Raw genomic sequence first — 58,924 nt, 5'->3', positions numbered from 1 at the left:
AAGGAATACTCGGTAGATATCTGTTGTCCATTTGATATATGGTATTGTTTAATTCAGATGTCTCTCTGTTAAATCTCTGCTCTGTTGACCTATCTAATGGAGATAATGGGGTATTGAAGTCACCTACTATTAAGGAGTTGGGGTTAATCTGGGTCTTAATGTCCTGTGATATTGTTTTTATGAAATGGGTGCACCAGAGTTTGGTGAATATATGTTCATGATTGTAATATCTTCTTGATTGATTGTTCCTTTGATCAAAATGAAATAGCCCTCTTTGTCTCTTCTGGTTAGTTTCAGTTTAAAGTCTATTTTGTCAGATATTAGGATTGCTACACCTGTTTTTTTCTTGGTGCCATTTGCTTGGTATGTTTTTTTTCCATCCTTTCACTTTGAGATATTGTCTGTCCTTGAAAGTGAGATGAGTTTCTTGTAGACAACAAAAAGATGGGTTTTGTTTCTTAATCCATTCATATAGTCTGTGTCTTTTGACTGGGGAGTTCAGTCTGTTAATATTTAAAGATATTAATGAAAGATGGGTATTGAATCCTGCCATTTTTATTTCTGTGTATATTCTTGATATAGCTGTACATTTCCACAGTTATACCTTCATTGGATTTCTTTCCGCAATTCCTTGGGTATAGTCATTCCTTCAGCTCTTTATATTGCTTCCAGAACTCTCTGAAGAGCTGGTTTTGGGGACTTGAATTCATTCAGCTTATTCATGTCATGGAAGATTTTTCTTCCCCCTTCAACTATAATAGATATTTTGGCTGGGTATAATAATCTAGGTTGGCATCTGTGGTCATTTATAACTGGGAATGCTTTGGTCCAGGCTCTTCTGGCTTTCATATTTTTCACTGAAAAGTCAGCTGTAATCCTAATGGGTTTTCCTTTATATGTGACTTGTTGTTTCTCTTTTGAAGCTTTCAGAATTGTCTGTTTGCTTTGTACGTGTAGTGTTTTTACTATGATGTGCTGTGGAGAGTTTCTTTTCTGGCTCTGTCTTTTTGGTGTTCCATATGCTTCTTGCATTTGTATGGGCATGTCTTTCTTTAATTTTGGGAAATTTTCTTCCACGATTCTGTTGAAAATCTGGTCCATGCAATTATCTTGGGATTCTTCTCCTTCCTGTATGCCTATGATTTGTAAGTTTGGTCTTTTTATGGTGTCACACAATTCCTGCATATTCCATTCTTGTGATTTCTTAAAATTTTCATAATCTTTGTTTGTGTGGTCTAGTTCATCTACTTTGTCTTCCAGTCTTGATACTCTGTTTTCCATTTTGTTCATCCTCTTGGTGAGGCTTTCTCCTGTCGTTTCCAATTCGCTTCCTTCTTCATTTCAGCCTGAGTATTTTTCAATATTTCTAAATCTTCTCTGAATTCATTCAGAAGTTTATCCCTATCTTCCTTCAGTTCTTTGAGTTGTTTGTGTGTTCTTTAAATTCACTGAATTCTTTTATCATGTTTATAATTGTTCTTTTGAGTTCCGTGTCCTGTATTATCTCTAGGGCATTTTCATTGTACTCCTCTAGAGTACTATTGGTATTTGGTGGGGATATGTTATTTTGGTTTTTCATGTTATTATTTTTTTCTCTGTGATTTAGACATGTGAATTTGTTTTGTAGTTTCTGATTCTTGTGTGAGACTCAGGCTTTCAAGTTTAGGTCTGCTTCTTTTTGTGAATTTTATGTCTTTGTGGTTTACTTTTTGGGCATGAAAAGCTGGTTCATCTAAGATTCTGGTTCTCTCTTTAGATTTTATATTTGAGTGGTTGGATTGCTTTTGTCTTCAGGAGTTCCCACAGAAACCCAATTCAGGTGAGGTCAGATGATTTCAGGCTTTTGCCTAAGGTCTGGATCCCTCCAGGAATGATTTTGGCCTCAGGAATTTGGTGGTTGGACTGGCCTTGGAGCCTGGCCAAGGAAAGATGGTGGTCTAGGGCAGCTGGTGGCCATGCCACCTAGAGATTCAAAGGCAGATGGGGTGGGAAGAGGCCCCAAGGCCTCCTGGGGACTGCACTGAAAGCTGCATTGGTCTGGATGCAAAAGATCAGTCAGAGGAAAGGTCAGCTCCCAAGTCCCAGAAAGAGGATGGTAGGTGGTGCAGGCCCAGGGAAGCAGAGGGAGTTGAGGGCAGGGCCATGCCCAAAATCAGTGCTCCTGGGGCCCAGAAAAGGCACTAAGTTGGTCTAGATAAAGAGCGTCACAGAGAAGTGTTGGTTCCCCAGGTGTCTGGGGCCCCAAGACAAGGAATGGGGCAGGGCCCAAACTCGTAGGAGAGAACGGCTGCCGAGATGAAAGGGTGAATGAGGCTATGAGAGTCAAGGCACGGAGGGTGTAATGGACTTACCCCAGAGAGAGGCCTGCGGATAAGAGAGAGGCCTGAGGCGGGTCCTTGAACTCATTTTGAGTCCCTTGCATTACTTGATTTGAACCATGCTCAAATTGTGTACCTGAATATGTCCATGGTGATATGCATACAAATGATCTTGGGACAGGTTAATATTTTCTCACAAAGAGTAGGGATTCATTTTATACAGTTTCAGCATCATTCTTCAGTCCTGACTTACCCTCAGAGGAGCTCCACATTCATCATCAATCCAGTTCATTCGGACATTTATAAACCTTTCCCACCCTGAAAACGATAGGATAAAATGAATAGGTATTTCCTATTTCTGCATATTTTAAAAGTTTTAAGAACTTATTTTAATTTTTCCAGGTATTTTTAAAATCATAGCAGTAGTAAATTGCCAGGAGTAATTTACAGATTTCACTCAAAACACATGGACACCTAACAAACTACTTTTTCATTTTTGAGTGCTCTTCCCTTGGAGAAGTTGTCAGCTATTTTCCTCTCTGATGGAAATTTTTAGGAAAAGAATAGTGGCATTGGGTTCTATTGTGAACCAATAAATTCATAAGTCTTGATTGAAATGTTTTATTTCAATGAAACTATTCTCAAAAGCACAGTGCGACTTTTGTGAAGACAACCACATTATCTCTCATGTCCACATGTTCATAGACAATCAGCATATAAACTAATAATGAATTTAAATCAGACTTACCTTCTTAATCCTTAAACTTCCCAATGACATTGTCAGTCTTCTTGATTTTATTTCATATTTGAGAATGGAGAGATCATATTGATGCAGCTTCCATATTCATATACCTAAAGTCATTTGACAAGAAATATTATTTTTCCAGTGTAAATTTACATATTAGCCTAAAAACTTTCATTTTACATTCTTAAGGAAGAAGATAGGCTAAGACTCAAGAAATGCATTCTTACTGCTATCATTGACAACAATACAATAATAGCAGATATAATTTCATAATGTACTAAGTTCTTACATGGGCTTGACATAGTTACACATCTCCAAATAATCCTTCTAGATAGTATTGATTCCATTTTACAGAGAGAGCCAAAGATAAAGGGGTATGAAATAACTTGATAAAACATCCATAGTTTGATTTTGATATTTGTTTAACTTTAATTCTACTGATCTTTTCATTAAATTATACTGAGCAATTACTTGCAATGCTAAGATATCTATGAGCAAGGGAAAGTTCAAGAGTAGAGAGCCATTGTTTGTTTAAAGAGATTTTTCTTGTCCCCAAATCCCTTCCCCAATTACCCTTAACATAAAACAATATTCGTTATTTACAATTTTTCATATTTTTAAAAGTAACCACCCTCTCAGTCAAGACTTTAAGCTTCACATGAGTTACTTTTACTTTTCTGTTTATTGGCACAGTACCTAACAGTATCGATAGTCAATATTTGCTGAAATATGAAAATTACTAGATGGTTATATGTCTTGCATACACAAACACACACTCATACTCATTCACCACATACAAGAGATTATAGACCGATGGTAATATCATGTACCGTGTATCTTTAACACTTCCTTTCCTGGACCCAGTACTGGGATATGTTGTACTTAACGGATAGTGAGATTCATTCACAGTGTTTTTCAGAACGAACTCTCTTAGGAAGTGTATTAGTCAGGGTTCTCCAAAGAAACAGAACTGATAGAATGAATATATATGTATAGAGATTTATCAGCTTAGCTCACAGGATAGAGTCTGAGTAGTCCAACAATGGCTGCACCACACTGGAGAGGCTGAGAATCCATAGTCATTCAGTCCATGAGGCTGGATGCCTCAGTAGTCCCAATCTGGTGCTGAAGTTCTGACAAATTCCAAAAGATCAGCTAGTCTTCAGTCTACAGCAGCAAGATGAACCCACCAGTGTGAGAGACAGCAAGCAGCAAAAAGCCAGGTATTCTCCTCTGCCTTGGCCTTTTATATGGGCTGCCATCAGAAAGTAACACCCACACCTAAGGTGTGTCTTCCAGCTTCAGATTATCCAATCAAGAAGATCGCTCTCATTTCAGTTTATACCAGATCCAGTCAAATTGACACCCAGGATAAGCCATCACAAGTCCACCCCTTGTCAACTTGACACCCAATAGCATCTCTCTATGTCATGCTTAATTTTCAAATGAAAACAATGTTGGGGTCATAATTTCACCTCACATGATATAACTATATCATACAATGACCAGTGCATTATATATCTTAGAGTAGGTGATAAGGTCTTCGAGGAATGCTTAGTCCTTTAGTGTTTCATAACCCAATATAATCATATAGGTTCACAACACTTAACCACTTAACACTTATCTCAATTACACATTCAAATAAGGAATAACAAGTATCTGCTTAACATATATGTTACCATACACAAGCCTATTCTTAGAATACTTGTTTCAATTACAATCCATATTTCTGCAACTGGTCACGTGGCCTAAGTTGGTATTTGTAACTATCTTCCTCTACTACTCATTCTATATTGCCTCCACCATCAGCAAGCACCTCTGCAGGTCTTGGTTCTTTCCCTGGAGGAGTGACCCGTACTTTCATCCTTGAAGGGTCTGGGCCATTTCTTGTCCTGTCTGGATTGAGTTGCTGCAGTTTCCCATTGACCTTAATCACAGGACATGGTAACACCAAAAGTTGTCCTAAGGAATCTCCTGTTTTCCAGATAATATCTTCATTACCTCCATGGTGGAGAACCAGTCCAATATCCCCCTGGTAGTCTTCAGTCAATCACCCCTCCTAATACTGTTATTCCTTTCTTAGCCTGCTGACTTAAGGGCATCAGAAGCCCAAAGTGTCCAGGGGGAAGTCTTAGCTTCCGGTTCAATGGAATGTTTGTTGTCTCTCCTGGCAGAGCACTCCCTCCTCTGGAACGAAAACATTCAAGCTGGTAGAGTACAAGTCAAGGGTACAGGAGCAAAAATTTTCCTAGTGGGTCACCAGGGGTGACAGTGATTTGAATCATTCCCACTTCCACCCCTTGATTCATGGACCCGTGAATCCTGGGTATAGGAGAAACTGTACCGTATATTGGATGCTGATTCAAAGCATACACTGCCTTCTGGAGGACCCTGCCCAAGCCCTCCAGGCTATTGGCACCTAATTGGTGCTGTAACTGTGTCTTTAAGAGACCATTCCATTGTTCTATCAAGCAAGCTGCTCCAGGATGGTAAGACCAGTGGATTCCATGACCACGGGCCCTCTGTCACAATTCTTTGGCTGTGAAGTGAGTTCCCTGGTCAGAATTGATGCTGTGGGAATACCATGACTGTGGATAAGGCATTCTTTAAGTCCCTGGATGGTAGTTTTGGCAGAATCATTACATGCAGAAAAGGCAAATCCATAACCAGAATAAGTGTCTATTCCTGTAAGGACAAAACGCTGTCCCCTCCAAGATGGAAGTGGTCCAATTTAGTCAACCTGCCACCAGGTTGCAGGCTGGTCACCACAGTCAACAGTGCCATATTGGGGGATCAGTGTTGGTCTCTCCTGTTGGCAGATCTGTCACTTAGCAGCAGCTGTAGCCAGGTCAGCAATTGTGAGTGGGAGTCCATGCTGTCAAGCCCATGCATAACCTCCATCTCTGCCACCATAGTCATTTTGTTCATGGGCCCATTGAGCAAATACAGGGATAGCTGAAGAAAGAGCCTGACAATCCACAGAGTGGGTCATCCAATCTGCTTGATTATTGAACTAATCTTCTGCTGAAGCCACTTTTTGATAAGCATTTACATGAGACACAAGTATGTTCACATCCTTTGCCCATTTGGAGATATCTATCCACATACTTCTTCCCCAAATGTCTTTCTCACCAATTTTCCAATCATGCTCCTTCTAAGTCCCTGACCATCCAACCAAACCATTGGCTACAGCAATGAATCAGTATATAATTGTACTTCTGGTCATTTCTCCTTCCAAGCAAAATGCACAGCCATATGCACTGCTCAAAATTGTGCCCACTGTGAAGATTTTCCTTCCTCAGTGTCCTTCAGGGTTGTTCCAGAAACTGGCTGTAATGCTGCAGCTGTCCACTTCTGAGTGGTGTCTACCTAGCATGCTGAACCATCTGTAAACCAAGCCCAAGTCTTCCTTAGTCAACTGATCATAGGGCACACACCATGAAGCCATAGGTGCAAGCTTGAGAATAGGAGGCATCGTAACAGGAGTAGGAACCATAGGCATTTGGGCAACTTCATATAATTTGCTTGTGCCCTCTGGACCTGCTCAAACCCGATCACATATATACCACTTCCATTTGATAATGGATTTTTGCTGTGCATGGCCTACTTTATGGCTTGGGGGCTTGGATAACACCCAGCTCATTATTGTCAGCTCTGGTCACATGGTGACTTGGTGGTTCATTGTCAAGCGTTCAGTTTCCACTAAGGCCCAATAGAAGGCTAAGAGCTGTCTCTTGAAGGGAGAAAATTTGTCCAAGCCTTATTCCAAAATCCCAATGGCCTCTGCTGTGATTCCCCTATGAGGGTCTACCAGAGACTCCAAACAGCATCTTTATCTGCCACTGATACCTCAAGCACCATCAGGTCTGCTTGATCATATGGCCCAAGGGGCAGAGCATCTTCTACAGCAGCCTGGACCTGTTGAAGGGCCCTTTCCTGTTCTAGGCCCCACTCAAAGGTAGCTGACTTCTGAGTCACTTGATATATGGGTAGTAGTAACACACCCAGATGAAGAATGTTCTGCCTCCAGAATCCAAACAGGCCCACCAAGCACTGTGCTTCTTTCTTGGTGGAGGGAGGGGCCAAGTGAAACAACTTATTCTTCGCCTTAGAAGGAATGTCTCTGCATGCTCCACACCACTGAACTCCTAGAAATTTCACTGAGGTAGAAGGCCCTTGAATTTTGGTTGGATTTATTTCCCATCCTCTCATGTGCATATGCTTAGCCAACAAGTCCAGACTGTCTGCTACTTCCTGCTCACTGGATCCAATCAGCATAACATCAGTAGAGTGGACCAGTGTGATATTTTATGGAAGAGTCAGGCAATCAACATCCCTTTGAACCAAGTTATGGCACAATGCTGGAAAGTTAATATACACGAGGCAGGACAGTAAAGGTATACTGTTGGCCTCGCCAGCTAAAAAGTAAATTGCTTCTGGTGGCCCTTATGAACCAGTATCGAGAAGAAAACATTTGCCTAATCAATAGCTGCATACCAGGTACCAGGAGATGTATTAATCTTCTCGAGTAAAGAAACCACATCTGATAGGTGCATACCAGGTACCAGGAGACGTATTAATCTTCTCGAGTAAAGAATAGCAGCTGCAATTGGAGTCACTACTTGATTAAGTTTTAGATAGTCAGCTGTCATTCTCCATGACCCATCTGTCTTCTGCACAGGCCAAATAGGAGAGTTAAAGGGAGATGGGGTGGGAATCACCACCCCTGTGTCTTTCAAATCCTTGATGGTAGTACTAATTTCTGCAATCCCTCCAGGGATGCTATACTGTTTTGGGTTCACTATTTTCCCTGGCAGAGGCAGTTCCAGTGGTTTCCATTTAGCTTTCCAAACATAATAACCCTCAATCCACAGGTCAGGGAACCAATTTAGGTATTCTGCCAATTCCTAAGTATATCTATCCCAATTATACATTCTGGTACTGGAGAATGGATGAGTTCGGGGACCCACTGGGCACACTGTCAGTCGGACTTCAGTCAAAACTCCATTTATCACCTGACCTCCATAAGCCCCTACTCAGAACCAGTATCCAATAGGCCACAGAAAGTCTGATTATTTCCTTTCCCCCAATGTACAGTTACCCTAGTAAAAGGCCACAGGTCCATCTGGGGAAGGATGGTTGACAGGTGAACAGCATAACTCTTTGGTACTATAACAAGGTCCTTCCTCAAGGGCACCCGGCCTTCCCTTCATTCAAGGGGTTCTGGGTGGGTCTTTCAGCTTCAGATGATCCAATCAAGAAGATCTCTCTCGTTTCAGTTAATACCAGATCCAGTCAAGTGACACCAAGTATTAGCCATCACAGTAAGTAATCATGTGCACTCTTCAGATGACAAGAGTTTTCTAGAAATTTAAATCCATAACAGTTTAACATCCTTTGGCCTTTTACAAATAAGCTTGGGTGACATTAGAAAATTGAGCTTGATGTGTGTTCATTTTCTTCAGAAGACTAGCAGTTAATTGTTGAAAAGACATTTTCAGAATGCCTTCTAATTTAACCCAACTAAAAACACAGTTGCATTTTATACAGTTCTATTCTTTTCCCACAACATGATTGCTTGCAGTCTATAATTAAAGACAGACATATTCTTCTAGACTTCTTTCTTTTTGATACTTTACTTACATTCTGTATTTAACACGGTAAAATATTTCCTTGACCTTATAGCTGCCATAAGCTTTGGATAGCAATCTGGAATTTTATTTGTTTTTGTGAAACGTTAGTTAGCCCAGCAGTCATCATGAAGGATGCTTTTTGTCATTTGCAACTTGACAATTTGAACACTCAGTCCCTAATATCAGAACATCCTGACTTTGTAATTTTTTAGAACATAGAAGTCCAAGCAGCACCATGATTGTCTGACAACACTCAATATTTTGAGCATATCCTCTGCTATAGAGCAGGAAAGAATCAGAGTCCAGACAAAATCTTATGAAGTTCTTTGGATAAAATATTTAGCAGGACAGAGCTTTGTAACGCCTATGGGGTTAACCTCTTTACACAGAGTTATCCTAACCACAGGAATGTTACAGTGAGGTAGGTTATATAGTCCTGAGTTCATGTTGGATTCCACTCACAGGACCTCTGTGACACTGAGGGTGCTGTTTAGTCATTCTAATCCTCAGTGTCCTTTGTAGCACAATGTTGAGAATAATAATGATAATGGCCCAAAGCTTGTTTATGATGATTCAATTAGTTAATTTTCATATAGGAAACAAAGCTGCATAAAGTAAGTTACTAGTTTAATTTTTCCTTATTATGAGCCTTACATCACTATTATTTTAAATTTTTTTTTCATTAGTACAAGCAAGGATCCTGTCTGTATGTTTTGAGCCCTATTGACATCACTAGTGAAATTTTAGCTGTTATATAATGAGGACTAGATAATCTGGTCTATTCTGGTGACTCACTGTGATGCTGTAAGGAAGGGCCTGCACTTACTGTCTACACTGTTTGGAGAATGTGTCACAACAGATTTCTCAGATCATCCTTCAAATTGTAAGTGCCATTTAGCAGCAGAGGGAGGAGAAGGATGCTTTTCTGTTCTTTTCATCACTTTCCTTCTATAAATCTGTCTGTTCACTGTATTTCTTTGAAAAATAAAAATGGATAATTCTGAATGAAAGCAAATTAAAAATATCTTGCATATGAGAGCTCTTGCTTTGCAGAGGGCTCATGAGCGTTGAAACCCATGACCTCTCTATTTAAGTTCAAACTTTAAAAGATGACGCCCTCTGTGAGTCCGCAGTTGGAATGGTCTTTGCTCCATCCTCTGGCTCAGACTAGGCTAAGTTTAATGGGCACTGAGAACCTTGTCAAGGGTTCCACTTTCTGGTTTGAGCTGCTACCTATGAGGAATGGTTACTTGTAGTTTCAGTGGAGGTGTTGGTTTGAGGATGAGGGAACTCTGCCTCTGTTATGAACTCATGGGGTGGCTGTGTGGTGCCAATTGCTCTGAGTCAAACTATGAGGCTCCTCTAAAGGACATTCTGCCCTATCTAAATACTGTTTTTGAATATATATCTCTGTTTTCCCAAAAAGGTAGTCTATAACATCTTTCTATTGTATAGACTGTATTTCACAAATAAAATTACTCGATAAAAAAATTGGAAGAGATGTGTAGTGCCATTTATAAGAAAATCTTCAATATGCATTGAAAGCCAATATTTTACAGTCTTACTCCAGTGTTCTGAATATTTTCACTTCTATGAGAGTTTTTCTATTATCTGTTTCTTTTTACTTTTAATAATTTGCCCTGTTTTACTATGGACTTTCATTAAAATTTTTGTTTCTTGCTTTAGATTTTAGACCCAAAGTTGAAAAAAAGCTTTAATTATGGCCTTAATTGCATTATTGTTTCTACGAGAGTTCATAATAATATTAAATATCTCATGAGTCAAGCTTACTATTTATTAGAAGAAGAAACACACTGGGCTACAGTTGATTTTTAATAGAGTCAATTTGCAGGGAAGCAGACCAAAGGCATGTTTTTCAAATTTTAATATTCAGAGTTCACATATGTTTCATTTCTACAGGTTAAAAATCTGTCTTTAATAACAATTTCTACACTTTAATCCTAAATTAAAAATTGTCCAGAAACAGCACTGCTTCCCTCTAAAGCATGTATCATAAAATATTGCAGACTTATGGGAATTAGGAAATGATTGAAAAATGTTAATATCCAAATTAGATATCCAGAAGACAGAAAACAAACTGGAAACACGGGAAATCAAGGCATATCTGAAGGCAAGTTAAGACAAGACACAAAAACAGGAACTGAACACAGCAGTGTGGCCGCCAGCTCCCACATCAATGGCCAAACAGGCTGATAGCCAGTATCTGTGAACTACTGTGTATTAAATCCATTAGATTCTGTAATTATAATTATTATGAGTTTACGTGTATCTTGTCTCCATTTGTAAATAAGGAAATTGAGGATGCCTAATTAAACAACCAATATGCCACATTTCTAGTGAATTACAGAGCACAGTTTCAAATGCTTCTTATGGGATAAAAAAAAAAGCACCCATGCCACTTATAACAATAAAACTCTAAACACTTCAATTTTTCATCTTTCCCTCAGGGGTCAAAGCGAATGATAGGATCATCAGATGAGCTCAATTTAAGGTGGTAGAGAAAGAGCCTCTGATTATAATCCAACTAGTCAGAAGGAAGAGCTAATTTCTCATTTTGAAATTAGGGCACTGCTAGAAAGGAGAAGTGGCTATCACAGAACAAAATTAAAAAGGTGTGCTATAAAAAGCCTGTTTTAGAGCACTCCACTGAAACGAATATTTGAGATTGAATTTTATTTATATTTAATGAAAATATTTGAGATTGAATTTTATATTTAATGAAAACTAGAGAAGGTAAATATACTAATTTATTTTACGTTACTATTAAATTATTACTAATTTATTTTACATGACTATTGCTAGTATTTGATTAAGTGTCTGCACTTAGACTTATCACCCTGAATAAAGATGTCTTGCTTGAAATAGTTTTCCCTTGGTAACTATGAAATTATTTTTATACTAAAGAGACTACTATTGTTATCAGTGGAGAGAGTGATGTACTAGATAAAACTGTAAAAGTATTGAAAAGAAACTTGTTTTTAAAGAAAAAAAAAACAACCAAATAAACAAAAAACAGGGTGGTTCCAATGCATGGAGATGAGAGGAATCTCATTTCTCATTAGGACGCAGCTGTATTACAGAGCTCTTTTCTTTCTGCTAAGCAGTACAGACACAAAGCATCGTTCAAGGTCACCAGGAGGACTTGTAATTGCAATGTAATGAAAGGTGCAATTATTCATAAAACTAATTCATTTGTTATGGAGAAAAAAAACTTCAAAGATATATACATTTAGTGTTTTAAGGTAAAAATATTACTTAAATACGTGGTTTGTTCAGGCATTCTTTAACTGGGCTGAGGGTTTTGCTTTTGTTTGTTTCTTTAATGTGATTTGCTAATTTCATGCTTCCAGAATGTCAACAAGGGTAATAATATAGCAATTTAAGGCCACATTAAAAGCTGAACTAAATGGCACCATTCTACCAAAGACATTAAAAGAAAATTATATCATATCCTCTTATCAAAAGTCATCTTTGGAACTTTAACCTAGAGTGGGAATGAAAAGACCTTTATTTCTGACTCAACCCTGTTCTCTTCTGACTGAAGCTTACTGTAGCTCTTAGGAGCTAGAAGGTATTCCTGCTCCTAAGGGAATTCTTATGATAATCCAAGTTTCTCCTCTCTCTCTCTCTCTCTCTCTCTCTCTCTCTCTCTTTCTCTCTCCCTCTCTCTCTGTATCTCTCTCTCTCAATTGTTTTGGTATATTTTTAAAGATTTATGCATGTTTAAGATATACAGTGTGATGTGTTTGTAGACAAGCACACAACCATATCATTCTATCAGTCGTCATCACTATTCAAGACAGGAACTTAGCATCACCTCAGAAGTTCAGCCCAAGTATTTCCTGATGTTGTGACATGTGTACATATTTTTTGTTTTGTGCATTTGTTTTATTGCAATTTTTATAATAAAAAGATGTTATATAATAGTAACAAACCTAGATAGCAGCTATGGTTGAATATACAAAAACATGATATATAGGTACACTGAAAAACGATTTCAATCTTCCAAAGGAAGACAGTTGGCCAAGGTTTGTGGATCTACAGAGCATTGTGCTGAAAGAAATGAAACAGAAGACAAAGACTGAATGATCTCAGGAACATGAGGAACAGATTTTTTTTCACTTGGATTATTTTCTTTCTTCTTAAGTTAATTGTGTGCAAAAAGAAAATGAGACAGTACCCCTACTTTTTTAGGGACACATTAAAAGCAATCCCATTTGGGCATTAAAGGATGTGAGTTTCTCTGTGTCTACCTTTATCTTTGTGCTTCATTACCAGTGATTTGGGAATGGAGCCTGGACTTCTCCCTAAGCTCAGCAGCCTTCAGGCACATACCCACCCAGAAGGTAAGGTTACAGGCTTTCTCATTTTCTCCCTCCTTCCTAAGATAGCAGTTCTCCATCCATAATCACATTGGGCAGTTTTTCTGCTATCCTGGGTATGAATCTGTAAACTTTGATTTATATTATTTGGTTAAAGTAGTGACAAAGAGGAAAGGAATAGAGGAAGAATTAACACAAGTTCGGACAAATGATTGAAAACCCATGCACAGAAACTTCAGATGTTTGTTTGTATTGGAATTAGTTTAGGCACTTTCCCTTGCCTTAATGATATCTTAGGATAGGATGCTGAATAGAGAAATGATGTCACAACTTCACTGACAATAAAGAGATCCAGTGTGGTGGTTTGAATGAAGGTGTCTCCTATAACTCCAAGCATTTGGGCATTTTGTTCCCAGTTGGTGGCGCTGCTTTGGGAGGTCTTAGAAGGTATGGCCATGCTGGAGGAAGCATGTCACTGGGGTGGGCTTACATTTTTAAGCCTTGCTGGATCTCCAGTTACTTTCTGCTTCCTGTGCCTGCTTGAAGATATGAGAGCTTAGCTTCTGCTCCTCCTCCAGTCACCTCTGACCACCATGCCTCCCCATGATGATGGACTGTAATTCCACTGAAACCATAAGCTCAAATAAACTCTTCCTTTTTTAAGTTGCTTTGGTCAGTGTTTCCATCACAGCAACAAAAAAGTAACTAATATATTAAGTTGTGCATTTAACATAATATTTTCTCTACAGTCATAAAAATAACTGTAAATAGAAACATTAGGGAAAAACAATCTAAAACATACCCAGAAAAAACTCTGCATGTTTTTTAGACAAATTGATTTTACTTTTACTACTACTAAATTGAAACTCTGGTTATACTTGTAAACTTTTTACAAGTTTCAGAAAATATAAAAGTAACAGAAGAGGCAGTTTTGTATGTGAGAATAACACACACCAATTTTTGATAACTTTTACCTGTGCAGATCATTGATTTTAACATTGTTTTATCACTATCCCAACTCTTTGCCTTCTGTGGTATTTTTATATCACTTTTCTTGATATCTTGAAATAGATTCTCACTATATAGCTTAGGCAGCTTTTGAACTTGCAATGAGCCTCCTGCTTCAGCCCCTTGGAGTGCTGCAGCTCCAGTCAGAGCCTGTACACTGCCTGGCTGCATGACATTTTAATATAGTTCTTTACAGCTGTTAACATGCCCTGTCTACCAGAATAGTGTCAACAGGCATATTTTTCTAATTAAAATTAGACATGAAAGACTAATGGTTACTTTGGTAACTTGTATAGGACTTTACAACTACCCTGGGAAAAAAACATTTCTTAAAAAATGTAACATAGGTGGCTGGATAGATTGCTCAGTGGTTAAGAACGCTGGTTGTTCTTGCAGAAGACCCAGGTTCAAATCCTAGAACACACAGGGCAGCTAACAACTGTCTGTAACACCAATCTCAGGGGATCTGATAGCCACTTCTGACCACCGCGGGTATTGCACAGCATGGGTGCACTTACCTACATGCAGGCAATACACACACTCATATGCATAAAAAATAAAAATAAATAAATTTTAAAAATGTAATATAGGTACTGCTTTTGCAAATCTCAGGAAAATATAAGTGGCAATAATTGCAAATCGAATAAATCTAAATTTGCTAATGATCAAAAAACTAAAGTAACATTTGAAAAGTATAATGGTTCATGGGCTGGGAGTATTTGTTATGAACTACACATACTTCTTAGCCATTCTAAATTCTTATTACTGAGGAAGGAATTCAGTCCTAGTAACTTGCCTCTGTTATTTCGTTCACCCCAAGAAATGGGAAGGAAAATTAGTCATCTTATTGGTAATTTGTGAAGTCTACTTTGGCCCTGTTTCTTATTTTTCTTGGGAAAAGATTGGTCCCCAGAGAGCATCTTCCTGTTTGCTAGACTGAGAGGTAAATATTACCTGGGCTGTCAGATGCTGGTTCCTTCTCTGCTCCGGCCCCACAATCATGGATAGAATTGCCCAGTCCTCTAGTTTACTTAAGACCCATCTTGTTCATTCTCTGGTTCTTTCCCATCTACAGCAATGACATTTTAGCCCATGACCCAGTCTTTAACTTATTTCTCAACATACCCAGAATTTCACAGATAAGAGAAACAACACATAATCTTTGCTGAGAATAAGAGGCTTTTAATTCATTTCATCTGCTCAGTGGCTCCTTAAAAAATGTATTAGCCCCCTTTTACAAACAAGAAAGAAGAGTTCAGTAATGACAGAGCATCAAGGCACATTATAAATTGCTGAGCAGAAATTTAAACAGGTTATGCCTGTCTTTCATTCCTACAGCCCGTAGTCTACATTTGGTTCCCTACAGTCACTGGGATAAAGATTATTGTTTTGTGATTTCTCATCTCACTGATGAGCAAACAGAGTCAAACATAAATGAAGCTAATCATGTAAGGTCATGCAGCTCAGAGCTGATTTCATCAGGGGTTGAAAGCAGGCTCCTGCACTTTGTCCTCTTCCATAATTTATAATCATGATGTAATTTAGACCAAATAGAGTTTTTCCAGGTGCAGCTGAAATCCTTTATAGGGAATCTAATGCCATATTTGCATTTGGCCACAGGACGTTGACTCTGTGAAGAAATCATTAAATATCTCTTTTCAACTTGAGTTAAAAACAGAAAGTGAAAATGTCAATAACTGTTTTAGGTAAAGGGCAGGGGCTAAAGAGGCTTGAAATGAGGACAGTCAAATTTTCATAATCCCTGTCACTAGGATGGACAGAATCATGAAAAAAATCCTCTGTCTGTACAATATTGACATAAATTATTTTGCATTGTTAGTTTTAGTGTGACCATCAACTCTGACACTTATTGCTTCATAAGAACAGATTTGCCAATAAATTATTACTTGCTGGCTGACTTGTAATGTCAAGCCACATACCGACTTGAGTGGTACATAAGAACCTGCATCTCAATAATTTAGTTATATCAGTGAGTTTAGTAATACTGCCAGCTTTAGGTATAGGGGCAGCTACAAATTTTATAGTACAGTATAGGTACCTTGTTATCCTTTAACTTGTCAACAAATACTAATAATACTGTAAATCTTTAGATCAAATACACAAGTTATAAAGCATTCAAACACATATATAATTTATCTGTTGTGGCTTTTTTTGTTTTTGTTTTTTTTTTTGGTCTTTTTGAGACAGGGTCTCTCTGTAGCCCCAGGTGACCTGGAACTCACTAAGTAGACCAGGCTGGCCTTGAACTCACAGAGATCCACCTGTCTCTGCCTCCTGAGTGTGGCTTTTTAAATGTAGTTGCTCAAATGTACAGCTCTGTATTTTCCAGAATTCTAGAATGCATGTTTCTTTGGATAACGACCTGATGTCTTCACGTGGTTTTCCTGTAATTTTGATGAACGTATACATGTTCTTTCTGATGTCTATGATTCTAACTAGATGAGCTGACTTTTACGTTTTCACTTCCCATGGAGCAGGTTACCTCATATTTACGCAAGCTAGCCTCAGCCGAATCTAAAAATTATATATAAGAAAAAAACAGTAGAAGTAAAAACATGCAGAACATTTTTCCAAGACTTTGTGTGAAGCATGGTACCATCCTATTGGCCAAGACAAGTCAATTGGATTAATCTTAGTGAATGTGAACTACTAAATATAAAAGCAAGTGAGTGCTGTGCCTATGGGGTACCAATGATAGGGCCTGTCAGCATAAACAGTGCCTAGTAGAGTGTTAGGTATCTGGTATCCACAGTTCATTAGCTTACCAGAGGCTCAGATGCTTGACAGAAACAACCAACTCAACAAGCATGTATCTATTACTAAATCTTGATGGTATTTATAAGAAAATTGAACACCTGGAAGCAATACAATTTTATTCTTATTGTTGCACAAATAACCAAATTGAGAGGGTTGACTATATTGAATCGTGAGAATTTGGTGTTTCACACATTGTTTGAATAGAGAAAGAAGAGAGGAAATCGCCAAAAAGAAATCTAAGACCAAACAGAACTTTTAAATAAGCATGAACACTTTCTAAATTTTAATTAAAATTATCAGCTTTTGCATGACAACTAATAAATTCCACTATAAGCTGATAGTCACTTGGGTTTCTCAGAAGCTTAGAAATAGATACATAGATGAATGGATGGATAGATAGATAGAATGATAGATAGAAAGAAAGAAAGATAGATAGATAGATAGATAGATAGATAGATAGATAGATAGACACACAGATACATAGATATAGATACATAGATACATAGATAATAGACCTTCTGGACTTCCTTTCAATTTTGTGTCAGTAACTCAAAGAATTGCTCTTAGAAAAATTTAACAACATAGATGATAGATACACATATAGATAGATAGATGATAGATAGATGACACATAGATGATAGTTGATAGATGATATATGATAGATATGTTACAATTGAGATGTAGTTAACTATTCATATTTCCTTTTCATTCACACTGAAATTATACATTTTCAATCAGCCACTTGAATTAGTTATCTATTGAATAGATTGTGGTTCCCAGTACAACATTATCAACATAAATATTAAAATGGATAAGACATGTGGGATTTTGTGTACTAACCACACAAGTAATTAAATGATATTGAACACATTTACTTTAGTTTCATTATGAGCATTTATCATGACATTTTATTAACTGGGATTATTAGCTTGAGAATTGAGTCTATCTGCCGTGATATTTACTGTCATTATTATTATGGGAATTCTTATGTGGGAAATTAGATGAGATTAGTATTCAACAATGACATAGTATACATCTACAGACTTAAGTTGCCAATGACTAAGACTCATCTGATCACATTCACATGATGGGATTTAGGGAGTTTTCTTACTTAATCAAATAGGTTATAACATGTCTTGATTTTACTGTCATATAGCATGTGCATGATTAATATCAATAAACCTTTGGAAGACATAGCTCTTGCTTTTAATAAATTGCACTGAGGAGATGAAATAATAATCTGATGCTCAAAAAAAATTAAAAATGGAGAACGAATGACATAGCTTAGGGGTAAGAGTGTCTGCTCTCTTGAGTGACAACCTGAGCTCGATCTCCTGGGAGACATAAAATTGAAGGAGAGCTATGACTGCTATTTCTGACCTCTACATATGCACCGTAACACACACACACACACACATACACATACACACACACACAAATAAATTAAAAACGTCAATTTTAAAAAACAATGGATGTAGTATGTTAGCCAGTTTTACACTGCTAGCACAGACTACCTCACACTGTGTAAATCAAAATTAATAGAAATTTATTATCTCTGCTAAGGATTTCAAGGTCTCTGACATCTTCCAAGGACTTCTTCCTGAGTCAAAATATAATGGAAAAAATCACATTTAGGCACAACATATTAGACTCAATAGAGAAAAAAAGAACACAAAATTAGGTGGGTAGGGAGGTGGTAGTAGACCTTGGAGGGGTTGGGGGAAGAAGAAATATGATCAGTACATATTGTATGGAGTTCTCAAAGAAATTACAAAAATATTTATTTAAATTTGTAAATCACCAGAACAATATCATATATACATATGTTATCGATAAAATACATGTACCAATTAAATTTATTTTTTAAAGATTTTATTTATTATTTTTTATTTTATGTGTATGAGTGTATTGCCTGCATGTGTGTGAGTGCACCCGTGTCTTGCAATGGTCAGGAGAGGGCTTCAGATTCCCCTGGAACTAGAGTTAAGGACATTCATAGGTGCCATGTGGGTACTGGGAATTGAACCAGTGTAAGAGCAGTCACAGCTCTAAACTGCTGAGCCAACTCTCCAGGCCCAAACCATTAAAATTTATAATAGATGACAAACTTCTGATATTTACATATACATTGCATCACAAAAGGGAAGACTCTAAAGGAGAAGGACTGTCTGGTTTGTGAATAGGAACAATTCAATCTCCATTTAAGTTTTATTAGATCAAAAATAAGAAATGAATATCTTTATCCAGTTATAGATTTTATAATTAATATGAAAATTATATTCATAATAGTATATTTTTTAAGTTTGGAAAAATATAAAATGCTTAGATTCTTTTATTTATTTTGACACAAATGTCACTTCATGAGAAATGAAATTGTGCTGAGCTCATGCCTGTAATCCAGGATTCAAAAAGCGTAAGGAAAGAGAATTGTAAGTTTGAGGCCAGGCTAAGTTCCTCAGTGAGTTCTAAGCCAGAGGTTACAGAATGAGACAGTGTCTCAAAAATAGGTTGATGAAAGAAAAACAGAAGGAAAGAGAAAAAGAAAAGAAAATACAATTGATTGAGTGTAACATTCTCACATAAAAGTGAAATACTCTCTAAACTGAGTAATAATAAAATGCAAATCATGAGTAACGCTGTCTTCTTAATGAAAAAAAGATGAGTATGTAAATTACACTAATTTAGTTACAATGTGAGTTACAGGAAAAATGGAGAGGAACTGGGGAGATGGCTCAGTGGTTTAAACACAAGGAAGAGACAGGAGATTCCAAGAACAAGATGGCTAGCTACAATAGCCACACCAGGAAGTTCTCACTCTCCTAAAAGACCCTGCCTCCATATGTAAGGTGGCAAGTGATTGAGGAAGACCTGACATCAAACCTCTGGCCTCTACACATAGGCACACACATAAATACCCCAAACATGTGGACACACATTCACTCATATATCACACATGTATACAAATGAAGAAAAATCAGATAGTTCATTAAATATCTACTCCTCACAAAATTCTGTTTCCAGATGATTAAGCTTGTTAACTCTCAAACAAGCCCTTCATAAAATTTTATTGGGTCTTGTCTCAGGTATGGTAACTGTATCAGATATGGAAGATATTTTCCAAAGATTGACCAACTTGAAAATGGCCAAAGCACGATTTTAATCGAGTCATTCATTGTTTCACAAGTTCTGAAGAACAGCTGCACTCTAAACTGTGTATGCAAACTTGAAACTTCCAACTGCATACAGAAAGAAGTGGAAAGGCAGAATGTTTGTGATTTATATAAAATGGGAGGTAATAACATGGGTTTTGAGCTATTCATTGTATATTAATTAGATGTTTTGACATCAATCCTTTGACTCCATTATATTGCATCCTTTGGAACACAGCCATCACCCTTAATTAGTTTAGAAAGTCCTATAGCATGAAGAGGTGAATTTTTTTTGTGTGTATGCTCAATTCAAACTGACAGGTGATTTTCAGCTGTGATGTCCAGAGCCATGATGTCTCTGGGTGATCACAGGCCAAGTGAAAGCCAAAATTATTGTATTTATCAGCAAATGTTATGTAATAGCTGTATTAATTTACTGGCTGAGTGGTATTTTCTCCAGAGGAAAGTTTAAAATAACTTGTGCTTTGCAGTTAGATAAGACGTTTTATTATTAAAAGAACTCAGAATCAGCTGAAAGTGAATTTTGTCAAACTTCTAGTAAAATATGCAATAAAGCTAATTTAAAAATAATACTTAAGCCACCGCATGATTGACCCTCCTGATTTCAATGGCTGCTTTGTCTTTTCTACAGACATCACATAAAACAACACACATTAATTTATTAAGCAGATGAAAAATGAGAAGTAAGCTATGCAAATATCTGACTGCAATAGAGCTTGTTAAGAGCCTTTTGGGATAGACTGTTAGAATATTTAAATCTTTAATTACAAATCGTTTTTCCTAGCTTTGTGGGTGCCATAACATGTTAAGTAAGTAGAATGCTACCAAATCATGGACAGAGGGACTCACAGTTAAGAAGCAGCAGGATGGCAGGTTCCTCTTCCCTTGTGTTACAGAAGAGATGGGGAGATGCCATAGGTCTAAGCAGATCAGCCTGAAGAGGAAACAAATAGGATGAGGCTGATTCAAGAAGTAAAGTTCAGTCAGGGAAATTATTTATGTTTGTCCTTTATGTTTCCATGAGTCTTTGATTTTCTTCTAATTTTATGTCCTTGACTTTAAAATCTTAATTTACTTGTTTCATTTTGGTATCAGTTTTGGGACTTTGCTCTTATTTTACAACTTCACACTTTTTAATTTTTAAAAAAAAATGTATTTGAGAGAGAGAGAGAGAGAGAGAGAGAGAGAGAGACATGTGTTTGCTGTGTCTGTGGTGGCCAGAACAAGGTGTCAGATCCCAAGGCACAGAATTTACAGAGTTATGAGCCACCCAGTGTCAGAGCATGGTACTGAACCTTGTTGAAGATCAACATGCACATTTAACCACTGAGCTGTCTCTCCAGCCCTGTCCCATTTTACCATTTGAATTTTAATTTACTTTTTCATCTTAAATCCAATTTTGTGACATTGGATCTAAATCGCTTATTATTCTGAGGCAAATATAAAGCATGTTGGGACTGGAGAGATGGCTCAGCAGTTAAGAGCACTGGTTGCTCTTGCACAGAACCAAGGTTTGGGTCCCAGAACCCACATGGCAGCTCACAGCTATTTGTAACTCCATTTCCAGGGAACCTAATGCTCTCTTCAAGGCTTCATGGGTATTGCACAACACAGCTGCACTTAAATGCAGACAACACATCCATATACATAAATAAAAAGGAATAAATAAATACTTTTAAATGTATAAACCATGTTGTCACCCCTGTTTCTCTTATTCCCACGCTTACCAAATGATAATGCCTTAACTACGAGTAGTTACTGTTATTTGAAAAAGTAGGAAGCAACAACAAAATTCTGTTGGGAGTAAAATGCAGATCTCTGAAAAACGTGCATATTTTACCCATAGTTGTTTGCTTTCATTTTATGCTTTTACAGTTTTCAGATAATCCAAAGCAGGATGCCAGAGAGTGACCAACTAAAAGGATGCATCCCTACTAAGGCTAGAAGAGAGACTACAAACATATTTAAAAGAAAATGTAACACAATTTAGGACAAGGGCAGGTCTTTTCATAAGCGCAAACCACACCAAACACCGTATTAAACAATTAAATAGAAGATTGCCTCAACGGGTAGATCTCTGTGAGATGGAGGCCAGCATGGTCTACATAGTGAGTTTCAGGCCAGCTGTGATTATAGGAAGACCTTGTCTCAAAAAATATTTCTAAAGTAGAAATGATGGCTGTTAAAGATCTAAGAAATGGTTTTGCAAGATACTCATTTTCGGCTGATTGTAGATTTTTGGGGGGCATGTGAGGAAAAGCAAGTTATTTGGATGGGAGAAGTGACTTAAATTGTTCTCAGAAAACAATTCATTTTGATTTTCTGGAGGTGGTTTGGAAAGGTGCAGGTGTTAGAGGAACTTTGATTGCAAAGATCACAGAGTGTGATCCGGGCAGCAGGAGACTGCTGACCCCTGGGAGAAGGCACAGCCTGAGAGCAGATCCATGTGAGCATATGCCAATCACATACTCCTGTGGTATTTGGGAGGAGAGTTACCCTATATGATCTGTGATTGGGAGTATATTCCAGCTATGAAACTCCTGAAATTGGCAGCAATGATCTGAGTTTCCTAGATGGGCTGTACCTTCCTAAGAGCTAGGGAGAGCATGGAGTTCAGGGCTAGCCTGTCTTCTACTGCTTAGTCTGCGCTCATTCCATCTTAGAGCTGCCTCAGTTTCCCTCATAAACAGTTTGCCTGAATTCTCAATTGACCATAGCTTCTTATTCTTCCCCAAATACCCCTTAGGTTATTTTGTCTTCCCTGAGTCTCACACCTCTTTAAAAGGAGGACTTAACCATTCTCTGCATAGGTACCTTTTGTAACTGCTGTAGAATATCAATGCATACATAGGATAATAAATGAGAATACTCTAAATCAGTTCTAAGTGTATTGATAAAAACAGAATCACAGCACAGAGACCTCATGAACCAATACAGAGCCATACAGCAGCTGTAGAGGATATAGGAAGATAATCCTATTGCTAAACTTCAAAACACTCTCTCCTCTATACAACTTTATAGTTGATGTTTTTAGCATAAGTTAGATTACAGTAGCCCTTGTTTGTCACACAGTGAGTTCAATATGTGACTGTCACTTTATTATTTTGCCTATGTATTGATGTTTTTAAATGAAAAATTATTTCATAAATCTAATATCTGGTCAAACTAAAAAATACTTTCCATTTTCAAATTATGATTTTCTTCTTTGCCCTCAAACTCACTATTTTGCTCCTTCCCTTCCCTGAGTGTCATTTGCAATCTGGTAACCCATACCACCCTAGGATAAGATTTGTTTAGACATTGGGTGTTATGGACATGAGAAGCATTGCCTTCTATGTCAGGTCTAGATTTTGAATTTTACATACATTTCTATTTTTCAGACTTAATTCACGTCTGTACTTTGTGTCACGAAGGAAGAAAACACATCATACTTGTTATTCTTCAGTATGCAAAATAATTTTGAATGATTACACTTTTAAATATTGGTAGGGTATTAAGGCTCTGTCTTTAATCTCTTCATCTTAAATTCCTTTCTTCTTGCACGGAGGTAAAAATGATCACCATCGACATCTCTTGTAAATCTTAATACTAGGTATACTTGTAGGGTGCAATATTTGCCTCAACAATGAAAAATACAGACCAACAACAAAATCAAGCAAACACACAAACCTCAAAGGCCCCAACCAAATTCATGGCTGATGTCTAGAAGGTAATGGTTGAGTCTCTTAGAAAACGAAAGAAATTCTGCTTTGAAGGCATATATAGAAAGAAAAGCAGAGCACAGTGCAGCCAATAATACGATCATATCTAAAACTGAAACGATTGGACATACTTAGTTAAACACAATACTGTAAAATTATTGGACTTTGGGGATATTCTTAGAAAGGACAGCAAACAGGAGGACTTAGTTCCTGGAGCTTTATAGTACAGCAAGCAAAGAAGTTATATTTCATGTTGAATGCATAGGAAACTCTTGAAAATTATACATTGAGAAAGCTGAGTTATAAGAATGGGATGTCTGTGAGTGTTGGCTAACATCAAAGAGAGATTAGGTACAGTTTCGGGGTACATAGAGAAGTGAGGCTGGAAGGTTGAGAACAATACGGGAGCTAACATCATTGCAAATCAGAACAGAGAGGGTTCTGAGTAAGGCCAGCCTCAGTAAAGATGGAAAAGGGAGGCTGGCTGGCAAACAGGAAGGAGAGACCATGAACAGCTCAGAGTAAACAGAGGCCTAAAGATGGAAAATTAATCAAATTGGCCCCACTCTTAATGAGCCCCAAAGCTGCTGTTGGAACCAAATGTCTACTTCCCAGTTAAGGGCCTTTGCTTTCACACAGCTTTTCTGATCTGAGTCTATGCCTTGACAATGAAAATAACTGAATTTAAGATGAATTGTCTATTTATAGCAAAGGGCTATATTTAAGAGACCCCATTTTTCCTCATTATCCAAGGCAAGTAAGTGTGGGTGTTTGATTAAAATAGAATAGGATGTTAACAACTCCCTCAATGCTGGAAGGACTTGAAAGCAAATCAGCATTGGCTGCCCTTGATTTACCATAGAGCAGATATCACTTCCCTTTACCTAAGCTCAAGGTGATGATAGATTTCCTGTCTCATATTCCTTGGATTATTTTATTTTAATGCAAATCAACACAAAATCAATAGATACTGTTGTTAAGAGTGAGCCATTTATCAACAAGCCAATTCCTATTCCTCTGTAGGGCTTATGGGAATGGAGAGAAGAAATGGGGTGCAGTGCCAATGACAAACCAACTTTGTATAGTTTTCTTCTTAAAGGAAGGTCAGAGATTGTGGCTAGTTACATCACTATGGAAAGGAGGCAATGGCGGTCTGCGACTTGGTTTGAGAAGTAAGTGGGAGTTCCTTCATTCTTCCAGAGTGAGGACTCTCTTTACAAAACCTGGAGTGCTTGGTTCACAAAGTTATGATGTTTCTTTGCTCAAATCTGGTCTTTCAAAATAAAACACGGGGAATTTTGACAAAATAAAACACGGGGAATTTGCTATACACAGCATAATCACAAATTTCAAACTGTTGTCAAACGGCCTTTACTCAATTTGCTTGTGTGCAGCCCTTGGATTCCTCACCTACCACCCACAACCCTGAAGGAGAGGCTGTTTAATAGGCTTGGAACAAATTATGAAAGATTCTGAGGGCTTGTGGTGGGGGGGTGAGGGGGAGAGTGCAAGCTCAGCTGTCAGAGGTGAGGGCCCATGGAGAGCAGCAAGAACTTCAGCATGGGAGGGCATGGGAGCTGGGTGTACTCCAGGATTCTAGGGATGAACCCTCAGAGGAGGCTGGAGATAGATTAGTAGGATGAGCCCTGGAGGAGGCTAGGGGTGCACACATGGTACCTGGGGTTGGATCGTGGGGACTTGTGGGGGTGAACTCCTTGGGTCTGGGGTGGACTGCAGGAGCACGTGGGTGTACTCCTGGAGCCTTGGGGTGAACCCCAGCTGATGGGGGAGAGTGGAGTCTCAGAGCTGGTGGGTATAAGCCAGGGGTTGGTGGGTGAACTCCTGGGTTGGCAGGTGGACCTCTGGAGTGAGGGGCTCGACCCCAGGTCATGATGGGGTGGACAGTTAGAGCTGGAGTCTGGGACCCCCCCAAAAAACATTGCAGGATGGACTCCAGATGTAATGGGGTGGACTATGAGGGCTGGGGACTGAATCCCAGAAGCTGGGGGTCCCACAGGTGGTCCGGAGGGATCAGGCCCAGTAGGGGCACATTGGAAGCAGGAGCAGGCCACTAGGTGGGCGCAGGTGCAAGTCATCCAGCAGTGGTGGACTTGGTCTGGCTGTTCACGAGTGGGGAATGGTGTCTCACCACTCCTGGGGGCTAGCATGGAGGCTGGGCTAGCCTGGGGGCATCTCTATCTTAAAGCAGAACTGGAGGAAATCTGCTTGGTCTCCTGGTTCCAAGGAGCCTGTAACTTGCCTTCTGCCTTATTCTTATGGCTATGCACCTTGAAATCAAGGGTGTGGTAGGCTTCGAGGCCTTGAACAGGTAGGGTCTGGGCCTTGATACTTTGCTGCTAGGCAGTAATGACGAGGTGGCGGGACCTGATACCCTCTGCAATCTCAGGGTAGTCTATTTGGAACAGCAGGCTCTACTAGCCCATCTGCTTGGTCACTTTGTAGCCTGGGTTGCAGAACTCCACAAACTTCTTCACCTCCACCTTGATTTTCTCAGGGGCTGGCAGGGTCAGAACTCCTGCATTTCCTTGGCAACTGCAGGCCCAGGATGGTCAGATGTTTCTTCCCCAGGTGTGCGCCAGGTAGCTCCCCTCAGCCTTGTATACTGTCAGGCAGAGTTTACATTCTTAGGATCCCAGGTGATTCTTCATTAAAATGTGGGTTCTTGTTAATGTCTAAGGTTTCTATTGCCAGCTGCCGCAGGTGCTCTCAGAAGCCCAGATTGCATTCTGAGGCCAAACCCCTTTCCCCAGGGTGGAAGATGGAAGTAAGTTTTGAGGGCCTGGGTGTTTCAGGGATCAGGGAGATACCCAACCCCAAGGCCACCTTGCCCTGGTCTATCTCCACAATGGCCACAACTTCCTTCTCTTGGATTGTTTTTGACAAATGATCACTGACAAAAAGTCATCACACTGGGTTAGCCACACAATCTACCCTAAAACCACTATCAGGGGAGGATGAAAGACATACACACCATATGCATTTAGAACCAACCATGATATAAGACTATCTTCTGGAAAATATTTTTTAGATAAAAGAAACCTTTCATAAGGAGGTGTCTGAAGCCTGACACAGGAATCACAGCTGAAGAGAACTGGTACAGGGCTCATCACATGACTTGCTATTAAATCTTAACAACTAGGGAGGAAAGGATTCATAACATATGTGCCCCACATGCAGGGAGGGATTGAGTGTATGAGTGTATATTAGTTGTCAGGTGCACTTACAAAATGGAACTCTTCAGAAAACCTACAATATATAATCAAATAAGCAAAAAAGGAAAAAAAAAAAAAAAACACCTTGAGAGTATTAAGAAACATGTCTGTAGAATACCAGGGAAGAAATTTCTGATCACACTGTAATGATTCAGAGAACAGTGTCAGACACATTGTTTAGATGCTGAGTTCGTGCCTTTGTAATATTTGCCTATGGACATACCTTTATGAATATCCATGTTGTTAGACATTTTGAGAATGAATGAACTAGATTTGAGTAATTATTTCTGGCTAACATTTTTCAAGTATTAACACAGCTTTTGGGCTTGACTTATTGCACCAAGACAATTTAAGGTGAAAATAATTAATTGAAAATGTAAATTTTAATGCCTACTGTTACTTGATCTCATATACCACATATCGTGTAACATATTACAAACTTTTCAGATTAATATTTTATTAGCATATATTAATTTTACATAATGATGGGCTTCATTGTGACATCTATATATGTATATAACATTTGATCATATTATTCCATTTATTCTGTCTTGACCTCTCATTTCTATTAATACTAACCTTTTTCCAAATTATTGTCCTTTCTTTATCCATGTATATTTTTGTCACATAAGAAGGATATGTTAAAGCATTTTTTGTTTGTAATGAAGGGACTCATAGAAAAATTATCATGCAATCTCCAAGATATGACAACAAATACGAATCACTGAAATCTGTCATTTCTATTTTCACAGGGGGCTGAAGTGAAGGAGACAACCCAGAATTCAGTCTCTAGATTTAGATGCTCACATGAGGTCTCTGTATCCTCATTGATTTCTTTGATGTGATGGGAGGTTATAAGAATAGTGGAATCAAAAAGCCCTTCATCCTATGTAATATGGTATTTGGTTTGATATTAAGGTGCTTCATTATATGTTGCTAAGGAGTATCTGGAAAGCCAGACAAAGTCCAAACCCCAGTTAGTTCTATTCTTGTTGGTAACAGATGGGGTGATGCCTCAAAGGAGTATTGGCTACTCTTAGGCCATATCTTTGCTTCAAAACACATCAGTAAAATAGCAAAAGGTTTTCCCCATGTGATGCAGTTATTCATCACTTTATGGGTGATGATTGCAAGCTTCTGGTGAAGCTTGTGCTTTTCATACATTATTTTTCCTTCTTGAATTCTATATATATTTATTCATACATATATGCATATATAATGTAAAATGGACACTACCAGTTGTATTCACTAATGCCATATTCTATGATCCTGTACTTTTATTTGTATTTAATTCACTTTTCTTTTAAATTTCAAAGGCATAGTCATTCATGTAAGTATATGGAGCTCTTCTGGAAATATTCTTATTTTATTTGACTTAGAGATGATAATCTCTGGGCCACCTTTTTTTTTTTTAGAAAGAGCATGCAAAAATCATCAGTGACTATTTTTCTTCCTTATCATAGATCTAGTCTGACCCTGTTTCTAGCAATCCTTACAGCTAACCAGCATTACTAAAATAGAAACTCAAATTGAAGCAATCATTTTTCTGTATCTCAAAATGAATAAACACTGTGTTCCTGACTTAGGAGTAGTTTCATACAGCTTGTTGGCTTCTTTTACTTCTTTTAAAAATCCACCCACCTACAGCTCAGGGACCATTGTGGAAGAGGAGGTGGAAAGATGCAGAAGCCAGGTATGGTTCAGGATCCCAGGAAGGTGAAGGCCTCCAGGCCACTAGAGGCTTGCTCATGTGAGCATGTGGCAATGATGGCATCGAGCATGGGCCTATGTTAGCTGAATTAAGCAAGGCTCCAAAGGAGAGGTGAGAAATAGGTGGCAGACTAGCAATAGACTGAGAACTATTTGAGACTGATTGCTGCTGGGTGAGGGAGAGTGTCCTAGTTTGTTCTTCATTGCTGTGACAAAACACTCTGACTACTACCAACTTGGGGAGGAAAAGTTTTATTTGTCTTACATCTCCCAGGTCATAGTTCATCAGGGAGTCCAAGGTAGGAACTCAGGGCAGGAACCTGGAGGCAGGAGCTGGCTCACAGACCATGGAGGATCACTGCTTCCTGGCTTGCTCGCCCTGACCCCTGCTCAGCCTGATTTCTTATGCAACATAGGCCCACCTGCCCATGGGTGGCACCACCCACAATGGGCTGGGCCATCCCACATCACTCATTAGGAAGATGACCCTCAGACGTGGCCACAGGCCAGTCCAATAGAGGAAATTCTCCAATTGGGGCTCCTTCAACCCAGGTGTGTCAAGTTGACACTAAAGCTTTCCAGCACAGAAAGTATGACTTACATATGACCACAGGATGGGCTGACTTGACCCCAGTGGACACATTTACACTGAAGGACATTTGGGTACAAACACCTGAATGAATAGGACTCGACATGTACGTAGAGTTTGATGGGGGAATATGGGAAGGTATGGGTGGGAGGGGTCTGGATTTGAGTTGGAATTATGAAATTTAAAAAGCTCAATTAAAAAAGTGAAAAAATCCATTTTACTCTAGTTTTACTAGAATCTGAATATAATAACAGTGCAGGATCAAGCTAGGAAACATAGCAATCAAAATATTTAAAGCAGTTTGAGTTTTAAGTAAAATACTTCATTAAGGATACAAGTAAGAAAAGTAAAGTGAAAAACTACCATTTTCTTCATAATAATTTTATTGTTTTCTTCTCTAGTAATTAGTTGTCAGATAGAGAATTGTAGGTATATACACACTTATTCCTTAATTAGACAATTTACACCTGTAAGAATCAGTTAAAAACTACATTGTGATAAGTAAGAGGGAGACATAGGGTCTTTGTATTTTAAGAGTGAGCAGTCATGCACTGAAAAAAAAAATCAAAAAACAAAAACCAAAAGAGCTGAACTCCTCACAAAACAATGTTTTAACTCTAAGAATTATCTTAATGAAAGCAAACTGATAATCCAGACAGGAAACATAAGCTCTTAAACTTGTTAATTTTTCTGAAATTTAAGTGAACAATGGAATAAATTGACTATTAATGAAAGAAATCTTAGAAATTTAGCTTATAAATTTTCTTCTGTTCTATAAGAGGAAAAAGAGACTGTGAACTTGAGTCAAATTAAAGAATTGTATCAGATAATCCATCTGAGTTTTTGTTGGTTGCAAAAACAGAATAATTACCGTCAAAATAATGAAAAGGTCAGAGCATGTTATAATAAATGAAGTGAGCCAGAGCCTGGGGCAGCCTCTCTCACTTTAATTGGCATTCATTTTTAAAGAAGCATGGTGACATTTACACTTCAATTATATATGATAAGACTACTAACCAATTTTCAAAATAAACAGAAGAGGTGAAAAATATAAATTCTGCACTCGGAACAAGAAAAATAAAGTGCTTTATATCTAATATAAAAATCTGAATTATAACAGCACTCTAAAAGCATATTGATTCAAATATTTCTTCTACACAGTACATGAAAAGGATGATTTTTATTAAGATAAGTGATTCTTTTCAATAATTTTAGTTATAATAATAATTATTATTGTTGTTATCTGTGTATGAGCTTATGTAGGTATGTGGTAAGGGGTTACAAATGCCACAGAGCATCTGTTGAGGTCATAGGACAACAATGTGGAATTGATTCTCTTCCTTTCCCTATTTATATGCAATCCAAGGGTTGAACTCAGGCTCCCAAGATTTTGACATAAATGCCTTTATACACTGAGCCATCTTGCTGACTGATCATTCTTCATTGATAGATTTTGTTTATGCCAACATATAAAAGGTAGAACTGGTATTTGCTCCAATATCTTTTTTTTTGCAGTAAGGACAAATCCATATTTATTCATGGTTTTCTATTTTTTAAAGTTTTTATTGTGCTTTTGTACATTACATACAACAGTTCTTAATCAAATTTAGACCCCCTCCTCCATCCATGCCCTCCAAGCCCCCGCTGGTGCACGTGAAGTCTTACCAGTCAAGCATTTCTACCCAAGTGACCTTCAGTGCAAATTCATCCACTGGAGTCTAGTGAGCCCATCTAGAGATTATAAGTAAAGCATATTCTCTCTTACCCAGTAGTTATCACTCTCTAATTTGTTCTCAGTCTAGGGCCAGCTGGCCATGCATTTCTCTCGTTCTACTGTGGGCCCTTGTCTGATTGCATTGGCATGGGTAATGAGCTCAATGCCACAATTGCCACAAGTTAACATGTGTAAGCTTCCAATATCCTGAAAGCCTCTGCTTTTTAGCGTGTTTATGAACAAACCCTGACTCTTACAATCTTTCCAGCCCCTCTTCTACAATGATCCCTGAGCCATGGGTGAGTGAGGTTTAATAGAGGAGTCCCGTCTAGGAGCATACATTCTTTAGTCTCTTACTCTTTAAAACTTGGCCAGTTGTGGCCTCTGTGTGCATCACATTCTGTTTTATAAGGAAGCTTCACAGGTGATAGTTGAGGGATGCATTAGTTTTCTCTCTACCCCTTGTTCTGCAATGTTCCATGAGACTTAGGTGTATTTTCCCTGTGTCTGTGCAGTTGTGGAATTATGCAGTAGCCTCCATCTGTTTCAAAAAGAAGCTTCTTTGATGAGTGGTATATGGTATGCTTGTCTGTAAATATGAAGATCTATATTTAGCATATGATAAGAAATTTCATTTGTCTAGAGCTACGACAGAGATAGGATTAGATAGGATTTTTCTAGGATCTATGTCCTTTCCAGCCATGTGTTCTGCCTTAGAAAAATCCAATACATTTTGTAGTTGACAGTAAATTGATTTTTCTAAGACAGAACACACATTTTCCATTTTTTGCAAGAAATTTTTGATGGATTCACTCTTCCTGTTAAACAGTCTCAACTATGAATAACTAACCTTTAACCTGCTCCCAAACTGACCAGCTGTACTTTTTAATTCTCTCTTGAAGAATTTTAAGTATCTTTTAAATCATTCCTCTTTCTGAGCCATAATACAGTTTTTGTCATTCATAACCAATGTGATAAAAATGACTGGACAGCAATACAGATAGGAAATAAAAACATTCAGTCACTCCTGAGCCATAATACAGTTTGCATCATTCATAACCAATGTGATAAAAATGACTGGACAGCAATACAGAAAGAAAACAAAAAAAAATTCAGTCACTATATACATCAGTAAATGAATTGCCATATACTGTATGCTGCTTCCAAATGCATGCCAAAATATCAGACTTTTAGGAAGTAAAGTTATCCAGACATTGATAATGATCTCAAATGCATGTTGATTTTGTCCTCAGTAGGGTATAGTTGGTGGATACTTTGCTCTATTCACTGTTGCAACTGATGATGGCATCTAGTCAATGTTATGTCACTAAGACAGTGCAAGATCATGTGTTTGCTTATTTATTGTAACCATAGAAAATGAGAGACTATGCAAAAATATTTAAATGGACCAGTAATCAAAAAGAAACATCAATTAGTTTAAAAAACAATGCAATTATTTCCCTGGCTGGTTCTAATCAGTTGATTGGAAATAACTTTGTAATAACTTTCCAGCAATTTATGAACCTCAGTAAATGATAATTTCACCTACTGTCTTTGAAAAAACTATAAGAACTTACAAGGCACTATCTGAAATGATGTTTGGAAAGGGAGAGCTCCTACATAGTATAGCTTTTTCACTTGATTCTTGCGATAACAAAAATTAAGGTGAATTTGTCAGCTAACTTGATGTTTCGTGATGTCCCTTTAGTCTTGACAAACCGAGACATCTTCCCATTTTTTCCCTCTTATTGTAAAAGCACAGCTAGAAAGCTTTGTGGGACCTTGTTTATAAATGCATCCATTCCACTCATGACATTTTGAGATCATGGCCTAATCGCTTCACATAAGCTAGTGACCCAAAATTGATTGAGGATTTTACATGCTGTTTTGTGAGGATAACTCACCTAGCAAATAGCACACAGTATATAAGGTGATTTGCATTTCCTAAAAATGATTTTTCTTTACCTCAGTGCCTTTCTTTAGATACTGTGCTCCATCAAAATATCCTATGAGGGGAGTTATATATTTCTATTTAAAACTTAATGTAACAATTCTAAAGATTCATAGACAATATAGTACTAATTTTAGAATAGATTTTTGTAGAGTGTAACCAAACTATATTCAATTAAAAAAATTATTGTAGGACAGAAGAGATGGCTCAGCAGTTAAGAGCACTGGCTGCTATTACAGAGGACCCAGGTTAGATACCCAGCACCCACATGGTGACTAATAACCATCTGTAACTACAGTACCAGGAATCTGATGCCTTCTTCTGACCACTGCAGGCATTGCAGGATATGGGTGCAGTTACATGCAGGCAATACACTCATACACATAAAATAAAAAATAATTAATAAAATATAAAAGATTCATTGTCTAAACAAGAAAAATAAGACTAAAAGAATAAAGTCTTAGCCCAAGCTGAAGGTTGGGATGAAGTTCTGAATTTTATATATGGATGGAAAATATGCAGAAGAGTCCTGTCTGTTGTAAATACATAAGTGTAGATTGAAATAAAACAGCAACAAGATCCAAAAAATGAAGGAAAAACACAAAAGAATTAAGCATCTCTATACAATCTTTAATTTTATATATTTACTTTATATCTATTTTTATATGTCATAGTTAAAATTCTACAAGTATTAAGCTGTTACTAAGCATTTGAAGAGAAATTTTTAATAGGTTGCTTTAGTAAACAAATGTTCACATTCAAATAAACACAAGGAAAGTTCTAAAAGTCATGAGGACTTAGAAAGCTTTAATAGATTGTTTCTCTAAACATTCACATTCAAATGAGAACTACATCCATTTCAGATTCTTTTCTCCCTTTCAAAAATATACCCCCTGTATTAGTCACTTTTCTGTTGCTATGATAGAAACACCAACCAAAGCAATTTATAGAAAGAAGAGTTTATTAAAGCTTAAGATTCCAGGGGAATTACAGTCCGTCATGGCAGGGAGGCATGGTGGCTGGAGATGGCTGGAGCACGAGCAGTAAGCTAAGCTCTCACATCATCACACAGGCACAGGAAGCAATAGAGCAACTGGAGATCTGGTAAGGCTTAAGAACTCTCTAGCCCAACCCAGTGACATGCTTTCTCCAGGATAGCCACACCTTCTAAAACTTCCCAAAACACCACCATCATCTGTGGACAGAATGTCCAAATACTTGGCACATATGGGGGGATTTTCATTCAAACCATCACATTCCACCCCCTGACTCCCATAGGTTCATGACCATATAAAATCCAAAATGCAGTTAGTCCAACTTTAAAAGTCCCCATAGTCATTATCAGTCTCAGTACTATTCAGAAGTCTACAGTCCAAAGTGGACTCAGGTAAATATCTTAACTGTAAGTCTCTATAAAAATCAAAAGACAAGTTACATACTCCCAACATACAGTGGAAACAAATACACATTGCTATTCATTCCAAAAGGGAGAAATGGAGGCACAGTAAGGAAATACCAGATCAAAAAGCAGCAGGACAAACACCAAATCCATTAGCTCCATGTCTGACTTCTGGGACTTTACTTCCAAAGGGCTTAGATGGCTCAGCCTCTCCAGCTTTGCTGTGTGCAACACACATCTCTCTCTTGGGCTGGTACCACTCCGTGTATGCAGGTCTTCATGGCAGATGCCTCACAGCTCTGACATTACTAATGTTATCTTGGGGTCTCCATTGCCAACCAGGCTTCACCTTCACAGCTTCATGCAATGGCCTATCAGGGCCTTCTCTATGCAGAGGAACCCCTGCTGCATGCTGCCCGGCCTCCCAAAACAGCACCATCATCTGGGGACAAAATGTCCCAATACTTGAAGCCTATGGGGGACATTTTGATTCAAACCATCACACCCTGTATTTAACACAAAGTATTCAGATAAATAATTCATAAAGGAACATTTGTATTTATTTTTATGTAATTAGTATTTTTTTAAACTACAAAGGATCAGAGATAAATATGAAAAAGTGTTCTGTGAAAATTTACTAACAAATACAGATGTCAAATTCTTGACAATATTAAATTAAAAAGTAATATATTTTAAATATTTTGGGTTTATCTTAGAATTCTAAAATTACAATGATGTAATGGACCTCATTGTCCTTTCCCAAATTCATTTGTGAAAGCCCCAAACTCTCAATGTAGCTATTTCTTTTAAGAAGGTATTTGAGATAAATGGGATCATAAAAGTTGGGATCTAATATGACAGAACCAGTGACTTTAAGGAATTACAGACAACAAAGATCTCTCTTGCATGTGTGAGGAAAATCTGATAAGTACACGTCACAGAAACATTTTGCTGTGAAAGAGGAAGAGGACCCTTGCCTGAAGACCAATCCTTTTATCCATTGATCTTGAATGTCAAGCCTTAAATATTTGAGAAAACACTGCATTGTGGAAACCACTCTGTCTGATTCTGTTATTACAATCACAGATTATAGGAAGAAAATTGTGATTATATTAGTGAATGTGGTAAATACCTATGAAAAACTAAAAAAAACAAATTTATAAATCACACAAAATTAATAACTTAGAATGTTATAACTTGAGGAAATATTTAAAGAAAAACTGTGTAAACAATTTTTGTTGAAACATTTAATTTAGTATTTTTATTTTATGTGTATGAGTGTTATGCCTACATGTAAGTGCACCTGTGTCGTGCAGTGCCCACGGAGGACAGAAGAGGCCACTGGATCCCCTGGGACTGGAGTTACAGACAATTGTTAGCTGCCATTTGGGTGGGGAATTTGAAGCTGGGTCTTCTGCAAGAACAGTCAATGTTCTTAACCACTGTGCTATCTCTCCAGCCCCAACACTTCTTAAAACATATCAATAATAATAATAACTAATGATTAAATATTGTGGACTCTTCTAAACCTATGCAAGATAAAAATGAATAAATAAAAACAAAAGAATAAAATTCTCATTATGTAATAAAGCACATTGTTCCTCAAATGTAAAAATATTGGTGAAATGAAAAATGAAAAATTAGGTTTTGCCACTAATGCACTCTATTTGTCATATAGTGTTATGTTTGACAAGTGAGATTCATAACTATTGTCATTTAAGATGAGGCTAGGTAAAATACAAACTGATTTTTAAAAAATATTTTATTATTTTTATTTTATGTAGATGAGTATATTGCCTGCATGTGTGTAAATGTATCCATGTCATGCAATGCCCACAGAGGTCAGAAGAAGGTGTTGGATACCCTGGAACCAGAATTAAGGATGGTTATTAGCCACCATGAGTGTTTTAGCAACCAAATCCAGATCCTCTACAGGAACAGCCAGTGCTCTTAACCACTGAGTTTTAACTCAGAAATAAAATCTTGGTGGATATAGTGGCACAGTGTCTTAATTCACCACTAAGACTGGTGGAACTCTGTGCGATCAAAGTAAGTCTAGTCTTCATGGTGAGTTCCAGACCAGCTGGGACAACTGGGAGACCCTGTCTCAAAAATAAAGAAAAGAAAGAAATTCCATAAATATTATATGATAGAGGACCATAAGAAAAATGAATATACAAATGCAATTAAGGATTTATAGGAAAAGTTACAATAGTGACAATTTGAAAACAAGAAAATTGACTTTATTTCTGTGTATTCATCATACACAGCATGGATTTCATAATGACATAGTTGTATATCATGTATTACAATTGGACTGTGTTCCCCTTATTACACTCTTACATTTCCTCTTGCTTGTTCTCATACCCTTCGTAATATTTCTCCTCTGTTTTTATGCCATGTATATACACACACACACACACACACACACACACACACACACAAACACACACACATACACACACACATAACACTAAGGGCTATAGTGTGTGTGTATTAAAGTCTGTAGAGTCTAATTTGTGTTGCCATATTTACTGAGGCCTGGTTAACCTACCAAGAGTCACATCCTTGAAAGAGACTGTCTCTCCCCACCCACAAGTCATCAGTTGCCAATAGCTTCTAGGGCAACACAAATTAAAGTCTGTAGAGTCTAATTTGTGTTGCCATATTTACTGAGGCCTGGTTAACCTACCAAGAGTCACATCCTTGAAAGAGACTGTCTCTCCCCACCCACAAGTCATCAGTTGCCAATAGCTTCTAGGGCAGGATTGGGATTTCTTAACTTTTCAATGGTTGTGCTGGCCTTTTATTTGGTTTGACCTGCATGGGATATGTGCATGCTGTCTCCATTGCTCTGAGTACATGTAACAGACCAACTGTCTGAAAAACTCTATTTCCTGGTGGTCATCCATCACCTCTGGCTCTTACCATCTTCCTTCTCCCTTTTCTTCAATGATCCCAGAGCCTTGGGAAGCAAAAGTTCCATGTAGGTGTCCTATTCAGTGATAAGCACTCCAGTGCTTCTGTTTTGTACCTGTTGGCCAGCTTTGGGCTTCTGTCTATATGATCATCTGCTGCATAAATAAGCATCTCAGATGAGATCTGAAAACTGTGTTAATATATGTGTCTAACAATAAGCCATCACGAGTCAGTTTAAGAATATATTCATTCAGTAAAAAATAGTATTAGGCTCTCCCCTTTGCCCTGTGACCTGTCTAGACTCAGGTTCCTTGGCCTAATATGATGCACATCATGGGGTTTATCCTATGAAGTTTACCTTAAGTCCAATTAGGAAGTGATTGGTTTTCCCATAATAACACTATTTCACTATTGGATATAGGTTGCCAGGCCAGGTTTTGAAGTTCAAAGGAGTCATGACTGGATAAGTTTGATGATTATTTTTTTCTTCAACTATGCACGTACCACTTATGAAATAACTTATGCTTCTCTGCATTCAAGGCCAGCCTGGTTTGCATAGTGAGTTCCAGGCCAGTTGGAGCTATAGGGAGACCCTGTCTTAAAAGGATGCCAAAAAAATAGCTTATGGTGTTGAAAATAGAAGTAGCTATATCTTTCACATTATCACTGTTAAACTAAATCAAGTGACTATAACATAATCAATTTCTAAAATAATTAAAATATATGACAAAATTGATGTTCAGTTTTAAAAATAGTATTCCTAAATCATTACTTATTTAGAGAGCAAAATACATCTTACAAAACTTATTGCTGTATTGTTTCAATACAAGTGAAGAGGAATGCACATAAAATGTAACTCATGAATATTTATAGATTTAAAACATTTATCCAATAAAAATAAAGATTTTAAGTACATGATCACAAATAATACCTGAGAATCAATAAAAACATCCTTGAACTAATAAATGATTATGATAATTTTTCAGATTAAAACTCAACATATAAAAGGCAATGTCTTACCTGAACCAGCAGGCAACAACTGGGATTTGAAATTAAACATACAATAATATCCATGAAATGAAGAAATATAATAAAATGTGGACATAATTTACATTTAAGTCATAAAACTGACAACACAGAAAATTAAATTAATGACAGATTTTTTTTATGTGAATAATTAGTTTCAACATTGATAAAATGTTTCTTTAGTTGATGTACAGATCTAATGCAAATTCTATGTATTCTCAGCTAGTTATAACAGATAGGGCCTGAATGATTTTTCATGGTAAAAGACCTAGCATATTCAGTATGGCATCAAAGAAAATAAAGTCTAAGTATAAACAATACCAGTATTCAATTCACAGAAATTTGCGTCATCTTATACATAATTGGAAAACTAGAAACATTTAAGATGTCCTTAACCTGGTGAATAGGTAATATGTACTACACCCTGGCAATGGAATACTCAGCATTAAAAACAAATGAGCTATCTAATCGTAAGACAATGGAGATATTTAGATAAGTATCACTAAGTCCTAGGAGCCAATCTGAAAATGCTAAATATCGTGATTCCAACTGTATGACATTTTGGAAAGCATTAAAACTATAAATAGATAAAGCATTTACCAGTATCATGGAAAGGCAGAACACAGGATAGTTTTAATACAGTGAGACTGTTGTGCATGGTACTACAATGATGAATGCATGTGCTACATGTATAAAAACTCACAGAATGCACATCATTTGAAAATCCTGATGAAAACTGTGCTTTGGATAGCAATGACTTGCTATTGTAGGTCCAGGATGGATGTGGGAACACGTATTGCAGGGAGCACTGACTGCTTCTCACTTTGTAAAAATCATTTTGAGAATAGGGTCTCCCTGTAGCACCAGCTGGCCTGGAACTCACTGTGCAGATCAGGCTGGTTTAAATCTCTCAGAGATCCATGTGTCTCTGCCTCTTGAGTGCTGTGATTAAAGACATGTGCCACCATGCTTGACTCTTCTCACATTTTTTTTTTTTTTGGCTGTGAACCTACAATTAAAGCTATAATTACACTATTGAAATCAAACACAAAGAGCAACAAAATCAATGGTTTTTAAGTAAGAGAAGTGATGCAATGACAGAATATAAAAATAAACAACTGTTGATGTAAACTATGGAAAAGATAGAATCAAACTGCTTGTGAAAATGTTAATATTAGTAGCAAATAGCTGCCAAACTTACAAGAGGAAAAGCCACAGAACTGAAAAATAAAATACACAAAAACTAATGAAAACTGAAACACAGAAAGTCAAAGGAACCATTAGTACTTAGAATAGAAGGTAGGTTACCTGCTTTCCAACAAATTGGTACCAATCAGATTTCTACATGAATTGTAAGAATTTTCAAGGAAGAATTCAAAATTTGTATTGTTTATTATACAGAATCAGGAAAATTAGAAAACAAATATAATGTTCATTTGTGATGCTAATGAATTCTTGAACTTAAAGTATGCAAAATTATACATAAAAATTAAATAGAAACCAAACTTCATGCATATACATAGTTTCTGATCATCCATATTTTATATTAACTTTCAGATACGAACTTGTACATTTCCATATACCTTATCATAATTAAAAATAATTTATCTCAACAGTTCGAAGAAACTGAAACATTACGAAATTTAACAATCTGATGCACATTACTAGAAATAAAAATCCACATAATCACAACATATATATAATAAATATTTTATTCATTTCAGCATCTATTCATAAACATTGGTAAGTGAATACTGGAAATTTAAAAATTCATATTGTTTGAATAATCTTTGTAAGTTCAGTCATTAGAGAATATTTGTAAGCTTAAGCTTTTTAAACATTACTGTTTAGATGGGCGTGGTGGCACGTGCCTTTAATCCCAGCACTCAGGAGGGAGAGGCAAGCAGATCTCTTGAGTTCAAGGCCAGCCTGGTCTACATAGTGAGTTCCAGGACAGCTGGGGCTACAGGGAGACCCTGTCTCAAAAAGACAAAAAAAAAAATTACCACGTTTAAAGCATCACTTTAAAGGAAAAGCAAAATACATCATAAATGAAAAATTGTCAGAAGAGATAACATAATATTATTATTCACATTCAATACAATTATCTGGCTTAAAAATATCAAATATTCAAGTTAAACTTAAGAAACCATTCTGACATGTGTCATATCAACTTTAAAAAAATTCTGACAACAGCAGCAGCTAATTAAAAATAAAAGAAAAAATGTTTCTGACGATGGCAACAAATCTGTAACATTTTTTAGAGATTTAAGTAATTAACTCTATAGGGAATATTTAAAGCTTTATCATAATAAATATGAATATAATGAGAATCATTCAATCTCCAAGACAAAGATCAGCAACCTTGTTTTGTACGAGGTTAGACATGAAGTAATGTAGGTTTTAATGAGGTTCTGTCATGTTCTTTTTTGTGTTTTTGATCTGTATTGCTATTATTCTCAACTATTACTGTCCTTTGGTTGGAAGTATAGCTATACTCTATGTACACAATTATGGATGTGTTTATATTCAAATAAAACTTGATTTATGGGCACAGATTTTGAATATTGGATATCTTTTCATATGTCATAGATTTTTTTTACCATTTTTAATTCTTATAAATAATTTTTAAAAGTTTATGTTATTGACCCTAGAAAAATAGGTGAAAGACAATTTTTGTCCAGGAAATGGAATTTTAAAATTCCTATGGTAATATGAACCAGCTTAATATTTTAGAAGTCAAAGCTATACCCCTATACATGTATTTACATGTAAATTAGTTTCAATCTCGGTAAGAATTACTTCTGGATATTTTTACAGAATTCCTTGAGTAATTTACTTAACATTTTGGGGAAATAAATTAATGCTTATATGTGACTAATAAACTTAGAAGAAAAAGCACAGGGAGGGGATGCTGTCCTAATGGACATAATTCACATTGCAGAGGATCAAAAATCAAATCAGTATAAGAAAAAATACTGAACAAACAGGACACAAAATATATATATGAAAAGTAGTTGCACCACTAGAAATAAATTGGAAAATGTTGGAAATAAATATTTTTTTCTACAGGGAAATAACAAAATTCCACACAATCTTGAACTTGAAGAACTAAATGCAAATACATTGAAGCTGAAATGATGAGAGCATCACTCCGTGTTAAGATGAAGGATGCCTAATAAGCTTTCCAGAGCTCATGTCATCAATAAATTAATATAAAATTAATTAGTGTATACTATATCAACCTCTTATCATAGAAAATAGCTGATAAAATGGAAAAAGGTATTTGCAAGATCTAGTATCGACAAGTGTGAAAATACATAAGAAGACCACGAAATAAAAGAGAAATAGATTAGTAGTAACAGAATGAACTGAATTAGGAATTTACAGATAAGAAAACTTCCCCACAAAGCTAAAAAGAGAATAATCCATAGTTTAATCCCTCAGTAAGCAGACAAAAGCAAATTCAAATGTCGATAAGTCTTGCTTTTCTTTCAACCTAGTAAAGGCTTAAGAGCTTCAATCAAGTATGGCCGAGGACTTGCTTTTGCTGAGCCACTTGTCAGTACATAGCGAACTGCATATCCATATATACTATCTGGCCATGAAATTATTCCCTAGTATATATGAATATATTTATTGAGATATCTATTTTTACATTTTGTGAAGCAGGAAGAACTTTTAAATATATGTGGGAAGTTGGGTGGATCAAAAATAGAGGCTACCACCACCATGGACGGTTTTGTATCTGTGAAAGTACTGAGAAATTTAGCACTATAAACATGGAGGACAGACCTCTAGATAGGCTGACTAGACTCCAGTGGATACACTTGCACAGAACAAATGCTTGACCAGACAGGATTTAACACATATGACAGAATGCTTGAGGCCCAGTAGGCAGAGATATGTGGGGGCATGGATTGGGGAGGAGGCCTAAATTTGATTAAGAACTTCTGTATCAAATACACAAAAACTCAACAAAAATATTAAAAAAAATTTAATGCAAGAAAAATATCCTAAGGATAAAGAGGAAATTATCTGTAAGATCCCATTTTTCTGAATTTATAACACAGAAGTATAGGGTACACCACTCTTCAAAGAAGCTTACTTTTGAAACAGAAGAAGGCTATTGCAGAGTTCCACAACTGGTCACAAACACAGACTATACATCTTGAGAGGTGCCCAGTCCTAGATGACACGTCTACTGTGGAACCTCTACACCTCAGGCTCACACGGAATACAGTGAACAGGGAGTAGAGAAAAACTTGTGCATCCCTCAATTTTCACCAGCAAAGCTTCCTTATACAACAGAGTGTGATGCACACAGAAGGCCACAGCTGGCCAAGTTTTAGAGATTAAGTGATTGCAGAGTGTGTGTCCTTAGAATATTCCTGTATTAAAACTCAACTATCCATGGCTCAGGGACCATTACAGAAGAGGGCCAGAAAGAATGTAAGAGCCAGGACTGGTCCATCAACATAGGGAAACAGGCTTTCCGGCCACTGCAAACTTGCTCATATGAACTTGCAGTAGCGGTAGTATGAGCTCAAGACCCATGCCAACTCAATCAGAAAAGGGCCCAGAGTAGAGCAAGGAAAATAGGAAGGCAGACTCTAGCTTGAGAAGGTTAGAGACTGATTATTACTGGGTAAGGAAGAGTAGACCTTTCTTAAGATCTCTACATAGGCCAACTAGACTCCAGAGGATGAACTTGCACCAAAGAACATCTGGGTGTGAATGCTTGACTGGATAAGTCGTAACATATATGGCAGAGTGCATGAGGGCTGGGGTGGGGGGCAAAGCATGGATGGGGAGAGGTCCAAATTAGACTAAGAACAGTTGTATGAAATGTACAAAAGATCAATAAATAATTAAAAAAAGAACCCAGCGTGGTGGTGCACACCTTTGATCCCAGCACTTGGTAGGCAGAGGCAAGCAGATCTCTGTGGGTTCAAGGCCTGCCTGGTATACATAGCCAGTTCCAGGCCAACTGGGGTTATGGGGAGACATTGTCTCAAAAAGACAAAAAAAAAATTAAAAAAGAAACTCACACATATAACACATACACATGTAACAAAAGAAATTAGCTTTGCAATAAATATTTGGAATAACAAAACATATACTTAAAGGTATTGTAGTGGTTCTTGTAAGCATTCTTGGGGAAAAATGAAAGTGATATATTTGAATAAAAGGGAATACAGAAAAGTGCATACATGTGAATAAATCAAGAAATATTTCTTTTTTGGCCTAGAAATACTAAAGTGTCCTGAGCCTAGAAAGATTTTAAACAAAGAGTTCTGGTTACACAGTTAGAAAAGAAAGAAATGCAGGCAGGAGAGAATGAATGAAGAAAAGAACAGAGAAAAAGATTTAAGGAGGACACAAAAAGCCTAACGCTACACAACAACCTAGTAAAATGCTCTGATAAACGTCCTATTGAAATGAGACAAATCGTTTTTCAGGATTTTTCAAAATCTATGTGATGATTTTTATTTTGATTAACCAAATTCTTCTTAATTTTTCTTCTTTATTTTTCTTCTTTTTTCATTTTATGTGGCTATTAAGAGTGATGCTGAATCCACAAAATTTTCTCATGTTCCTAAACGAATTTATTAGAGTTGTAATTTTTATGTTTTATAGAACTAATTTTTCTCATACTGTTGGTTGGGAGGCGACTCTCGGATAGCTGTTTTGTCACCGATTCAGTGAGTTCTGCATGTTTGCTTTGGTATTTCCCTGTTTCCTGCTTCCATCCAGTATTCTGTGCATCTTTACCCCTGCAGTGAACATCATCACAGAACTTCACATCAGTTTACTATTATTTTATTTTTATTTTTCAAGATTTTTAGAATCTAAGATTCTGTGTTTTCCTGTACATTTTTGCACATGACACCAAAATTTCCACCCAAAATTTTATAAGACTGGCATTAAACCTATGAATGAATATTCGAAGAAATAACATAATGACTGCATGACCTTTTCCAGGCCCTGGACATTGAGCATACATCATTTGTATCTTCTCACTTTGTAATTTTCAGCATACTGAACCTGTTGACACCTCTGGTGGTTTGAATGAAAATGTCTCCCATAGGCTCCAAGGATTTAGACATTTTGTCCCCAGTTGGTGGCACTGTTTTGGGAGGGCTTAGAAGGTCTGGCTATGCTAGAGAAAGCACATCACTGGGGGGTGGCCTTAGAGAGTTCTTAAGGGTTGCTGGATCTCAAGTTTCTCTCTTGCATCCTGTGCCTGCTTGAAGATGTAGACCCTAGCTTTTGCTTCTGCTCCAGCCACCTTTTCAATGTCTGTAATTATTCTTAAACACATCTATATTTATACTGCAAATATTCTTGAACTATATATATGGCATTCTTCTCTAGTTTAGACATCTGAATTCATGAAATGAGCTTATAATTATTCTTATTTTATTTTTAAGAAATGATTGTGTAAAACTTCTGTTATTTCTTCTTTAAATATCTTATACTCTTTTTCCATGAAACACTCTAGGCCTTTCTGTTTCCAAGAATTTCTAAATTACAAATGGTTATTATTCATTTAATGATTATGGAATTTTTAGCTTGAATTATTTATTTGTTATTTATTTTTGAATATACTATGCTTTGGAGGAATTGATCCATTTCTCCTATTTATGAATATAGAGTTGTTAATTCTATTCCTTTTTGTGTTTTGGAGATGCAGAATCACTAGCTATGTCTTCTGTTACATTAAGGGCATCACTGGAAATTTATTTACTGTTTTTAATCTTGGTAACATTTCTTAAAGTCTTAGCAATCTTGTTAATATGAGGGAAGAATAAGTTTCTGTTCCATCGCTTTTTTATGTTGCTCACACACCTCCAATTTCATAGAATTCTGCATTTACTTTTACCACATCCTTTCATGTACTTACTTGAAATATTTATGTTTGAATTACATTTTCAGACTATTGATTTTAGTTTTTAAGGTTTATTTATTTTCATTTTATCTTTATAAGTGTTTGCCTACACACACACACACACACACACACACACACACACACATATATATATATGTATGTATATACACATACATACATATGTGGACTATTTGTGCTTGTGTCTGGTTCTCCAGGAGGCCTACAAAGGTCGCTGGATTCCCTAAAACTGTAGTTACAGAGTTGTGAGATACTATTTGAGTGTAGGGAGCCAAACATGGGACCTCTGGAAAAGTAGCAAGTGCTCTGAGCCATTCCTCTAGCAAACCCCTAACATATATATTGGAGAATGGGGTCTCCCTATTTAGTTAGTCCTTGCTACCTGGAACTCACTACACAGATCATGTTGGTCTCAAACTCATAAGTATCCACCTGTCTTGGCCTCCTGAGTGCTGGGATGAAAGTGTGCCATTACACTTGGCTGATTAGGATTTTAAAAGTTATTTTTGCTTCATTATTATGTGCATGTATGCATATAAGCACACACCGGGGGCATGCATGTGTGCAAGGTTGGGAAGGACAAGTTTCAGGAGACCTGTCTTGGCCTCCTGAGTGCTGGGATGAAAGTGTGCCATTACACTTGGGTGATTAGGATTTTAAAAGTTATTTTTGCTTCATTATTGTGTGCATGTATGCATATAAGCACACACCGGGGGCATGCATGTTTGCAAGGTTGGGAAGGGCAAGTTTCAGGAGCACCTGTCTTGGCCTCCTGAGTGCTGGGATGAAAGTGTGCCATTACACTTGGGTGATTAGGATTTTAAAAGTTATTTTTGCTTCATTATTGTGTGCATGTATGCATATAAGCACACACCGGGGGCATGCATGTTTGCAAGGTTGGGAAGGGCAAGTTTCAGGAGCAGATTCTCATTTTCCACTTTGTTGAGGCAGGATCTCTTCGTGTTTCTGACTTGATATTTCCTTTAGCCTTGTCCCAAAGATTCTGGCTGATTTTTCCTGTCTCTGTCACTGATCTCCCTGTAGAGATTCACAGACTGATGGACTACTGTATCAAATTTTTAATCAGGTCTTGAGCAGCAAACATTTTTACCAGCTTTCTCATTGGCGCCTTCATCTCTGTACTATTTCTTAATGTGAGCAGTGCATTTAGTAATATAAATTATAAATTACAACTCAAACAATTTCAGTTGCTCTCACTGATTTATCATATTTTCATTTTAATTCATTGAAACATGGTCATAGCCTTTATTTTAATATATGTATTATTTAGATGTATACAGTTTAATGTAGAATTTTTAAACATTTTCTTTTGTTTTTCTCTTATTAATTTCCTGGTCTGATTCATTACAGAGAAAACCATCTTCAAACAATTTTGAAATTTTCAATTAATTAAGATTTGACTTTTTGGCAGTTAATTAAGCAGTCCTGATGAATTTTTCTGCATCATTAAAATAGGTATTTATGTAAATAGATAAAGAAATAGGTAGCTAGATGGATGATAGATAGATGAATGCATGGATAGATAGATGGATAGAGAGATAAATAGATATATCTCAGAGGTCTAAATGAAATTTGCTTCGTGATTGTGATATTCTGTTCTATTTTCTTTCTAACTTTTCTATCTAGTGATTCTATCAATTGTTGAAGATAAATCTGAACCCATACACAATTGCTGATGGCCAATAATGACTAGAAAATTCTCAGAGCCTTGGCTCAAGTTCACTTACAACACTGGGATGATTATGCCAAATCTGAACTTCATTATATAAGACAGTTAAAATCTAAGAGAACAAATCAATCTTAGGCTCTCCTTCAGATGACTGAACTGAATTCATCTGAGTTGAGTTCTACACATCCTCAACTGAGCATTGTCCCCTAGTTTCCTATCACTAGTTTAGCAAAAGATAAAATAAATGTGATGTTGCTCAGATTTTATAAAAACCCTAAGCATTAAAACATTGTTTTCTAAGATATATATTGTGATCTCAGCATTACCTGGAACCTACTGGAAGTGGATAATGTCAGGGTTAATTATGGAATAACTAAATAAAAATCATTCTATTAACGAATTCCACGGGGGATACCTAGCATATTTAACAGTTTAGATACACTGAAGACTAACAATGAAAATACTTAGAATGAGCCTCGTGATTTCAAATTGGTACCCAAGAATCCCCACGTCTCTACTTGAATATTACATCTGAAACCTAGCTGCATTTTTGTGGTACATTTCATGAGTTCCTACCTAAGTTTACTGAGCATCTTCTAGGTTTCATGTTGTAGCCATATACCACTCAGTCAGACACAGACCTACTATTTTAGAGCTTTTCTTGCTCCAGAGCTCACCACATACTTTTTACTCTCTTTAAATGGAGACATTTCATGGGAGATAAATTACGCTGCATTCAAAAGATGCCTGTGCCCTATACATCACACTACACAATCATACCCTTTGCATGCCAAAGTGAACCTGATCCAGGTTCAGTTTGCCACAACCCCTTGAACTTCTATTTTTTTGACACTTCTTAATTTTACAATCTGCAGCCTTTACTGTATCAGTTTTTCCCTTAGTTTAGAATTCTCAAATACCCTGTTTCTAAGTCATAGAGGTTCATGCTGAGTGATATTCTGAAATGATATACAAAATACAGTCAAGGCAAACTCTTTCCAGGTTAGATTCAATAATGCAAATGCCACATGCTTTATCTTGAGCTATAAGGAAACACAGGAAATCCTCCCTAACCCTTAGCTAAAATAATTTCCTTCTCTTATTCAGCTTTACTTTACTGAATAATAAGTTTCACATGGCTAATAATATTATTATCAATAGAAAGTATCAATGACAACAATAAATAACACATACTCCGAAACTAAATATGTTTTGTAGACCTCTGGTTCAAAATGTTATCCTGCCAGATGGGAAACTTCATTGAGTTTTCATTTCCCAGGAAATTTGGTAAAACCAAAATAATTCCATAGTTTTAAAAATGGAGAGGAAAGGAAATAGAAGGCAGGTCAAAGAGTGTGTGTATTACTCAAAGGAAAGGTTATTTCTCCCTGGACATAAATAATGTTGCTGATACGGTTTCCGGGGTCATGCTGTAAAATATCCCCCAGTGTCTAGTCAGCAAACCCTGGTATTAAAGCAAATAAAGAAACTCCAGTTCAAGCGACATGAGTAGGTGTGTTTATTTGACACCTGGCTCTATTAGGTGTAGAATCCAAGATAAGGCTATGATCTGCCTCTCCAGGAATGTTATTAGATGAAAGCTATAAGATTTCATTTATTTTTATCTTGTGTGCTGTGTCTAAATGATTACTTGCCTGTGTTGTATGTACAAAGATTTTTCCAGGCATAGCTCAGCCTTTACCTCTATTTTTACAACTAACACAGTTTATATTCAGCATCATTTATCCCATTATTATATGCACACATGACTTCTCAGGTGTGACCTATAACACAAGTGTGTATACAGTTAAATGTCCTCTTCCAATTCCTGGACTATCTTTTCTTACACATTCTCACTAATTACCTCAAAATAAGGAAAGATGGCATAATATTACCGGAGTTCCCATATACAGCTTCTGTTACCACTAAGAAAACAGATGCTGATGAAAATTTAATATATTAATGGGAAGAAAAAACATATTTTATTTCTGCCTGAATCAGTCACATTGGGATGGCACCACAAATTTTTTAACCACTTAGTGGTCAAAAACACTGGCTACCCTTGCAGAGAACCCAGGTTCAATTCCAAGCACCACACATGGTGGCCAACAACCGTCCTTAACTTTAAATCCAGGGGAATTAGTCACCCTCTTCTGACCTCTGTGGGCATTGCCAGACAAGAGTGGACTCACACATATGCATACAATACACTCAGACACATAAAATAAAAATAAAATATAAAAAATAATGGTAAAATTATGAATGTGGATATATTCTGAGGTACTTTCCTTCTTGCCCTTATTAGCCTGGTGCTTGCTTAAATTGTTTCATTAGCGTCTGTTTTAAATATCACAATGTCTCTTTAAAGACATACAATCATTAATGTAGGTTGCACTGGGCCAGTCTGATACACATTTTATGCTGTGTAGAATTTCATACCTTGTCTTTGTTTCATTGATTATTTGGGGATCTATTCATAGATGCTCAATGAAAACTAGATAGATACTTCTTCCTGTCTCCAAATGGGCAGAGGAGAATCCCCTGGACAGGTCAGCTGCCGAGTGCCAAGGAAATCAAGGGAATGTTCTAGTCTCCTATGAGTGATAGCAATCAAGAAAAATGTCTGGGCTAGAGAGATGGTGCAGCCATTAAAGTCTAAGTTTAACAACAAAGGTATCAAAGAAACACATTTAATTCTCTAAACTCACCTACTAAAAGCTGTTTTGGGGTCACCAACTACTGTTCCTTGAGTACAAATCCAACAGTTCACCACAGGAAAGCAGCAATTGTACTTCTGGACATAGAGCCACAGTTACTTTAATGAGATTCACCTTTAGCTTTTTTGTCTACATTGCTTCTATATAGTATTAAAGTAACAAATAGCCCGATAAGTTTAAGTGGTCAAGACTATAAAGTCTCTAGTCTAGTCTATCTGTGGGAAGACTCACCTTTACAATTTCAGTGGTCATATTGTCATAGGACCACCCCTAGGAAGGCAGGTTCACCTAAGTTGTGCTAAATATATGGGTGGAATACCTAGCATGTTAATTAGGTAATGAATTTTTTCATGCCTAGAAATCTGCCTCCTAGTAGAAAGCTTCTTGACCCAGGGACATGTAGGTCTCTGTAAGATTACCTGCTTTTCTAAATTCTTTGTAAAAGCATAATCTCTCCTTTTCTTATTCATATCACTTTTCTAGACATGCTTTCTTTAAGGCTTTGGGCTGCCCCTAGCATCCTGTATTTCTTTACTTTTTCTTTAATGCTTCCTTCTTTCAGCCATGTGGCTTCCAGTCAGCCACGTGTTTAACTTCCACGTGGGCTCTAAACCTGCATGGCTTCATGGACTTTGTTTCCTTCTCCTCTCCATTCTCCTTCTCAGGGCATCTGCCAAGATTTCCAGCTCTCCTGCCTTGAAGATGTTTCTTAAAATTATAATAAAATTGTCCTAAAACCTTCAGTTTGGATCCATTCTGAAATTCTTTTATGAATGAGACTGAGAACCCTCCAGGGTTCACTTTCTCCTTATTTCATTAGTTTATGATCATTTTGATTGGTAATTGTTCTTTATAGTTCACACATCATTCTGTTTCTATTTGAAATATTTAGTTTTTGACTCTTGATTCTCCTTAACCTAAAAGCTTATATACATATACTCATTTGCTGTTGACTTTCACAAAACCATGACTAATTCAAGAGAAAATAATACTGTTAGCAATGGCAGTACTTGTCTTAAATTTTAGACCTTAAAGCTCAGTCTGTAATACAAGTTATTTCAACATTTTATTTTATTATGTGAAGAAACTGAAATCTTCTGCTTTAACATGAGAAAGTAACACCAATCCATGAGTCCTCATGGCAAGGAGAGTTCTCTTTGCATGAGACTTTGTTTTCCCTACTTACTTGGATTCCACTCTTTCTTAGCAATTTATAGGAACTGAATTACAATAGGCATTGGATTGGTTGATAATGAAAACAAGGAACTTTGTGGTTTTGTTATGGAACTCCTGGTCTGGATTATAATTACAAACAAGTATGATGTACAAATAATGTTCACTGTTCTTTTAAATTTTTTTATTGAATTTTTGTCCATTTTATATATCTTGCTCATATTTAGACCTCCTCCCCTATCTGCACTGCCCATAGCCTTTGGATTCCATGCATTCTGTCATATATGTAAAGATATATACAGTCAAGTTTTTGTCCCCAAATGTCCCTTGGTGTAAATCCATCTACTGGAGCCTGTTTGGCTTATCTATTATCACCGCCTTAGAGAAGACCAATTGTCCCTCACCCAGCAGTGATTAGCTGCCAATATTTCCTTAGCTAAGATTGGGCTTCTCACCCATTTCTCAGTCTATGTATTAACCTACCATCTATCTATCTAACTGTATTAAAATAATTTGACTAGAGGTTTAAATCAGAGATGGTTACTTTAAGAACTCAAAACACAAAAGATTTGCACAATCTAATTCTATGAATGAGGATAGAAAGGACATTTACACCTAGGAAATAATCTGTACAAAGATACACTGTGCAAAGATAGACTCACTGCAAAGCTATAATTTTAATGGAGGCTGATAGGACAAAAGAGGAGAAGGCAAATAGGGTGAATGACAGCCAGAGATCATCATGAATATCTTTAGGCTACATGACGATACTGTTATGCCAAAGCCACAAGTGAACCATTGAGGGTCTTGTCTCTCTATCTTGACTGCTACAGCTCCGGACAAACCCAGTTTCTCTCACCTGAATGTCATCATCTTCCTTTTGTTGGTCTTCTTAGATCTACACTCAGCAGCAGCCAGGATAATGGATGAAAACTCCAGGCAGGCTACCACCTTTGCTTAATGTATGCACTAACGTGCATCTAATCTCATTTTCTGATTTTTTTTTCTCTCAGTTTTTCCTATAGCTACAACATTCCATGACTGTTACAGCTTTCCTCAGGATGTTCCTGCCTCAGGGCATGGGAGCTCTCTGTCCTCTAGACAGACTCTTCTGGATATGAGCATAACTTACTTCCCAGCACACAGGTTCCTTCCAGATGCTCCCTAGCCACAGTCTTCTCTGACTTCCCTGTATGAAATGTCTTCCTGTCTACCTCCATCACTCCGCATCATTATATTCTGGTTTATCTTCCCTCATAGCATTCCATTGCCCCCCTGCCCCCTTGGCTTCTCTGTTTGGCTGGTCTCCTCTTAAACACAAAATCTAAACAGAAACTCCTAGAATCCTATTGTTTTGTGGTGTGTTTTTATTGCTTTATCTCGATTGATTGCAAAAATGTGTGATCCATAGGAGGTGTTCAGTTAATACCAAAAAATGAAATATTGAACAAATGAAAGACTAATGGTACTCATCACCACAATAACTTAGTGCATAAGCTATTTTCTGATTTTTTTTCTCCTGAATTAGATAGAATGTTCACATATATGAAAAAAATACACAGATGGGAGATTGATTCTTGTTATCAATCAAAGGAGACCTGAAACCCTGCTTACTTTCTAAAACTTCCACTCAACACACAGTCATTTTTTTCTTTAAAATTTTCGACAAGACTGATAATCTAAGCCCATATTTTAGCTATGAAAACTCATGGTCTTCATAATTATCATTTCCTAAATATTGGTGTTAATAACTTGAAAAAATGTACTTTCATATTTTATATTCAAGTTTTTCAAAGTACAGTAGCCAGTGAGATGTCATTATTTGGTACCTACCACCAATCATGTATACACGCAAGTAAAAATGATCACATATAGTAATAAATTTGGGTACAGGCATAACCTTTCTGTGATGAAATGATAGAATAGATACAGAAACATAATTGGGATTATATTAATATTATGTTAAAGATTTAAAATTATTTTCTGTAGTAACAAGACATTGATAATTCCATATAGATACCTCATATATAGCACAGTTACAGATAATTGGTTAGAATACAAAGAGAAGCTGTTGGTTTGAAGAGTATCAAAGTAGGTAATGTTGAATGAGGCCACTGGCAGTAAAAACAGAAATCAATGAATCATGTGTTTGATGTTCTTTCTTTCAGTTAAACATTTACTGACTAGGATTGATGCTGTACTGTGTTAGCCATTAGGATTACAAAAATGAGCTGTAAGCTTCATGGCCAGATAAGCCATTAAAATCACTTCATTATCCAGGCTTTCCTTTTTACAACAAAATTTTCAGTTCCTACTTACAAAGTCAAGATGTGTATTCATTAAGACTAACAAAAGTAATTTTCATTTTCACAGTGTTTTGCAATTTAAAATAGCAGTCATGTGCCTTATGTTATTTATTCTCAAAACAATGTTGGGAAGTAAGTGTGGTGGATAATTGTCCTTACCAGTCAATAAAGAACTATAGGTTAAATCTACAAAGCAACTGGCCTGAGTTTATATAGCTTGTAGATTCAGAGTTGAATTCCTATGTAACTTTTGAAAAGAATATGTTTTATCTCAGAATTTCACTCCATGTATGTTCCTTCTCTTTATGGTAAAATAGATTTTTTTCATGTAATGAATATATGTTATTTCCTCTTTAGAGAATATTGTTTGCTGTTTAATTCTGTGCCATTTTGTTTTATTGATTTTATGAAATCATGGTCAGGATATTGAGGGCCTCTGCCCCCAAAAGTTGAAAAAAGCCACAAAACAAAACGAAGCCAAAAAAAATACAATAAAAACAAGGTGCTTTTTCTTCCTTCAAAGACTTTTGATTTTGATTTGTTTTTTATTTCAAAAATGAGAAATAAAATAACTTCAGATATCCATTTCATGAAGTCCAGATTCATTTTCCAATAGTTTAAACTGTAAAGATGATATTTTAGACTTACATTCAATTTATTATTTTATTGAAATAACATCATACACAATGGTAAAATTTAAATAAAATAAAATAGTAAAATATCAAATTCTGTTGGTAGAACCTAAATTACAAACATACCTGTAATTATTTAGCTCTTTGAAGTTGTAATATTGACCTGCTTAGCAGGAAAATAGAACGCACTCTCCAGAAGATTTACATTCTAGATAGTCATGAACACCAGCTTAGCATTTCATCTCATTATTATTATAGATCGTACTTTTTAAAATAAAAGTAATGCCCAGCACTCATGACTTGTTTTCTAAATACTACTCTCCAATAAAATGAGTCACAGATCCTTGGAAAAGCATGTTTGATTCTAGGGCTGAGTCAGGAAATACATAACAGGATCTAAGGAAATTTGTAGTGCCATAAAGTATGAAAAACTAAAAATTGTTGAAGGGAATCTGTAAAGGGACAACAAGGAAATAGGAGCCTGGCAGAGAGAGATGTAATGTGGAATGTGGAAAGCCAGAACAACCTTTGTGACAAAATAAACCATGTGGCATTAAAATACATCCCAAGTAGAACCAGCATACTGAGACCATGTGAGTTAACAATTGGATCAACAAATCAATAGAAAAAGTAGATGATTACTAAATTACACTCACTTCTTTTCCTCCAAATTACTTTGATTAAAATGAAAATCAAGAGCTGAGGGAGTGAAGAATGGAGGCACAGTAGTCAGAGTTCTAGCTTTACAAAACATTACATTTAGAGTGGGCATAACACCAGAAGCAGCGCATCATGAATGGAATTCAGTTCTTCTAGACACAGCAGCCTTACCTGAGGAGATGATGCTGACAATCAGCTTGCCCTTGTTCTACGAAAGCAGCGCATCATGAATGGAATTCAGTTCTTCTAGACACAGCAGCCTTACCACCCTTGTTCTACGGGCAGGAAGAGAGCTGAGGATGCCAGCTCAGATGCTGCCAGATGCTGAACAGATCTTGTGTGATTGAAGGATGAGTAATGAAAAAAATAACTGTTCTGTCTTTGAAAATTAGCAAACAGAAAGGAATAACAAATGCTGTCCAGATGCTCTCACCAAAGAATCGCTTTCTCTTTCTCTCATACTAGGATATTGTAATAAATAATAAGAACCCACAGAGATATGATGAAGGACAAAAACTCAGTAGTCTGATGGGAAATAAAAACAGAAGAAAAGAGACATAAATTAAGATAGAATATTTTACTTATAAGAACCATTTGTTACAATGGAACACAAAAGAAAAAAATATCAAAAGAGTGAAAAAAAGATAGAAAAAAACTCACCTAGAATATGAAGAAAATAGCACTTAAATAAGTAGAAATGTGATGGTATATTACTGAATTGATTGGTTAAGAAATATTAAAATATAAACAAAACATTCTATGAGCTAATGAAAATCTCTAGCTTATAGGTTAAAATAACTCAGGGTACCATTAAAATTAATAAACTAGCAGCAGCAGCATTCTAGACAGCCTAGACATATTTTTGAATTTTAAAGAAGAAAAAAGTATTCTTTCAAGTATTCAATTAGTAAAAGCAAAGTAGATAGAAAACATTCTTATATAGGCAGGATGCTTAAAATAATAACTGCATGAATTAGCATCTTCAGAATTTTAATGCAAGGACTTAAGGAAATCTATACACAACTACTGATCAGAAAGAACAATAATATGAAGACATTTAAAATATATATCACTTAATTATTCTTCCTGACACTACCAAAAGAGACGATTCTTCTGTAAGCAGAGATATGTGTAAAACCAAAAACGAACAATTCATGGAATAAAGGAACTAGCAATAATTTTGAAAATAATTAAATACAAATTTTACAAAAAACCCCACAATTTTAAGACAATAAGTCAAAAGCTGCCAGTTCTAATTCTTTCAATAAAATTGCATTGAAGCTTGAGGCAAATTACTTAATATGTCTTCTCCCATTTTTTCAATCTGTAAAACATTGCCTCTTCTCAGTAAAGTGGAAATCCTCATTAACATTTTTGTGTCACATGAACATATAGGGGTAGGCTGTTTGCTCCTCCTGACAGCATTCTCCTCTGGATGTTCCTGGGATCAGCACAGCTATCTTTTTCTTAATGCTTGCTCAAAAATATTACTACAGTATTCAAAATGATATTTCAAAATGTTCCATATTAAAAAGATATCTGATGTTTATCTGATTTTGATAATTGAACAGCTTGAACGCTCTGTTCAAATTGTTCAATTTGTGTTGTTGTTACATAATCAATTCAAGAAACATGCTAATTGTTATATAACTGCTGGGAAGTAAGCAAAGGAAAAGAAGGTGAATCCAATTCTGGCATTTGATGAAAATTTTTTCAAGGATAATAAGGATAATAAGACAGCATATTGTGGAGAGAGAATTTATTTTTGCACTAATCTTAATTATGAATAAATCCTCCACACATTTCAAGATCTTGAGAGAAAGAGTGATTTAAGAGGAAAATATCACAGTTTGATAATATTTATTCTAAGTACTTAAAACACTTAAAAATAGTACAAAAGTATTCAGAGGAGACTGTGGAATTGGTAAACCATGCTTTTTACAAATGTCCTTTTGCATCTGTAGAAGCAGTCCTTATCATATATACATTTATAAAATATACAGTGAAGAGTTCCTAAAATATTTCCACATGTACAATACATGTTAAAGTTTTTACACGTATTAATTTATTTCAGAACTGCAGTGACCTTATAAAGTTGGTGCTGATTCTATTTTTAAAGAGTAATTTATGAAGTAAATCACCATGAAAGCCCTACAAAATTTGTACATGGAAAAAACTGAAATTTTTAGCTGAACAATCAGGCTTTACTGCTATTTACACAAAATTGCACAGCCATCCATTAATAAAATTAAAAATGCTAAATATAGACTTAATTTCTTTATTCATTTATTTAAGTTGAAAACTAAAAGATTGGAATCTATGACACCTAGTATCTTTTTTTACTCCAGTTATTTCTTTGATGTTGAAAATGTAAATTCATTATTTGGCTTCTTACCTTTCGATATCAGACTCCATTGACCTTTAAAAGAAAATCCATCAAGATTTCCACAGCTGCAAGTAATGGGACAGTATGGCATTGCTTCAGTTCCCACTGCCACTTAGAAAAAAAAACTGTCATAGACTTTGAAAGCTTTTAGGAACCGGTGAGAATATTCAGATTTCTTATGGAAGAATTCACTTGGGTGACATCAGTCTTAAACTTCAAATGAGACAACACACCTACAAGAGGAAAAATAACAGTCTCTGATACAATAACTCGGCTGAAAAACTGAAAGCACTTCATTGCCCACTTAAGCCGGGTGAGTGTCAGATACCCCTGAGGTTATAGCTCTGTCCTCTGTGCTCCATATGGTGTGTTGAAATCTGTTGCTCCTTCTGGAATAGGACCTTGTGCATGACTCCAATAGACCTCCTTAGTGAGCTACACTTGACCGATCCAACCATCTTCCCTGAAGCTTTATGATTGGATTTTGGCTACTAGCTCATGGCTAATCTTAGGGAAACAAAATATGCTAAACTGCCCTGTGGAAAGCAGACTCCCTTTTGTGTTACAGATACAACAAGGAGCTCTCTGTGTGGTGCGTTGCTGAATGCTGGCTTGTGTGGGTTTCAGATACATCATCTTCAGAACACAGATGAGAAACCTTGCCTGAATTCTATTTATATGGAAACAGGTGATGGAAAGGAAGAGCACAAGCCTCTGGACTGTAGTGATCATGAACTTTAAGAGAAATGGACTATTCCAAGTTCTGACCTTGTTGTAAAACAATATCACATCATAGATCTTATTTAAAGTATGTAAGTGTGCTCCAGGCCTGAAAGAGTAAGGTATTTTCTATTGAATGTCATCATATTAGGGTATTTCTATTGTACACACTGGGTTATTTTAGCACTTGGATACTTTAACAACTTCCAGAATTTTTGATGAGCATGACTAAGACTTACCAAAAGTGAAATTCTGCTTCCCTCAAAATTGATGCATTTGGTAAATTGTTATTTTTATATTAGTTTTGACCTTATGCTTTATTGATGCATTGATACCGAAGAGATAAGAGTCTTCTTGGGGTTTATAATGTCATTAATAAAAGAATTTAGGAATGGAGACAAACGGAATTTTAAGGAGGATTTATTAAGGGTTTAAAAGAAAATCCATCATGACAGGCAAGCATTAAGTCTCACAGGGTCCAGAGGAGAAGGCACATAACTGTGCCATTTAGCCAGCATGGACATAGACACATGAAGAATAGCAGTCACATGGTAGGGGAAAAAGCTTTAAAGAAAGAATAAAGAAGCCTATGGTGTTGGAGAAGTCCAGAGTGTTAGGGAAAGCATGTTTAGAAAGGAGAAGAAAAGCAGAGATTACACTTTTTGAAGTATGTTTGCAGACTTAAGGAGCTATATGTCTACAGCCTGATAAAGCACTGTACGGGGAGTGAAACTCTGGAATAGAAAAAGTTCATTATCCCATTGAAGCTCTATTTATTCAGGCTTTTTCTTTATCTTCGGTAAGGGTGAGCCCTCCTTCCCAGGGGCAGTCCCTTGGCCAGGACATTGATATGGCTCACCTGAAATGTTATCACTCCATCCAGGCCAGAATTTTGTTCTCTTGATCAGGAGAGTCTTCATTCAGGAATTAAACAGAGTCCCCCAAATCTTCTGGCTTTTCTGGCCTTTGACAAAGAAAAGGCTGCCAAGATGCCCAAGGATGTTTTTGGATTTTAGTCAAGGAAGAAACTGATTATTTTGGAGTCTTTATAAACTAAACTCTCTAGTCAATCTCTACCTCCCATTCTTATTATCCCCCCTTTGAATTAGTTACTCTCAATGCCAGTATGGAATTGGGGTAATAACCAATCTGCCTTCTCTCACTTAAATGGTGGTGTCAATTGTTTCAGTCAGGGTACCCCTACAGTGGGCCTACCTATAGTAACAGAAAAAATTCCTAACTCTTAGCTGTTAGAAGGAAAGGAAGACCTTGAATGATGCCTGCAAAGAGATGTCAGGAAGTTAAGACAAAAGTCATCACAAAAGTAGCACAGTCCTTGTCATGGAACCAGGAGAAACCAGAACAGAGGATATATTTTTATGTCCAAATCAAAGTCTATGTGAATTTCTTGATAGACTCACAAGAGCATTCATCTATTGGGTTCCTCCTCATGGTACTTTTGGCTTCCTAGACTGAACTCTGGAATGATGAAC

At 36.7% G+C, this 58,924-nt stretch overlaps 2 pseudogenes; both read right to left on the bottom strand.

Annotated features, from left to right (window-relative positions):
- Positions 1–6,538, bottom strand: part of LOC103744390 — a 12,078-nt pseudogene extending 5,540 nt beyond the window's left edge.
- An 18,568-nt stretch (positions 6,539–25,106) lies between these two features.
- On the bottom strand, positions 25,107–27,168 carry LOC115072535 (annotated as a pseudogene).
- Positions 27,169–58,924: the final 31,756 nt, after the last annotated feature.

Source organism: Nannospalax galili, unplaced genomic scaffold, assembly GCF_000622305.1.
Source record: "Nannospalax galili isolate Female #2095 unplaced genomic scaffold, S.galili_v1.0 scaffold402, whole genome shotgun sequence".
Classification (NCBI taxonomy): domain Eukaryota; kingdom Metazoa; phylum Chordata; class Mammalia; order Rodentia; family Spalacidae; genus Nannospalax; species Nannospalax galili.
The sequence above is the reverse complement of the archived record's forward strand: the minus strand, read 5'-3'. Positions and strand labels throughout refer to the sequence as shown.